Source organism: Rhinoderma darwinii, chromosome 8, assembly GCF_050947455.1.
Source record: "Rhinoderma darwinii isolate aRhiDar2 chromosome 8, aRhiDar2.hap1, whole genome shotgun sequence".
Classification (NCBI taxonomy): Eukaryota; Metazoa; Chordata; class Amphibia; order Anura; family Rhinodermatidae; genus Rhinoderma; species Rhinoderma darwinii.
The window spans coordinates 84,406,279-84,478,367 of record NC_134694.1 but is presented as its reverse complement, the minus strand read 5'-3'; the positions used below and the strand labels follow the sequence as shown (position 1 = coordinate 84,478,367).

Sequence of the window (72,089 nt, the reverse complement as noted above, 5' to 3'; positions counted from 1 at the left end):
CGACAACGTAGGGAGTTTCGCAGAATGAACGGTCTCTGCTTCTACTGTGGGGACGACAAGCATCTACTGAACACCTGTCCCAGGCGCAAGAATAAGAAGCCGGAAAACCTTCCGCGCCTAAGTGATCATCGGGGAGGTCACTTGGGCGCACAGGTATTTCCCGTTAATGTGAAACGCAATAAAATTTTGCTTCCCTTTCAGGTCTCGTTTGCTGGCCGGTCTGCCACGGGCAGTGCTTTCGTGGATTCTGGTTCATCTGCTAATATCATGTCTGTGGAATTTGCTATGTCTCTAAAGATGCCTTGTATTGATTTACCTTATCCTATCCCTGTAGTAGGTATCGACTCGACTCCCCTTGCTAATGGTTATTTTACTCAGCATACTCCTGTTTTTGAACTCCTTGTTGGCTCCATGCATTTGGAGCAGTGCTCTGTACTGGTGATGCAGGGATTATCGTCTGATCTGGTATTAGGTCTTCCCTGGTTGCAGTTGCATAATCCCACGTTTGATTGGAATACTGGGGATCTCACCAAATGGGGTAATGAATGTCTTACGTCATGTCTCTCTGTTAACTCTATTTCTCCCCGGGAGGAGGTAAACACGCTTCCTGAGTTTGTTCAGGACTTCGCCGATGTGTTTTCTAAGGAGGCCTCCGAGGTGTTGCCCCCCCATAGAGATTACGATTGCGCTATCGATTTGGTGCCTGGTGCCAAGCTTCCTAAGGGTAGGATATTTAATCTTTCATGTCCTGAACGTGAAGCCATGAGGGTGTATATCCAGGAATGCCTGGCCAAGGGTTTCATTCGCCCCTCGACTTCTCCTGTAGGTGCTGGCTTCTTCTTCGTGGGGAAGAAGGATGGTGGTCTTAGGCCGTGCATTGATTATCGTAACCTGAATAAGGTCACTGTAAGGAACCAGTACCCACTTCCTTTGATTCCGGATCTTTTTAATCAGGTTCAGGGAGCCCAATGGTTTTCTAAGTTCGATCTACGGGGGGCATATAACCTTATCCGCATCAAAGAGGGGGATGAGTGGAAAACTGCGTTCAACACACCCGAGGGTCATTTCGAATACCTGGTCATGCCCTTTGGGTTGTGTAACGCCCCTGCTGTCTTCCAGAATTTTATTAATGAAATCCTGAGAGAGTACCTGGGTAATTTTCTTGTTGTGTACCTTGATGACATACTGGTGTTTTCCAAGGACTGGTCCTCTCACGTGGAGCATGTCAGGAAGGTGCTCCAGGTCCTTCGGGAGAATAATCTGTTTGCTAAGACTGAAAAATGTGTCTTTGGGGTACAGGAGATACCATTTTTAGGGCAAATCCTCACTCCTCATGAATTCCGCATGGACCCTGCCAAGGTTCAAGCTGTGGCGGAATGGGTCCAACCTGCCTCCCTTAAGGCGTTACAGTGTTTTTTAGGGTTCGCCAACTATTACAGGAGATTTATTGCCAACTTCTCGGTCGTCGCTAAGCCTCTTACGGACCTTACCCTCAAGGGTGCTGATGTCCTCCATTGGCCCCCTGAGGCCGTCCAGGCCTTTGAGACTCTCAAGAAGTGCTTTATCTCGGCCCCCGTGCTGATTCAGCCCAACCAAGAGGAGCCATTTATTGTGGAGGTTGACGCTTCCGAGGTGGGAGTGGGGGCCGTCTTGTCCCAGGGTACCAGCTCCCTCACCCATCTCCGCCCCTGTGCTTACTTCTCTAGGAAGTTTTCGCCCACGGAGAGTAACTATGATATTGGCAACCGCGAACTTCTAGCCATTAAATGGGCTTTTGAGGAGTGGCGGCACTTCCTGGAGGGGGCCAGACACCAGGTAACGGTCCTTACGGATCACAAGAATCTGGTTTTCCTAGAATCGGCCCGGAGGCTTAATCCTAGACAAGCTCGGTGGGCACTATTCTTTACCAGATTTAATTTCTTGGTTACCTATAGGGCTGGGTCCAAGAATATTAAGGCTGATGCTCTGTCACGTAGTTTCATGGCCAATCCTCCTTCCGAGAAGGATCCCGCTTGTATTTTACCCCCTGGTATAATCGTCTCTGCCACGGATTCTGATTTAGCTTCTGATATCGCGGCTGATCAGGGTGCAGCTCCCGGGAACGCCCCTGGGGACAAACTGTTTGTTCCCCTGCAATACCGGCTGAGGGTACTCAGGGAAAACCATGACTCCGCTCTATCTGGTCATCCTGGCATCTTGGGCACCAAACACCTCATTACCAGAAACTATTGGTGGCCTGGGTTGCCTAAAGATGTTAGGGCTTACGTCGCCGCTTGTGAGGTTTGCGCTAGGTCCAAAACCCCTAGGTCCCGACCTGCGGGCCTACTACGTCCCTTGCCCATTCCCCAGAGACCTTGGACCCATATCTCCATGGATTTTATCACCGATTTGCCTCCATCTCAGGGCAAGTCGGTGGTGTGGGTGGTAGTCGACCGCTTCAGCAAGATGTGCCACTTTGTGCCCCTTAAGAAGCTACCTAACGCCAAGACGTTAGCTTCTTTGTTTGTGAAACACATCCTGCGTCTCCATGGGGCCCCAGTCAATATCGTTTCGGACAGAGGGGTACAATTTGTTTCCTTATTTTGGAGAGCCTTTTGTAAAAAGTTGGAGATTGATCTGTCCTTCTCCTCCGCCTTCCATCCCGAAACTAACGGCCAAACGGAAAGGACCAACCAATCCCTGGAACAATATTTAAGGTGTTTCATCTCTGACTGTCAATTCGATTGGGTCTCATTCCTTCCCCTTGCTGAATTTTCCCTGAATAACCGGGTCAGTAACTCGTCAGGGGTCTCCCCGTTTTTCTGTAATTTCGGGTTTAACCCAAGGTTCTCCTCCGTCTCCCCTGGTTGTTCCAATAATCCTGAGGTAGAGGATGTTCATCGGGAACTGTGCACTGTCTGGGCCCAGGTTCAGAAGAACCTAGAGGCGTCCCAGAGCGCACAAAAGATTCAGGCAGATAGTAGACGTTCTGCTAACCCCCGGTTTGTCGTCGGGGATTTGGTCTGGTTGTCGTCCAGGAACTTGCGCCTTAAGGTCTCGTCCAGGAAGTTTGCTCCCCGATTTATTGGGCCTTATAAGGTCATTGAAGTCCTCAACCCTGTATCCTTCCGTCTGGAGCTGCCCCCATCCTTCCGCATACACGACGTCTTTCATGCCTCCCTCCTTAAACGCTGCTCCCCGTCCTGGTCCCCCTCTAGGAAACCTCCTGTTCCCGTTCTCACCCCTGAGGGGGTGGAATTCGAGGTGGCCAAGATTGTGGACAGTAGGATGATCCAGGGCTCCCTCCAGTACCTGGTCCATTGGAGAGGATACGGGCCGGAGGAGAGGACTTGGGTACCTGCTCGAGATGTTCACGCTGGGGTATTGGTCAGGAGGTTCCACCTTCTCTTCCCCACTAAACCGGGTCCTCTTAGTAAGGGTCCGGTGGCCCCTCATAAAAGGGGGAGTACTGTAATGGATCTGCCAGGCACTACGTCTGTGGAGACTCCCAGGGTTAATCAGTCGACACCTGAGGCCAGACCTCTTAGACTGACACCGGCTCCCACCAATCAGGGTGGCAGGCTCAGGAGTGGGAGAGCCTATCGCGGCCTGGTCAGTCAGAGTTAGCTCCGCCCCCTGTCCATTTATACCTGCAGTTTTCTCTTCCTCATTGCTTGTTATTCTTTTGGATTCCTGGCCCCACTGCTGCTTGCTCCAGCCTGCTTCTGCCGTGCTTCTGCCTTGCTGCAGTTCCCCTTGTCTTGCTTTGCTTTGCCCCTGGCTTGCTTCTGTCTCCGTGCCCGCTCGGGTTACTCACTTCGTCCTGGTCCTGACTGTTCGTTCGCCGCTCCGTTTCCTCGTGGCGTTCCGTGGCTACTGCCCCTTCCCTTGCGTGTTCCCTGTTTGTTTTCCTGTGCACTTAGACAGCGTAGGGACCGCCGCCCAGTTGTACCTCGTCGCCTAGGGCGGGTCGTTGCAAGTAGGCAGGGACAGGGCGGTGGGTAGATTAGGGCTCACTTTCCCTTCACCTCCTTCCTGCCATCACAATATACAAGGGGAAGGGGGATTGCTCTGTGACAGTATATACAACGGGAGGCGGGATTGCTGTGTAGTACCATATACAAAGGGAGGAGGGATTGCTGTGGGGCAGTATATAAAAGGGGAGGGGGGATTGCTCTGTGACAGTATATACAAGGGGAGGGGGGATTGCTGTGTGGCAGTATATACAAGGGAGGGGGATTGCTGTGTGGCAGTATATACAAGGGAGGGGGATTGCTGTGTGGCAGTATATACAAGGTTTGTATATACAAGTATATACAAACCCTGGTTAATCTTAAATCCCATTCCTCAGGAACCAATCAACTTTATGGTATAGGCAAGAAAGGGTTCATAAACGTCATATTATTCACTCTTCCATTCCCCCCAGAGGTAGGGTGCGCGCACGCACGCTCATGCCCGGCCTTAAAGGGCCAGCGCACACACATGAAAATAATCATCAATTAACCCATAATCACCCTGGACTATTAAAAGGGCTCTGCCCTTTCACTCATTGCCTGAGTGTTGTGTTTACCCGTGTTAGTCTTGCAAATGGTCCCTTAGTGTTATCCTGTTCCCAGTGTTCCCGTACCTGCTACCTGTATCCTGTATCCCATGCTACCGTTGTTCCTGTGCCTTAGAAAGTTGGAGTCGTGTTGTGAAATCGGGCACGCCTGCTGTGTAACACCATGCCTGGTGTCTGCTGCCAAGTTCCCATCTGTGCTTAGCCGTTACTACTGTCTGAACTGCTACAGGTACCCTTGTGCTTGGACTATATAGACATTGACTTGGTACACTGTTTGGCCAGCTGCTACCCACAGATCGTGACAATCTATATACATATTTGGAGTATAGAAGATTTGGGACGGAGCCTAGGGGGCCCTGACCATTTGATTGTATGGGGCCCAGATATTTTGAATGGTGGCCCTGCCTAAAAACCAGCAAATACTGAGCAATAAGGGTAAGTTCACACAGGGCGGATACGATCAAATTTTAGATCTGCAAATTATCAAATTTTCAAGCACCTCGCTCCAATTTGTGGCAGCTACAGGTGTTCCATTGACCACAAGCCACCACTCCCAAAGGCTATCATGGTGCACAGAAAGATGGCAATGGAAGCTGGAATGGAGGTCTATCCTCTTTAGCAATGAGTCCCACTTTTGTCTCGGACACAATAATAGCTGGAGATTGGTCTGGAGACCATGTAGGCAATACCATGAAAAGGCCTTCATCACAGAAAGTCATACTAGTCTTACTCACGGGATTATGGTGTGGGATGGCATAAGGTATGGTAGCTGGACACCTCTAGTCTTAATTTCTGGTACACCAACAGCTCGCTTTACATTGATTTGGTCATGGAACCAGGGGTATGGCCATTTCTCCAAATTGTCCCAGTAGCCGTTTTTCAACAGGACAACGCCGGGATGCATGTTGCTCGTGCTACTGTGAGCAGTCTGCGTGGCCTAAGCATGCTACCATGGCCTGCATTCTCTCCGAACTTACATAGTTACATAGTTACATAGTCAGTACGGCTGAAAAAAGACACACGTTCATCAAGTTCAACCAAGGGACGGGAAAAGGGAAGGTAAAAATTTCTACACATAGGAGCTAATATTTTTTTGTTCTAGGAAATTATCGAAGCCTTTTTTAAAGCCATCTACTGTCCCTGCTGTGACAGCTGCTGCGGTGACTATTCCATAGATTCACCGTTCTCACAGTAAAGAAGGCTTGTCGCCTCTGCAGGTTGAACCTTTTTTTCTCCAGACGGAGGGAGTGCCCCCTTGTTTTTTGTCTCCCATTGCAAACATCTGTGACGTCATTGGTGTGCATTCGCAAAAGGAGATGCCAGCAGCCAATCTTGATGATTTGCGGGCCCAAGTGCATTCAGCGTGGCATAACATTCCTCAGACAACCATTAATAACCTCATTGATAGCATGCCAAGGCGCGTAAGTGCGTGTTTTTGTGTGTGCCGCTCATACTCGATATTGGATAAATCAAGATGTTTTGAATATTTTGTTTCCATTTTTTTATCATTTGCATATCTTTACCATGTCTATCGATCCTGTGATTTGCACCATTCCAAAACTTTTCCTACTTGGTGATGCATTTTCAATTTTGAGGAGTAGATAGATAGGTAGATGGATAGATGTGAAGAAATGATCGCAGCACTCCAATAGGTGGATGTGAAACAAAAATGTGGTTTATTGTTACATGTTTCAAAGGATAAGCTACGTTTCAGTCCTCTCACAGGACCTTTTTCAAGCTGAAGCGACATGTGAAAAGCAGGGTTTTTATACCCATGTGCAAACAAAGCATAATCAGCAGTGATCGACATACAAGCATGTAAAAAAGGCCAACATTTGGCTACTACAAATGTAAAAAAGTGCACAGCACCATATAACAATGTACAAACAGTTATTGCATAAAGTGAATATAAAAATTCTGTGTTACAAAACAGTGTATTTAATCCATTGCACAAATATTGAACAAGTATATATATTAGTGAAGGGGAGGAGTTACGAGCCACTCACCAGTCGCGGAGCCTCAGACCAAATCGTGCAAGTGCTGTTTCAATTAAAATCTACAATCCTCCAGTGTCTGCAATAGTCAGCAGAGCATGCACTAACAACACGTTGTGCAAGGAAGGGCAAACATCCAATCAGTGGACGGCGTCCCAGGTTGCCATGACAAAAGTCTACAGCAGCCCATCCACTAGATAGATAGATAGATAGATAGATAGATAGATAGATAGATAGATAGATAGATAGATAGATCACTTTATTCATCCCAACAGGAAATTATTTTGTTACAGAATCACATAAAAAGGACATACAACCACAATACCCTTAAAAACATAAATATATGAGCATACAAAGCCAATAAATAACCAATTAAAAACAAATAACCTATGGCGGATCAGGGTCGGCTACGGGTTTATGTGTGCCCTTGGGCGACACAGACTTTGTGGGCCCCTTTGCGGGGAAACTCACGGCAACAGTAAAACGGTGGTTTGTGCCACCATATAGAAGTTAGCTCCTGTTTATGCCCCATATAGAAGTTAGGCCCCCAGTTTGTGCCCCCATATAAAAGTTAAGCCCTCTTTATATGCGCATATAGAAGTTAGGCCCCCAGTTTCTGCCCCCATATATAAAGTGCTGTCTGTAGATAATGCCACAGTGCTCTCTGTAGATAATGCCACAGTGCCCTCTGTAGATAGTGCCACACAGCCCCCTTTAGATAGTGCCACTGTAGATAGTGCCACACACCCCCTAATAGATAATGCCACACACACCCCTGTAGATAGTGCCACCCACACCCCCTAATACATAGTGCCACATATAACCCTGTAGATTGTGACACACAAAACCCCCTGTAGATAATGCAACACACACCACTGTAGATAGTGCCACACACACTCCCCTGTACATAGCGCTACAACCCTTCCTCCCTGTAGATAGCACCATTGGGGCTCCCTCTAGGCGTGTAATCCCCAGCCAGAGTACCGTTGCCGACACACTTGCCGGGGATTTCTCTCCTGGAGGAGCCCCTGACGTCACTGTCCACTTATGGGACGGAATCGGAATCCCCGGCCAGAGCGTCGGCAACACTCTGGCTGGGGATTCCGGTCCCGGAGGAGCCTCTGACCACCCTGTGCATATATGGACAGGGACGTCAGGGGATCCCTCTAGGAGTGGAATCTCCAGCCAAAGAGTCGGCAATGCTCTAGATGGGATTCTGCTCCTGGAAGAGCCCCTGACGTCACTGTCCATATATGGACAGGGGCTCCCTCTAGGTGCGGAATCCCCAGCAAGAGCATCGGCAATGCTCTGGATGAGGATTCCGCTCCTGGAGGAACCATGGCGGCAGAGTAAAGCACCCGGCGGCCGAGTGTATGCCCCCCCCCCAAGGGCACTGGGCCCCGGCACTTGCCCGGGTTCCCCCGGGGACTGATGCCGCCCCTGACTATACTATACAGTTTATCTTCAGATAATAAACAGATTCCACGTTCATCCCTCCTTTCCTGTGATTTATTATATATTTAAGATAAAGAAATTGATCCACCCATAGAGAGTTGAACTCAGATGTGTTGAGGGACAGGTCCTTCTTCCTGACTATTGAGCCACAACACCCAGTCACTTGTTTATAAAAGCAGAAGTTCCTTGCTGGAACACCAAATTCTTTTAGAATATCTTTGAACTTACCGGAACCAGTCTCAAACAAACCTCCCACTACTTTTATACCTTTGTCATATCATTCCTGTAATATTTTAATATTTATTTTTAATCTAATTCTAGACGGGTCTTTCCGTTTTAAATATTAGAAAAATTTATTCTTCCCCTGTACTTGTTTTTTTCTGTCTTTCAGTTCTGTTATTGCTTCATTGCCACAAAGGGATAGTCAGGGTATATATGATTTTTTATTTTAGGGAAGTGAATCAGTGCTACATGATACATATTTGTGCAACAATACAGCACTGCTATGATTTTTCAGAAAAAGTACAGATCTTTGTTTATTCTATTGAAAATCCAAAGAAATGGAAATGTAACAAATGCAAAATGTGGTTTATAACTTGTGACTAAGTTTCTACAATCAAGTTCTCCCTCAACACTTCTGGTATTACTGCCATGACAATGAGCCATGAGACCTCACAGTGTGTCTGGAGACGCATCTCGGGGACAACATTCCAGCTAACATGAAAACAATGCTTGTTCCTGCCTCTAATAAATACACATTTACGGACGCAATCTGAATTAACTGTTTATAAGTCATAAGGTCATAATTTATAGAGGTTGTACTGGGCTCTAAGCCTTTTTTCCAGAGGCATAAAAAATGCAACATACTATATGTCTCCTGTCTGTCCTTAAATCATCGATCTCAGGGTCCGATGCTTTCCACGCCGCCACTAGAATATTTATATGGTGATTTTATATATGGATTAGGAATACATAAATAGAGATCTATCAACAATCATTTGTGTATCTACAGAACAGCATGGAAAGTGTATGGAGAACAGTAGAAATAGGCATATGCAGAAGTGTAAATATAGGCATGCAGAGGTTGCACTTAGGCTCAGGAGCTAGAGTAGCCCAAATAGTCTACTCCATATGAAGAGACCAGTACAATAAATCACGCACCATAGTTGGGGGCCCTTTTACAGATTTTGCATTGGGTCTAAAGTATGTGAAAACTTACTTGCATACATGGATTTCCAATGAATTTATTTAAAGGTTAAGGGACAGGCTGCTTTGAAGAAAAAAAAAACAGTGCCACACGCGCCAATGGGTTGCGTCTGGTATTGCAGTTCAGCTCCATTGAAGTGAATGTGGCTAAACTGCAATACCACTCACAACCTGTGGATAGGTGTGGCACTGTTTTTGGAAGAAAGCAGCCATGTTTTTCTAATTCTGGACAACGCCTTTAACACCCTAAACTCATCTAAAAGCTAATAGAAACAAAATGTGTTGGAGGTACATGCAAATAACAGGTCCTAATAAAGTTTAACCCTTTAGCCAATATTGGGCATTAATGGCCAAGCGTTTTATTTTTACGTTTTATTCATCACATTCCAGGAGCCATATCATTTTTTTTTCTCTAGACGTAGCCATGCAAAGGCTTGTTTTTTTCGGGGCAAGATTTATTTAGGGATATATACAGTATAACTCATTGTTTAAAGTTTATTCACTTTTCTGGGGGGGAATGAAAAGAAACAGCAATTTCGCCATTCTTTTTTTATATGTCTGACGTTTGCTGGCCTAATGAGTTCATTTTCCGATATGTTCCAACCGTTTGTGCTTTGATATTTTCCAATGTGTAAATTGCAGATAATTTATTCTGTGATTGTCATAGTTGGCAATAAATTTGCTATTCTATATAGAACTTGTGTTAAATACTCATACATTCTTTCTCCAATTTGGTGTTTTGGGTGCACATTCTTTAAATTTGTCAGCAAAACTGTCTGCAAATGACAATTTTATAAATGTGCCCCAATGTTATCTGCTACAGATGTTTTGAAGTGGTTTTCCAGCCTGTAAAAATTGATGCGCTATCCTCAGGATAGGCCATCAATAGCTGATCGGTCGTGGTTCGACTTCCGGGACCTTCGCCGATCAGCTGTTTTGAAGGAGGTGCAGCACTCGTACGAGCGCTGCTTCCCTTTAATTTCTACTTGCTCACTGTGAATCGCCGACACAGATGTGGCGGAGATTCACAGGTATTGCACTTTTTCTTGCATTCACTTCAATGGGAGAAGGCTGCAATACCTGTGAAATGCCGCTGCAGGTCGACGATTCACAGTGAGCAAGTAAAAATGAAGGGGAAGCAGCGCTCGTATGAGCGCTACACCCCCTTCAAAACAATTGATCGGCGGGGGTCCTAGAAGTCGGGCCCCGACCGATAAGCTATTGATGGCCTATCCTGAGAATAGGCCATCAATTTTTATTAGCTGGAAAACCCCTCTTCTTTGAGCACAGTTCTCATATTGTCCAGCAGGGGCAGTGTTTCTCTACTTGTTGTAAAGTCCCTACATTGTGAAGCTGCCTGCATGTCTGTATCACTAACCTAGAACCATTATACAAGAAAAAACAAGAATGTTCTGCATTGGCGACGGTGGAGCACTTCTCAAGCCTGTAACTGGATGAACAATTAACATAGCAGTGGTTCAATAAGTCATGAAACAGTGAGTTGTCACACTGAGGAGACCTCACATCTCTGCCAAGCAACAGCGGGTTAAGAGGGTTAGAACACCCCTTTATCTATGGGTCCATGTATTACAGATCACATTTCTATGCTGTTCTGTGTTGGTTGCAATATGTACATAGTGACATTTACTTTAGGTTGATATACTAAATTGCACCAAGCAAATCATATGTATGTTGTTTACTCTGTACAACGGTATATAAACCACAAATAATGGATTAAAATATAAGGAACTTTGCAGGGAGCGTAACAAGTATTGGCCCCATAGCAAAACATCATCAGCAGTGAGTGAGGTCAAGAAATGGAAAGGTTATGATTATCACGGTTAATGGTCATTTCATTTCTTCTCCTCCTTGAACTGTTTCGGTGGTCTGCATTCCACCTTATACTGCCTTCCCCAATTTACTGCCTCCCACTTACCTCTAAAAGCTTCTTTAACAGTGTAAGGCCTGATTCACACGAGCATGGCGTTTTTGCGCACGCAAAAACGTGGCGTTCTGGGTGCGCAAAAGCCACTTAACAGCTCCGTGGGGCAGCAGTATATGATGTGCGGCTGTGTGCTTTTCGCGCAGCCGTCATCATTATGACACTCCATTTGGATGTTTGTAAACAGAAAAGCACGTGGTGCTTTTCTGTTTTCATTCATCCTTTTGACAGCTGTTGCGCGAATCACGCTGTTCGCACGGAAGTGCTTCCGTGCGGCATGCATGGTTTTCACGCACCCATTGACTTCAATGGGTGCGTGATGCGCGAAAAACGCCCAAAGAATGGACATGTCGTGACTTTTTTTCAGCGGACTCATGCTGAGTAAAAATCACGGACATGTCTGCACGGCTCCATAGACTAATATAGGTCCGTGCAACGCGCGTGCAAATCAAGCGCGTTGCACGGACGTAATTCACGTTCGTCTGAATAAAGCCTAATGGCTACTACCCTAGTAGTTACACCCATGAGACCCAGATACACCGTAAACGCCCGAAAAACGGCCAAAAAATATGAAGCAGAACGCCTCCAAACATCTGCCCATTGATTTCAATGGGAAAAACGGCGTTCTGTTCCGACAGGGCGTTTTTTACGTGGCCGTTTTGAAAAACGCCTGTGTTAAAAAACGCCCGCGAAAAAGAAGTGCATGTCACTTTTTTCTTTCTTTCAATTTTCTTTTTATTGAAGAGTAAATAGTAAAAACAGTTGAACAACTAATATCCATTATTTTCACATAAATTAAAGAGAATCTTACTCAAAGACAGGGACTACAATATTAATTCCAATTAGGTAGTAATTCTCAGAATAAAAACAAATACACTAGAATATAAAGGAAAAGGTAATTTGAGTAGGAAAGGGAGTATTGGGGAGGGAAGAAAGGAAGGGGATGAGGTACTTGATATCGTGTAACAATTATACTTAGGTAATTAGTATCAAACTCTGATCTATGCCCGAACTAGGTCGTATAAGTGTATGTGCACACGATAACTGGCTTTTACGTCTGAAATTACAGACTGTTTTCAGGAGAAAACAGCTCCGTTGTTTCAGACGTAAAAGCTCCTCCTCGCATTATGCGAGGCGTCATTGACGCCCGTAATCTTGAGCTGTTCTTCATTGACTTCAATGAAAAACGGCTCAAATTACGTCCAAAGATCATTTTACGCGTCGTCGTTTGACAGCTGTCAAACGACGACGCGTAAATGACAGGTCGTCTGCACAGTACGACGAATTGCAGCCGTATTTTCAGGCGTAAATCGAGGCATAATACGCCTCGTTTAAGCCTGAAAATAGGTTGTGTGAACCCAGACTAAGGGTATGTTCACACGCTAGCTGTCATTTACGGCTGAAAAACAGAAGAAAATAGCTGCGTCGTTTCAGCCGTAAATGCTCCTCCTCGTAATATACGAGGCGTCTGTGACGCTCGTATATCTTGAGCTGCTCTTCATTGAGTTCAATGAAGAACGGCTCAAATTACGTTGCAAAGAAGTGCCCTGCACTTCTTTGCCGAGGCAGTCAATTTACGCGTCGTCGTTTGACAGCTGTCAAACGATGACGCGTTAATGACAGGTCGTCTGCACAGTACGTCGGCAAACCCATTCACATGAATGGGCAGATGTGTGCCGACGTATTGTAGCCCTATTTTCAGGCGTAAAACGAGGCATAATACGCCTCGTTTACGCCTGAAAATAGGTCGTGTGAACCCAGCCTAAACCAAAAAACCACTATAGACCTGTTGTTTGGTAGCTACTCGGACTCCGTAATGAGGTTTCTGAATTGAGATGAATATCCGAATGTCCTTCAAGGTTTCCAGATTCTTGAAAATTTAGGAATAGAGCGAGTAGAGATAGCTGCTATTTCTTCTATGTGGAATATTTGATCTACTTTAAGCAGCCACTTAGGCACTGATGGTATTCTAGAAGTTCTCCAGAGAGGTGGAATTATTAATTTGGCTCCGGCTAAATGGAACGAAATGAAGTGGTTCATTTCAGAATTATGCTCTTTAACTGGTAGGCTCAGGAGTGAATGTCACTTCTTAAGCCGTTTTTGGAGCCGTATTTCATTGACACTAGCTCAAACAGCTAAAAAAATGGCTGAAAAAACGTGAGCTGCTAAAAAAATGGCTGAAAATCAGGAGCGGTATTCTCTTGAAAACAGCTCCGTATTTTCAGAAGTTTTTTAGTAAGCATGTGAACACACACTTAGGGTATGTACACACGGCCTATTTTCAGACGTTTTTCGTGCCGTAAACACCCCAAAAAACGTCTGAATATAAAAACATCTGCTCATTGATTTCAATGGGAAAAACAGCGTTTCGTTCCCACTGGGAATTTTTTTTAAAAAGCACCCTGTAAAAAAGAAGTGCATGTCCCTTCTTAAGCCATTTTTTGAGCCGTTTTTTATTGTCTCAATAGAAAAAAACGCTCCAAAATTGGCCGTAGAAAACGCATCAAAAAATGTTTGATGCTTAAAAAATGGCTGAAAATCAGAGGCTGTTTTCCCTTGAAAACAGCTCTGTATTTTACAGCCGTTTTTTTATTTAGGCTGGGTTCACACGACCTATTTTCAGACGTAAACGAGGCGTATTATGCCTCGTTTTACGTCTGAAAATAGGGCTACAATACGTCGGCAAACATCTGCCCATTCATTTGAATGGGTTTGCCGACGTACTGTGCAGACGACCTGTTATTTACGCGTCGTCGTTTGACAGCTGTCAAACGACGACGCGTAAAAATACAGCCTCGTCAAAAGAAGTGCAGGACACTTCTTTGGACGTTTTTGGAGCCGTTTTCTCATAGACTCCAATGAAAACAGCTCCAAAAACGGACGTAAAAAACGCTGCGAAAAACGTGAGTTGCTCAAAAAAACGTCTGAAAATTAGGGGCTGTTTTACTAATTACTAATTTGGGCGTTTTTGCCCCGAATTACGTCCGAAAATAGCGCCTTAATAGCGTTGACAAACATCTGCCCATTGAAAGCAATGGGCAGACGTTTGTCTGTTCACACGAGGCGTATATTTACGCGCCGCTGTCAAATGACGGCGCATAAATAGACACCCACGTCAAAGAAGTGACCTGTCACTTCTTTGGCCGTAATTGGAGCCGTTATTCATTGACTCCAATGAATAGCAGCACCAATTACGTCCGTAATGGACGCGGCGTTCAAGCGCCTGCACATGCCGTTACGGCTGAAATTACGGGGATGTTTTCAGGCGGAAACATCCCCGTAATTTCAGATGTTACGGACGGTGTCGTGTGAACATACCCTAAGGCCTCATTTACACGAGCGTAATATACGCGCGTGCGACGTGCGTGCTTTTCACTCGCGTCGTACGCACCTATATTACTCTATGGGGCAGTGCAGACGATGCGTGAATTTTGCGCAGCGCGAGTGCGTTGCGTAAAACTCACGACATGTTCTATAATCGTGCGTTTTTCGCGCATCACGCACCCATTGAAGTCAATGGGTGCGTGAAAAACACGAAGGTCGCACGGAAACACTTCCGTGCGAACTGCGTGATTCGCGCAAGAGCTGTCAAACTGAATGTAAACAGAAAAGCACCACGTGCTTTTCTGTTTACAAACATCCGAACGGAGTGTCTTAGACATGAGCGAACCGAACTTTACCGGGTTCGGCCGAACTCGTTTTGACCGAACCCGGCAGGAGACAGTCACTGTGCAGGGTGCTGAAAGAGTTTAAACTGGTTCAGCACCCTGAACAGTGACTTCCGATTCCAATATACGTGTACGTGTAAAAAAAAAAAAAGTTCTGACTTACCGATAACTCCCGGCTTCTTCCTCCAGTCTGACCTCCCGGGATGACAATTCAGTCCAAGTGACAGCTGCAGCCAATCACAAGCCAAGCACAGGCTGCAGCGGTCACATGGACTGCCGCGTCATCCAGGGAGGTGGGGCAAGATGTCAAGAGAGGCGCGTCACCAAGGACGCGTCACCAAGGCAACGGCCGGGAACTTCTCGGTAAGTACGAACCTCTTTTTTTTTAAACAGGTTACTCGATATGGTGATCGGAATTTACTGTCGAGGGTGCTGAAAGAGTTACTGCCGATCAGTTAACTCTTTCAGCACCATGGACAGTGACTGACGTCGACTAGCCTCATCTCTATGATGGCGGCTGCGCGAAAATCACGCAGCCGCGCATCATACACGGATGACACACGGAGCTGTCAAGTGCCTTTTGCGCACGCAAAACGCTGCGTTTTTTGCGCGCGCAAAACGCACACGCTCGTGTAAATGAGGCCTAAGTGTGTGAACATTCCCTTACTAGTAAGATAAGCCATTCAATTTAGAAACCACGTTCACTTACAGTGGGTACCTCCTTTTATACAATCCTTAGGCTATGTTTACACGCTAAAGTAAAAACGGCTGTAAAATACAGTGCTGTTTTCAAGGGAAAACAACCTCTGATTTTCAGCCGTTTTAAGCATCAATGATCATGATGCGTTTTTTGTAGCTGTTTTTGTAGCTGTTTCTCTATTGACACAATGAAAAACGGCTCAAGTAGTGACATGCATGTCTTTTTATGGGACTTTTTTTACACGCCGTTTTTTCTAACAGCCGCGTAATAAAATGCCCCGTCTGAACAAAACGCATTTTTTCCCATTTAAATCAATGGTTAGTTGTTTGGAGGCGTTCAGCTTCCGTTTTTCAAGGTGTTTACTCCCTGAAAAACGCCTGAAAACACTGCGTGTGCACATACCCTCACACTTTCTTAAAAATGTTATAACATTTGTAACACATATGTAATATTATGTTAAACACTGCTGTTATACAAATGCATGGTATGTAACGTGTTAAATGCCTATTGAAAGTTTGCTACACCTGTGAGAAAGAAGTATCCTGACAATTTATTTTTTTTAAAAACTTTCCGTTTGCTGAGATTTTTGCCACGTCAAATTTGGTCAGGTTATCCATAGCAGCAGATGGCAAACGGACAGTTTGTCAGACTGTACAATTTTGTAACAAGTGTCAGATTGCAGTCTGTTGCTAAGGAGAATCTGGCCAATATCAGTGAAAGAAAAATGTACCCACGTTCCCATTATACAAGAACTCTACTACTTAAAAAAATATATATATATATGGTGATTTATAAAATGGTCTGTCCCAAAATACTGGGTAAACACAAGGAAAGAGCAACAAATTATCCAAAAGCAGTGTTAGGCCCCATGCACACGACCGTAATTTTCTTCCGTAATAACGGAATCCGTAATTACGGATGTAATTGTGGACCCAGTCATTTTTATTGGCCACGGACACCCTTCCATGTATTTACAGATGTGTGGCCAGGCTGTAGAAATGATCCGCAAAATATAGAACAAGCCCTATTCTTGTCTGCAATTACGGCACGGACTCGCCCATAGAAGTCTATGGGTGCTTCCGCAATTGCGGACGGCTAATCATGTGTATTCGTAGCCGTCGGATCTGTATTTGGGGACAGCAAAAACTATTACGTCGTGTGCATGAGACCCTAGCCACAGTACAAAGTGTCGGCCATAGCCACTCATATACAATGTATTCCACATTCCCTACATAAATGCCTAGCAAATTCCACCATGAGTACCAGACCATACCCCGCCAAAAGTGCCTTCCGCATGCCCTCAATATGGCAGCTTTCAGATGGCCATTTATATGAGCGAATTTTAGCATCTGTATTACGGCCACAATAATCACACCTCCCGTGGTTGTACTGAACCGTACTAAACACATGCCCCCCATAAGTGCAAAGCCCAGCCCCCTCTACATCCATCTAGAATATTTACCTCCTCTCTTTCTATTGGCCTCCACATCAGCAGCAGGCAGCACTGTGCATGACCTGCCTAGGTAGAGTCGTGTGTTAACCTTAGACCATACTATCCCCCCCACCCCCACTTAGTAAAGACACATGACACCGAGGTTGGATGTGAAATGGCCACAGCAGCCGTTTATTAATTTCACAGTTTTATAAAAACAATTTAAATCCGAAACATTCGGATAACTAGTTAGGAATCCACCAGAGAATTCCTCCTAATAATTCACATGACCCAACATGGGTCAGAATCATAAATAACAATTAAACGTTAACATTAACCCGAGCAGAGGAAGTCCTTGAAGCCCCTTCAGATGTTCCTTATTAAGAACACACCGAATTAGCCATCTGCAAACCACCAATTACCTCCAGCCGTAAACCAGCTCGGAAGCACCGTTCACCTCTGCAGATGGCTCCACCCACTAGAAGTCCACTTCAAGGGGATAACACCCGATGAAGCCCTCAAGTGATATACCGACCACTAGAAGTCCACTTCAAAGGGATAACACCCGATGAAGCCTTCAAGTGATATACCTTCTACCAGAAGACCACTTCAAAGGGATAACACCCGATGAAGTCTTCAACCATGTACCTTTTTTGGGGGACGCATACCCCCGATGCGACCCCCCCACCATTTTGTACTGACTGGCCTCAAGGACTCCCCCCGCCACAGCGAAACAGGCCTTGACCCCCTTAAGCCTGTGAGTTCCTCCACACCACCACCGCCCTTTCTATGCCTTCTGCTATCGCCAAGCTCCAAAGATCAATGCCAACCTCGGTCAGATGAACCCCGTCACTTCTCCAGAAATTCCCCACTCCTGACTCCAAATCCCTATGCCTTACGCAAATGCCCCCGTTCTTTGCCACAAAACGGGACACCGCCCGGTTAACCTTTATGCGAGCCTTATTGACTCTCTCCACCGATCTAGCTAACCGCCAATGCTTTCTTGGGACTATGTCCGACCACACTACCACCAACTTGGGATAAGATACCCACAAACACAACATATCATGTTTGATATCCCGCACCAACTCACGAAAAGGGCGGACTCCTAAGTCATTCCCACCCACGTGCAACACTAAAACCTCCGGAACCCTATCAAGCCGCGCATATGTCTGGAATTCCGCCAACACCCTGTTCCACGACATACCTCTAAAACCCAGCCAATGCACAACCGCATCCTGTCGCGGAATGCGCAACTGGCGACCATCCGGGCGGACGTCCGCCCTCAAAGCCCCCCAGTGCACGTACGAATGACCCATCAACCACACCAGACAAGGAGGCGAATCTGAAACGGAAAAAACAATTAGGCACCACCAATATAACATTTGTAAAGCGTAAACAACCCCAATCATAACATATGGGGGCGGACATAGGACTTAAACCTTTTAGACTCCCAACGACCAATACGCCTCACCCCTTCATCATCCAACCCCCAGCGCCCCGCTTCCGTTGCTGCGCCAATCCTGAAGGAATGAGATGAATATGAGCCTGCCGCTACACCAACCGCCGTCAAACATTTTTTAAATACAGCTCCAAACTGAAACCTGGACAAAAACGACCCGTCCACATGACGTAACAAAGGCAAATCTGGAGACCCCCCGTTTTGCGTAAAACCCCGCATGCACTCTACATGGCACATGACCGACCCCGGGAGGGCGAACAAAACTATGAGCTTACCCTTCCCTACTTGGTCAGTTTTAGATCGACGCAACCATACCTCTAGCCGATCTGCAAATAGGCTCACCTCCCCAGATCTCAGCCCCCCTGCCCGTTTAGTACTTGGCGACACCAACTCACCTATTCTAAATGCTCCAAAGAACGCTAACGAAAAAGCCAATCGAAACAAATCCATTTCATCTGAAGAACGACATACCGATGCTAATGAACCGCCCAACGAGCTAAGCAAAGCAAACGACACCGGCCTTCTACTATCCGCCTCCACCCTACCTCGGCGCAACCGCTTCAAAGCCTGCGATACCAGAAATTCCTTCGATACATCCCGAAAGCCCCGCAACTTAAACCCAAACGCCACTGCAGATATGAACCGGTTCACCTTCGCTACTGAAAACCCCGCCTCCCAGGCGTCACCTAACCAGTACAAAAGTGCCACCAACCTGTCTCTATCCGTATTGACGTCACCCAACTCTCTTAACCACTCCTCCCACTGCCTCCAACAAGCAGCATACGCACTCCACGTCGCGCGCGCCAAAGACCTTTTTAACAGCTGCTCTACGGGACCGATACCAGATCCCACAGATGCTCCGGACACGCCAACCCGAGACGTTCCGCTCCCGGTGCCAATTGCCGAAACCGGTCCCACTGCGAGCGAGAAAGAGCATCAGCGATACAATTCTGAACACCCGGGACATGCACCGCCACCACCCACGCGTTCAATGACAAACACACCAACACTAAATGTCGCAACAATTGAACTACCGGAGGAGAGGACGCCGTGATGTTATTAATGGCCAGCACCACCCCCATGTTGTCACAGTAAAAACGGACCTTCTTATCCCTGAGCCTGTCCCCCCAAATGGTAGCCGCCACCACGATGGGAAACAGCTCGAGCAGGGCCAGATTCCGCGTGAGTCCAATGGACACCCAGCTAGCCGGCCATTGACCCGCGCACCACGGACCTCCCCCATAAGCTCCAAAACCACCCACCCCAGCCGCATCCGTAAAAATATTCAAATCACTCGTATCCTGCGCAGGAGCCATCCATAGCGAGCGACCATTGTACTGGCCCAAGAAGTCATCCCAAACCTGAAGATCAGCTCGGTGCTCCTCCTTGAGCCGCACAAAATGATGCGGCGCGCGCACTCCCGCCGTTGCCGCCGCCAACCTCCTACCAAACACCCTCCCCATTGGCATAATCCGGCAGGCGAAATTCAACTTCCCCAGCAGCGACTGAAGCTCCCTCAGCGCCATTTTCTTCATTCTACAAGCCCGTCGAACCTCCAGCCTCAAAGCACCCAACTTATCCGCCGGGAGCCGACACTCCATTGCCACCGAGTCAATTTCGATTCCCAAGAAACAAATCGTCGCTACCGGGCCCTCCGTTTTTTCCGGCGCCAAAGGGATCCCAAAATCCCTCGCCACCTTTTGTAGTGCATGAAGCAAATTACCGCAAACCGGCGAACCCCCCGGGCCAACGCACAAAAAATCATCTAAGTAATGGATCAACGAATCGACCCCGGATACTCCCCTCGTTACCCACTCCACGAAGCTACTAAACGCCTCGAAGTATGCACAAGAAAGAGAACACCCCATCGGAAGGCACCGATCCACGTAAAAGGCCCCGTTCCAAAAACAACCCAACAGCCGTTGGCTTTCTGGATGGACCGGCAACAACCTGAACGCCGCCTCGATGTCGGTTTTTGCTAGCAGCGCCCCCGGACCCGCAGCCCGCACTAACCCCACCGCCTTATCGAATGAGGTATAAACTACGGAACACAACTCGTGATCAATCCCGTCATTTACCGACGAACCTTTGGGATACGATAAATGTTGAATCAAACGAAACTTTCCGGGCTCGCGTTTAGGGACAATACCCAAAGGGGACACAACTAAATCTTTTACCGGCGACTCAACAAATGGCCCCGACATGCGCCCCAACGAAACTTCTTTTAACAACTTTTCCGACACGACTTCCGCATGCAAGTAAGCCGATTTTAAATTCCTCCGCGTAACCGGAACCTCATAAGGAGGCGGAGGAATAACAAAACCAACACGAAACCCTTCATAAAGCAACTTAGCTGCCGCCCTATCCGGATACTCACTTAGATAAGGGGCCATCCTTTCCACCCTCACCGGCGACACCCCCTTGACCAGCCCCGTGCTGGTTCCCTGACCTCTTTTTTCGCAGACATTTTGCCGCCCCGTGTGATGCACCATTACACTCGGAGCACACGTGCTTGAACTTGCACGTGGCCCCGAACTTGCACTGACCTTCATTGAATTGCCAGCAAAACCCCGCCTTTCCCCCGCCGCTTTGTCCACTCTGACTAGACTGGCCTCCCTGGCCACCGCTCCCGGGAAAGGGCTGCCTAACCGGAGCCGTAACCCGTAACCAGAGAGCAATATCCTTCTGGTCCCACCGAATCGCCGGCCGAACCGCCTTCCGCTGACGGAATTGCTCATCATATCGCAGCCACGCCTGACCCCCATACGCCCTATGAGCCTCCCCAATGGCATCAAAATAACAAAACAACGCCGAACAATTTTCCGGCGCCTTTTCCCCTATCACACTAGCCAATATGGCGAACGCCTGCGACCAATTAACGAACGTCTGCGGGATAAGCCTATACCGCCGCCGTTCCTCCTCGTCCTTTTTACTCTCATCCCGCTTGCTCTTATCCAAATTAAATTTAGCCAGCGGCAAGAGAGAAAAAATTTCAACATATTCGTCTTTCCAGATCCGATCACGCACCTCCTGCTTTAAATGCGCCCCCAACGGACCCTCAAAACAAACATACACCTCCCCCCGAGCACGATCGTCCATACGCACTCGATCGCCGTCCTTCTGTGCCTCGGTCTGTACCGACACCGCGACCGCCTCTCTAACCGCCACCGCAGGACGCGCCTGTAACGATCCCACGTCCCTGGGGCCTTCCCAAACTACCGCAGGAGACACTTCCGTTACTACCGGCGCCGCGGCCCTATCCAGGCGCCCCACCAGCTCCTGTAAGCAACCCACTAAGTCTGCCAAACCCGCTCCGTCGCGTCCGCCCGCGCCACTACCGGCCCCCGATGCAATGCTAGCCGCCCCCCCGCCGACACCCGACATAAAAATCGCTGGATAAGACAATGATGGAGTTATACACTCACCGGGCTGCACAGGCGCTGTGTTCCCGTCAGCCGGACCATCCTGACCTCGACGATACACGTCCAGTTCACCTTCCTCCAGTTCTTCTCTCGCCGACGACTGTCCCTCCCAACGACATCTTCGGAACGGGGATGAGGACGCGCTGACCGATGGGCCGGCAACCTGCCGCCCGACCGCCGGGACCCAGACTTCCGACCGGACCTGTTGCCTCGACGTCGCTGCAGATCTAGGCGTCCGTCTAGACGATCCTGACGAAGCCTGCCCCCTGGCCGGAACATCACCATGCGGGGCGGCCGTACCTTGTTCTCCAAATCTTCCATCTGATGGGGGAGGGGTGACAGGGAGCCCAGCCTGCGACTCCCTGCTTACCGCCGGACCCCGTCGCGGCCTGGGATTCCTGCCAGGACGCAGGGCCTGGGAAGGGGCGGTCCTCCCAGCTGCCTGGCCTGCAACGCCGTGTCCGCGGGACTACCTCCGGACTGAGGCGCTCTGGAGGTCGGGACCGCCGAGAGGGACGGGTCGACCCAGCCTGCGTCGCCGTCACCCCTGGCACCGCTCTCTGCCTGCCCAGCGCAGGAGCGGTTGTTGCCGACTCCCCCCCCCGCCGCCATAGCCATGCTCGTAAGGGGGCCGGGGGAGGGGAGCCTGTCCCTTTCAACAGACCCCGAACGCCGTGCCCGACGTGGCGAAACGGCGTCCGGGATCCTCGTTATTGCAGCCACGGTCTCCTCTAGCCATCCGGGACCGTGGTGCACAGCAGCGGCACGCAGCCGCTCTAACATAAGGGCTTCTGCCATTTCTAAAAGCCGGGCAACGGGGAGCTTACTTGCTTCTATGTTACTCCTCCCGCTGCTTCCGGCTCAATGCCGAGAAACAGCGGGAAGCACAGTAACGGCCCCCCGTCCCCCTTAACTCCTCCCCGTCCCTCCTTCAGCTCTTTCCAACTCTCCCTCAACTAATTAACCCTTTCCCTACCAGGACGGTCATGCCGGCTTCCCTTCACCCTGCGGCTGCGTCCAGCCTCTTCTATATTGCCACCTGCAGGCCACACTGACTATAGCTGTCCAAACACTAGAGATTTTGGTCAACCAAAAAGGCAGATTTATGCCTGATTCACACAAGCGCTGCGCATCTCGGACGTGAAAAACTGCAGTTTTTCACGTCCGAGGTGCATCCGTGCTCAGCGCTGTGGGACGCGATGTCACACATCCACCACAGTTGAGAGTTTATGGAGGGATGCGTGATACGTGAGAAGATAGGACATGTCCTATTTTCCCACCGACCCTTCACACGGTCCGTTGAAACAACGGCTGTCTGAACGGCCACATTGAATGACATAGGTCCGTGGGACGGCCGCTGTTTCAACGGCCGTCCCACGGACGTTTAACACGTTCGTGTGAATCAGGCCTTAGACGAATGAGTGTGACAGATGCAGACCGAAGGCAGATATCTGTGGAAATGTTGATCTGCCGCTGTTAATTTTTTTGGTCATTGCCAGGTCTGTAGTTGGAAAGCATTCATGCCAAATGCCAGATGTGCATCCCATCAATAGAAGCCCAGACCAAGCAACTGATCAAGCAGATATTAATCGACGTTTTGACGTTTTAACTTGTGGTGTTTTCGTCCAAAACAACAGCCTTCACAGACCAACAACGACAACAAGTCATTCAGGAAACGGCTGTCTGAAATCCTTAAAGGGGTTGTCCACTACAGGACAACTGATGACTTATCCATGATAGGTCATCAGTTGTCCGGTAGCGGACAACCCCTATAATTTAAAGCCAGCTAATGTCTCCCCAAAAACAGACATTGTTGGGTACCCGGCTCACAGGACATTTCAGGACTCTACAACACAGGCAAAAGGATCTGAAATAGAAAAAGATTCATAATACGAAAGCAATAAGCATTACATATGGATACATCCATACTTTCAATACTTTCCAGAGACTTATAGGGGTTGTCCAGGCATGGACAACAGATGTCCAATCCACGGGATAGGTGATCAGTATATGATCGGTGGGGGTCCGACACCCAGACCCCGCACCAATCAGCTGCTCCGGGCGCCGGATGTTTTGCAGGATATGCAGTATTTGGAGCGGGAAGCAGATGGCTCTAACTACTGCATAACGGCCGTGCTGCAGAACAGCAACTCTGCTCCTATACACTTGAATAGGAGCAGAGCTGCATTACTACAGCTCGGCCGCTATTGCGTGACCGGAGCCATATGCTACCTGTATGGACATCCGGTGCATGGAGGCAGCCGGAGCAGCTCATCGGTGTGCAGTACGGTTGTTGGACCCCCACCGATCATATACTGATGACTTGTATACGTCATCAGTTGTTCGTGTCTGGACAGCCCCTTTAAATCATACCTTCCATAATTTTAATCCCTATCCGTGGGACATTTTAAGGCCCACACCCGCAGAGGAACATCCAAGAAACATCCCAGAAATGCCCACTTTGGGGCACATCTCCATACACCCTTCACTTTTTGAGGTCCATTTTGTGGCTCAATCCCATGAAAAGGAGATGTTTAAAGGTATCCCTAGATTAGCATTTTGCGACTGCAAGGGGCACACGTATCATAGGGCACACGTATGTCAATTATGGTTGTATTTTATACGAGCATGTAAACAGCCCTATAGATTAACATTGGTTCCGCAATACTGACCGTATAAAAACTGATATGACATGGATGCCAAACACACTTGTATGAAATTGTCTTAGTAGACAGGGAGCTCTCTTTAGAATGAGGACATTAAATAAGCTAATTCCAAAGACGTTACAGGTAAAAGAAATGCACAGGGATTTTCCATTGTTGCAGGCAGGACCTATCAGCAGGCAGTCAATTAATTGGCAGATGTAGTACAGGAGCCAGTAAGCGGGTTTTGGTAAACCCCCTGTGTTTTTCGTAAGCTAATATTAGCATCATTTTCTGTAAAAGCAGGAAGCCGCTCACACATATTCCACCTGCCATCTGAAGCCCTGCTGCACCGTGCCCACACCAACAGATCTGAACCCAGCTAAGGTAAGACGAAAAGTTTATATATTTATATAATATATATTTATATTATTCTGCCCAGCCCATCATATAGTAAAAGCTTTTTTTATTTTACGTTATGTCAGTTCTGAAACTTGTACTTGAAAGCCAAGTTCCTGTTTTATTCTAGTCCCTGGCTGTGTATTGAGGTGTTGATCTGTAGAATCATTTCTAGTATTGTCAGCTTGAGATCTTCTTAACAGCAAATGTGATTCACTTTTAAAAATGAGGATTCTGTTTCGCACCTCAGCTACTTTGTAATGTTAGAATAGCTTTTGTGACTGTATAAACATGTTGCAACTGATCATCCCATTCTATACATGTAAAGGAGGTTGTTTCTGCATGGATTTTTACAAACCCCATTCAGATGTATGGGACAGTCGTCGAAATTTCTGCAACAAATCTGCCACGTGAGCTCATACAGATGTTTTATTCTTTTTATGTGATTCACAGCTGTAAAAGCTGAGAGGACTTTATAGACACTTTTAGGGGCCATGCATTGAAAAAAATGTCGGCTGGACGACTTTATGTATCAACAAAAATGGAACAGATTTGTCTCAACCGTGCAACATATGGTAAGAAAGGCTCATACTGTATGAGGAATATATCACACATCAGAACAATTTTGATACATATAAGTTGTGCAGCAATGATTTTAAACAATAGTGAATAAAGGGTTAATAGAGAGGAGTTTACTGGACGGAGCCCCCTCTATTAGCAAGCGCAGAGCGCCATGGCGCAGAGTGGCTGTTGCCCTGGTGGGTCCCGCGACATGAAAGCAGTTGTCCAAGGCAGACAACCCCCTTATAGCCTTATCTGTCAACTACAAGATTTGTGGTATGTATATATATATAATTTATTTTTGCATTTGGTGTATACAGCATCAAGTATTCACACCATGTCATTGTCACAGATAAGTGGACTCTATCATGTCCTATCAATATTGATATTTATAGGAAAATAAGTGATTTTGTTACATTTTATGGAAAACATTTATGAAATGGTTTATGTTATAAGGACAATGAGAGAAAAATTATGAAAAATAAAGTGGGTGCCAGATGTTGGCACTTGCTCCTTTGGGGCCCACGCTGTATAATTATCCTCTCCTGCATTGTCTTTGTCATTAACTGCTGTGCTTTGGGATCTTTTCAATCCCTGTAAGTATCTTGTTTACAACGTATCAAATATATTTATCTCCTCTAACATAAATTTAAGGTGTCTTTTTATTTTCTTCCAGACAAGTATTAGTTGATCTGGATTATTTGGTGATTTTGTAAAGGATCATAAGACTTTTGTTCACTCATCACAAAATATTGTAGTGAATTGAGCAACATATTAATATATATTTTTATATTGTTAGAACTTTTGATTATTTACACAGATCAATTATTGCCTCCTAGAGCGAAAATAAATTATTTGCAAACATAAGTCCTTATTTGTCCTTGTATTAAAAGGGTTGTCTCATCTCGACATCCTATTAGGAAATATGGACATCATAGAGGGGGTCCCTCTATCGTGAAACTGCTCCTTCCATATTTTACCCGTGTAATACTAAATTTCCCCTGTAGTGGCTGCTGCAGGGGAAATGAACAGCAGGTGTCAACTTTGCTGGGGATCTCAGGAGCCGTACCAGCTGGTTGCATCTTATATTATGGGGATGACTGAGAAGAAAACACGTTATAAGTCGTTTTAACTTCTGTTCAACTATTTCTTCATTAAATGGCCGTGTTCACACTTTGCAGCTTTGATGCAATTTTTTCCTATGTATTTTTTGAGACTAAAGCAAGAGTGGAGCTTACAAGGAGGATAAATATTACTGAAAGCTTTGAGTATTTTTTTTTATTCATTCCTAGTTTTGGCTACAAAACTGCATACTAATGTGTCGTGTGAACTGAGCCTCTGTTTCTGGGAAGCTGAGTTACAATCAATATGGCTGCCATTACAGCTTTGGAAAGGCAATTTTCCTAAACTTCTGAAAGGCAAATCCACCAAGTTGTGCAGCGATACATCCTGCACTCATGTATAGCTATGTAATTCAGCAGATTTTCCCTTTAGTAAGCCTAGGTGACTCTGTGTGGATGTTATTTCTGCAATATTACGTCTCACCAACTTTCCCAGAAAACAAGAGCAGAAAAGCATAAGTAAGAAACAGCTGAAGCACTGGTCAAGAACATATATTTACTATTCTTTTTTTTTTTTCTTTTCCAAGTGGGAAATTTTCTTTAGGACGCATTCACACATAGTTTTTTTGTCATGTCTTTGTTGTTTGTTTTTTTTTCATGCATTTTATTGGCCATTTTTTCTTTTTTTTTGCGGGTTTGTGCGACTAAATAATTCTTTTTTACAAGGTACTATCTGTATAACGTATCCTTTTGCATCCAGCACAATACCATATTTCCTATTGCTTCTGTGAACTAGCTGGTGTAGTGAGATAAATACATTGCAGGGCGAACCAGGGCGTTGCAGGGAGTTCCAGAGCGGAGCGCCCCTTTTGGGGCAATTACACTGCGGTTCGTAGGGCATTTGTCTAGGGATTACCAGGGCCTCTACTGATGTATAGGTAGTATTTAGAATATGTATCTCTCTTGGGTTACATATTCCTCCTTCTACCGTTTTACGCTTTTGCTGGACTGCTGCGGTGTGTTGTTGCATCCTTAGTATATGGCGTTCTACCTCATAGTTGTTGTTTTGGTTTTTGCAACTGGTTGAATACTAAAATGTATTTATTTTGTGTCTATAATATATTTAGAGTAACTGTTGAACGTTATTATATTTGAGCTATTTCTTCATTTGATACATTAAATAAGTCAAAACAAGCTGCGTTCTCCGTGATGTGTGTACACTATATTTTCAGCGTTTTCAAACGCTTGTAAAAAAACACCATGAATTTCAAGTGTTTTTGGTGGTATTCTTTGTTTTGAAACATTTTGAACATGCATTTTACTCTGGTGCTATTCAAGTCTTAGGCTGTGTTCACACAGAGCGGATACTCTGCGTAAAAGCTTACAGCGTATCCGCCCTGGGCGCCACAAGGAATTCCAACCGAAAAAAAAGCACCACATTTTCCCTCTGCTGTCCTGTAGTCCGGCCTCCTGGGATGACGTTTCATCCCAAGTGACAGCTGCAGTGGTCACACGAGTAAGTATAATTTTTTCTGAGTTGCGTTTTTTGCGGTGGAATCGCTGCTAACCCGCCGCGATAAACTCTACAACTGCTATTTGTTGCGGGTTTTACCTCCCCATTGAATTCAATGGGGAAAACCCGCAAAACAAATAAGCAGCGTTTACGCAAATACAATTGACATGCTGCGGAATAAAATTCCGCACCGCAGGTCAATTTCTGAGTGTTTTTTTCCGCTCAGTATTTACGCAGCGTGTGGATGAGATTTGTTATCTCTCATCCACCTTGCTGCTACTGTATTTGCTGCGGATTTTCCGCAATGAATTCCGTTGCAGAATATCCGCAGAATTTACGCAACATGTGAACTAACCCATAGGCTCAATGTACACGATGCGTGTTACGTGCGGTTTACAGTACCAGCATAGTCTATGAGATTCCAGGAAATCTCATGTACATTCTGCAGTATTTTTCGGGACAGAAATTGACCTGCGGTGCGTATTTTAAAATCCGCAGCATGTCAATTTATGCTGCGTTTTCGCATGCGAATTGTATCTCACTAGTGCTGTGGAAAATCGCACCAAAACCCGTAGAATGAAATCACCCCAAAAAACGCATCAAAACGTAAAAACCCCACCGAAAAACGCATCGAAAAAATTAGTTGCGGTATTTACCTGCAAATTTCCTGTTTGTTGCTGCGGTTTTGGTGTGTATTTTCTGCAGCAAAATACGCAACGTGTACGTGTAGCCTCAAGGTTTGGGTGTAAATATATTGAAATCGGTTTAGAGCACATGATGAATGTTTGATTTGTATAATAGCATGTTTACATAATTCTATCTTCCCCTGTACGGGCACTGCTATTTCACACTGCAAACAAATCCACAAGAGATTATTTACCTTTAATTAGGTAATGTTAGATGAAGCATGAGTTAGGATGAATTGGGATTTGATTTTAACCCTTGCTAAAACTGCACTAAAGGTAAAATATATGCAAGTGAATGGACTTGTTCTAAACCCTATTCACATGTAGCCGACACAAATCCTCACAGATTTTATGCCCCATGCACACGAATGTGTTTTTGCGGCCGCAATTCACCCGCAAATCTTCGGGTGAATTGCAGTCCCATTCATTTCTATGGGCCCATGCACACGACCGTGGTTTCCGCGGTCCGTGCATTTCCCAGAAGCCTGGAACGCAAAATGATTGGACAGGTCTTATTACGGATGCATTTTGAGGTCCAGTCTCATTGAAATTAATGTACACGGCCATCTGCCCGTGATTTGCGGGCGGCCCACGGGTGACACTGGCCGTACGAGCCGCAAATGACGGCCATGCACACCACTACGGTCGTGTGCATGAGGCCTTAGGGTATTTTGCGGAAATTAAAATCTGCTGCATGCCCTATTTGTTGCAGAAATAGCTTCAGATTTCACCTATTACATTAAATTGGGTGAAAGCCACAGCAAAATACGTGACTAAATCCTCATTCGAATACATGTAGCGAATGAAGTAACCCAATTTAAACAAATTGCACTTAGTTGGTTTTACAATGGTCTCTAGTTGCAATATTGTCACTGTCACCCTCTATTGTATTTTGTTCGTAGTTGACCGTGCCTAAAATGATGATAAATCCAAATTTCCCCTATTATTTGTGAGTTTGTCCATGGTTTATAGGCTCCTAGATTCTAAAATAGTGTATGTATGAAATAAATAAATGTTATTTCAACTTCTCTGCTATAATAATTGTGTATGTCCAGTATGAAGGTCTCTAATATGTTGTCTACTCTTTTGTTGCAGATCACTATAGCACAATGATAGTTACTCCAGTGTACGATGACTCTGAAGCTGTGGAGCTAGGTGCCATTTACCATCTATATCTTAAACCCAAGGCAAAATTAATGATCTCGGCCAGACTTCCAAAAGAAATAGAAAAATGCCGACCAATCTCAAACTGGGACATTCTGGAAGAGCTAAAAAATTTGGTTGCTCCAGACCATTTCAGTTCCCTTAGGGTTTCGAGAACCACAAAGGAGTTTATTCAAATTGAAGGGGAAACCGACACTAAACATCTGGCTTATAGTTTTTTAGAAAAGCTTAATGGGCAAAACTTGCCATTGAGTTACCTGCCCGAACCCTTACACATTGAAGTGACTGAGGCAACTGCAGAACTTCCAGGCAATGATAAAACTAAGAAAATACTGACAGAAGAGCCAGATGACAATGAAGAGGAAATTACAACCATATCTTGTATTCATTTGGAGGGTTTGCCATGTAAATGGTTTTTAGCTTTGGACACAAACACAGAAAAGCCAAGTGAAGAAGTTTTGAGAAGCACTTTTGAAAAATTTGGAAACATTGCAAACATTGATATACCTATGCTTGATCCATATAGAGAAGACTGTAGTGGAAAACAACTGAGTACTGGCGGCCTGCAACCTTTTGATGCTTTTCTTCAGTATGAAGATATGTCAAGTACTACAGATGCCGTGCGCTCACTACAAGGGATGAAGCTCATGTTCACTGCGGAGGACGGAAAATCTCTGGCATGTGATATTAAGGTGAAATGTCAGGCATACTTTTAAGGGCCATTTAAATAACTACCAAAAACTAGTAGATGTGGATACTAGTCCGGTCAAAAAGTGGCGGAGCTCCCCATGGCTACTGATCAGATCACTCCCTTCATATTTGAAGCTGAACTACAAAAATAAAATCTGAATTCTGATTGGTTACTGCTTCAGTTTTCGTTTTCACTAGTTTTTCTACATGCATGCCCACCACTTCCACTGGAACTCAGAAATCATGGCACATATTCACTTGTAAATTACATTATTACTATATTGTTCGGCAACAGAAGGAAATAATATTTCCTTCTTAAATTATCAGTCAAGACTTTACTTGGGTAATTTATTTAACTAAAATATTCTAGATGCAATTACAAGATTTACAGAACATATATACTGGTTTTATTTCCCATCTGTTACGGTCTGGTTCCTACGATACCCAGAGAAATAACAAACCAGGCGGCACAATTCCCCTTTAGCCCCAGCCTTTTCCACGACTTTGGTTAGGGTTGAGGTACTCAGCTGGCCCTAGGACTATGGTGGTGCGTCTAGCTAGCTTAGTGGTTCAGTCTCTGGATAATGTCAGCGAAATGAGAGCCAGACAAATGAATGGGAGCTTGGAGATACAGTTGCTAAACGTAATGCCCAACAGTCCAATAACAAGGTCCAGGGAAGTGAAGTAGGACTTACATAATAAGGGATCTGAAAAGGTGATATAGTTGAGTATGTATTATCATTCCATAGTTCGAGAGGGTAGTCAGACAATCCAGGGTTCGATAATGGTGAGGTAGCAGAGTTAGATACGCAGTACAGTTCTGGACTTCAGGAGGGTAGTCAGACAATCCAGGGTTTGGTAATGGTTATATAGCAGATTTGGGTGCGTGATACTGAAGCAGTAGTCAGGATGGTAGTCGGGCAATCCAGGGTTGGGTACGTGATGTAGCAGAGATGGGTGTGTGGTAAAGAAGCAGTAGTCAGGAGGGCAGTTCGGCAATTCATAGTTAGGTAACGGTGATGTAGCAGAGTTAGGTGCATGGTACTGAAGCAGTAGTCCTAAGGGTAGTCAAGAAATTCAGGGTTAGGGCAATATTGATATTGCAGACCGAGTACACGGGATAACGAAGAGAGCAGTCAGGGACAGAAACAGGTCACAGCAATATAGTTCATGTTCAGGAAAGCAAAACCGAGTCAGGGAACAAATGCTGATAACTGGCCCTGAGACCAGCGTGCAGAGGAGACTTGTCGAGAGGCTCATTGGCACTAAAGCCGGCAGGAAGAGACGGAGCTGGACTGTGGCGAGTAGATTACACTATCATTTCAGGCATTGATATGGCTACCCAAAGCCATAATAATTTCACCCAGTCCTTCTGTTTAGGTGAAAGATAAGTTTAAAGCGTTTCTAGAGTCTGTTCCTATTTGCCTGAATTTTTTACAATAATAATTGTAGGTAAAGGAAGAGCCTTAGCAAAACCAGGATGCACAGAAGTCTCAAAGACAAAAGAAAATGTAAATAAAATTTTTTTTTAATCTTATAACTTTTTTAATCAGATATCTATTGACGAAACCAATCACTTTAGTGAGGAGGCTGTAAACAAGAGGACTGCTGAGCGCCTCAAGCTACAAGAGCTGGAGCAGCAACGGAAAAAAGAGAAAGAAGAGGAGGAAGCAGCAGAAAGGTGGGGTTAAAATGTTTGGTGTCACCATTGATATTGAAGTAAGTGGAATCATCTCCTGTGCATGAGTGTGGACATCAGAGTGTAAGGATGGACACAGCCTGTTTTGGCCTCGTGGACACAGATGATTTTTTCAAATCTGACATCTGTCAATTTATGTGGTAATAACTCCGGAATGCTTTTTCCTATCCAAGCGATTCTGAGATTGTTTTCTCGTGACATATTGTATTTTATGTTAGTGAAAAATGTGGTCGATAAATTCAATATTTATTTGTGAAAACGTCACATTTTAGCAAAAATTTTCACAAATTTGCATTTTTCTAAATTTAAATATGTCTACTTGTAAAACAGATTGTAATACCACACAAAATAGTTACTAGTTAACATCCCCCATATGTCTACTTTATGTTTGCATTGTTTTTTTCATGTCCTTTTATTTTTCTAGGACGTTACAAGGCTTAGAACTTTAGCAGCAATTTCTCATATTTTCAAGAAAGTTTCAAAAGGCTATTTTTACAGGGGCCAGTTCAGTTCAGAAGTGGCTTTGAGGGCCTTATATATTAGAAAGTCCCCATAAATCACCCCATTTTGAAAACTGCACCCCTCAAAGTATTCAGAACTGCATTAGGAAAGTATTTTAACCCTTCAGGCTTTTCACAGGAATTAAGGCAAAGTAGAGGTGAAATTTACACATTCATTTTTTTTTTGCTGAAATTATTCTGTAATAAAAAAAATTCTGTAACACAGAAGGTTTTACCAGAGAAACGCAACTCAATATTTATTGCCCAGATCCTGCAGTTTTTAGAAATATCCAACATGTGGCCCTAGCGTGGTAATGGACTGAAGCACCGGCCTCAAAAGCAAAGGAGCAGCTACAGGATTTTGTGGCCTCCTTGTTTTAGGAATATACTTTAGGCACCATGTCAGGTTTGAAGAGGTCGTGTGGTGCCTAAACAGTCGAAACCCCCAAAAGTTACCCCATTTTGGAAACTACACCCCTCAAAGCATTTTTCTAGGGGTATAGTTAGTATTTTGACCCCACAGTTTTTTTTGCAGAATTTAGTGGAATTAGTTTGTCAAGATGAAAATCACCTTTTTTTCGGAAAAAACATAGAATTTTTTCATTTTTACAAGGAATAAAGGAGAAAAAGCACCCAAACATTTGTAAAGCAATTTCTCTCGATTACGGCAATACCCCAAATGTTGTAATAAACTGCTGTTTAGACTCACTACAGTGCTCAGAAGGGAAGGAGCGCCTTTTGGATTTTGGAGCGCAGATTTTGCTGGATTGGTTTTCAGTGCCATGTCGGGTTTGCTATCTGAATAAAGAAAAAGGAGAGAGGAGAACAACGGCGCTCCTCTAAGGTAATATTGTAAGGAACGGGGGACTGTGTAAGCAACTATGTCACGTTTGCAACACCATGGAGGGACCAAAACAGTGGAAACCCCCCAAAAGTGACACCATTTTGGAAACTATACCCCTCAAGGGATTTTTTTAGGGGTATAGTTAGCATTTTGACCCCACAGGTTTTTTGTAGAATTTAGTGGAATTTAGTGGAATTAGGCCGTGATAATGAATATCAACATATGAGTCCTCATAGGCATCCGTACATGGCAGACCTGGAGTCCTGCTGATGTGCTACAAACCCCCTAAATCCAGTGATCGCATTTAGCAGGTTAATTGCCAAAATCAGCGGCGATGAGCCGCTGATCGGCAACACTGGAGTGTCAGCTGTCGGGGACAGCTGACCTCCCAGTTCCCGATGCACACCTTGTCGCCGACAGTGTGCATCGGGAACGACACAGTGACTTCCTGTCACTCTGACAGGAAGCCTATCAGGACCAGCCGGAGGTTGGTCCTGATGGGCTTTCGTCCATGGCAGACACGGAGGCCATTGTTTGGCTTCCGTTTGCCATGCTATCGGCAAACCCCGCGATTTCAGACCCGGGTCTGCCGATATACTAGAAACCCCTAAAATGCGGCGTTCGCAACCGATCGCAGGATTTAAGGGGTTAATTCGCCAAAATCAGCGGCAAAGGACCGCTGGCTGGCAAGAGTGGAGTGTCAGCTGTCAGCGACAGCTGACCTCCCGTGCACACTGTCGCTGTCATATTGCTACGGAAACGCTGTTTTTGCACAGTGGTTTTACCTCCGGATTTAATGTTAAACATTCACACGTGAAGTGGAGCCAGTGATAACTGTGGATGATGGAAGCCAAAAGTTGGAAAATGAATGAAGAGCAAGAATATGAGGAAAGGACACAAAGGAAAGAGTGGAGACCAAAATAATCATAAGCCTTTCGTGTCATGATGGAGGTGGTCCCCATTTCAAGTTCTGCTATAGGCCCATGGTTACTTGTTACACCCCTGACCATACATGACGTGGTGAAACCGCGTAGCGTAAACGCTGGGGAAATTCCGCAACGGATTTCTGTGTGGAAATTCTGCAGCATTTACAGTAGCAGCAAAGTGGATAAGATTTAGAAAAATCGAATGCCCACGCAAAGTTAATGTGGGAGTATGTGACAGTACAGCGTGATCTCGCGAGATCACACTGTGTTGCGAGTACTGCTAAAAATGAATGGGGAGAAGTGTATGGCGCTGATTGGTCAGCGTCATACACTTCTCTTTACAACACCCAGTTGGTAAAAAAAAAAAAAAGTAAAAACAAGCCCAGTTGTCTATTAAGAAAGTAATTATCATAAATCTAAAATTGCTCATAACTTGCTCAAAATTGATCGTTTTTCAAAATAAAAAACACTGTTGCTATCTAAATTACAGTGCCGATCAGATTATGTAGAATATAGGGCATTTATAATCTGGTGATGTTTTAGCGATTGGTGGGGGTCTCAGTGCTCGGACCCCCACCGATCAAAACGTCTGACATGTCACTCTGTCATGTCAAAGGTGTTTTTTTTGTTTTTTTTACCCTTTTAACCCCTACATGAACTGTGAGACAGTACTTTGCAGACCTCCGTTCATGCAATCTACCTGTGATTGTGATAGCAGCCTGCGCTCTTCTGGGAAGGCATGTCACAAGACTTTGGAGTGTGTCTGCAGGAATTTGGGCCCAATCAGCCAAAAGAGCATTTGTGAGGTCAGCCACGGATATTGGATGAGAAGGTCTGGCTTGCAAACAACATTGCAATTTATCCTACATGTGTTCAATGGGGTTGGGGTCAGGTATCTGTGCAGGCAACTTGAGTCCATCCACACCAAACTCATCACACCATGTCTTTATGGACCTCGCTTAGTGCACTGGGGCGCAGTCATGCTGGAACAGGAAAGTGCCTTCTCCCAAACTGTTACACAAATTTGGAATTTTACAATTATATAAAATGTCTTCGAATGCTGTAGCATTTCATTGAATTAAGGGGCCCAGCCCAACCAAAACAGCCATTTTCACGACATTTTTACAGTTGGCACAATGCATTCCATTCTGGTAGGCAGCATTCTCCTGGCATCCACTAAACCCAGATTCAGCCATCAGACTGCCAGATAGATAAGCGTGATACATTACTCCAGAGAACACGTTTTCAGTGCCCCATAAAACCCATTTCATGAATGCTCCTGACACTTATTTCTTGAGCTGATGTCACTACCAGAGGCAGTTTGGATCTCTTGGGCAGCACGTTGGCTTAGTAATTAGCACTATTGCCTTGTAGCACTGGGGTTCCTGGGTTTAAAATCCAACCAAGGACAACATCTGCATGGAGTTTGTATGTTCTCCCTGTGTTTGTGTGGGTTTCCTCCGGGTACTCTGGTTTCCTCCCACACCCCAAAAACAAACAGATAGGGAATTTAGATTGTGAGCCCCAATGGGGACAGTAAAAGAGGACCTCTGTACAGTGCTGTGGAATATGTTGGCGCTATATAAGTAACTGAAATAAATAAATAAATCTCTGTAGTTAGTGGTGCTACAAAAGATTTTAACACGCAACACACGCTTCAGCGCTTGATGACCGGCGGCCCATCTCTGTGAGCTTGCATGGTCTACTACTTCACGGCTGAGCTGTGTTTACTCCTAGTCTCTATTTCTTCGACATGGGGAGATCTAGCAGATCAGAAATTTCACACACTGACTTATGGCGAAGGTGACACCCATACTACTAGCAATGTTTGTCTAGGGAGGTTGCGTGGCTGTGTGCTTGGTTTTAGGTTCCCATTTACAATGTGTGTGGTTGAAACAGCTGAACTCAATAATACTTTTTCATCATATAGTGTGTATTGTAGTTTTACATTTTGGGTTTAAATCTTCTTTAATTGTAATTTTGTAAAAAGCTGGATAACTCTATATTGTTGGTGATTAACATCAGGCCGGATGTCATAGATAACTATGATGCTAGGAGCCTGGCTCCCTGCAGTGTGTTCATTCCGAGAAATGCGGCCGACGTACGGACCGTATATCACGGATCGAACAGGCTCGTGTGTGGGAGGCCTAAGACGTATTATTAGATAGTAATGTATGCTGTAGAAATATATATTCCCCATATATATTTTTCTCTAATATGTCATGTATACCTTGGAGAACTAATGTCCCTTTATTCATGTAGAAAAAGAAAACTTGAGGAGAGAAAGGCAAGAGCAAGGAAAAGAAGGGCCAGGCTGAAAAGAAAACTGCAGAAACAGAAACAGAATGAGCAGAAGGCGCTGCAGCAGCAAAACGACTATCCTGAAGAAGAGGACACACAAGAATGGCAGGAGAGGAAGTTGCTCCTTGCTCAGAGGCGACTCGAGTCAATAATTCTTCTTACTACTATCTTGGATAAAGTTAATGTAAGTGTTTGCTTAACCCCTTCAGGACCAAGCAAATTTTGGCCTTCACGGCCAGCCCCGTTTTTTCAAATCTGACGTGTCACTTTATGTGGTAATAACTCTGGAAGGCTTTTACCTATCCAAGCGATTCTGAGACTGTTTTCTCATGACATATTGTACTTTATGATAGTGGAAAAATTTGCTTGATAAATTGATTGCTTATTTTTGAAAAACACCAAAATTTAGAGAAAATTTGCAAAAACTATGATTTTTCTCATTTTAAATGTATCTGCTTGTAAAACAGATAGTAATACCACACAAAATAGTTACTATTTCACATACTCCATATGTCTACTTTATGTTGGCATCATTTTTTGATGTCCTTTTATTTTTCTAGGACGTTACAAAGTTTAGAACTTTAGCAGCAATTTCTCCCATTTTCAAGAAAATTTCAAAAGGCTATATTTTCAGGGACCAGTTCAGTTCTGAAGTGGCTTTGAGGGCCTTAGAAAGCCCCCATAAATTACCCCATTTTGAAAACTGCACCCCTCAAAGTATTCAAAACAGCATTCAGAAAGTTTCTTAACCCCTTAGGCGTTTCACAGAAATTAAAGCAAAGTAGAGGTGAAATTTTGACATTTCATTTTTTTTTGCCAAAATTAGTAAATTTGTAGTACATTTTTTTTTCTGTAACACAGCAGGTTTTACCCGGGAAATGCAACTAAATATTTATTGCCCTGAGGTCTTGTGGTTCCAAATCAGTGGAAACCCCCCAAAAGTGACCCCATTTTGGAAACTACACCCCTCAGGGACTTTATCTAGTTACCATTTTGACCCCACAGGTTTTTCGCTAAATTTATTTGAATTAGTCTCTGAAAATGAAAATCTACTGTTTTTCTAGAAAAACATAGTTTTTTAATTTTTGCAAGGAATAAAAGGAGAAAAAGCACCCAAAAATTTGTAAAACAATTTCTCGCGATTACGGGAATAATCCATATGTGGTAATAAACTGCTGTTTGGACACACGCCAGGGCTCGGAAGGGAAAAAGCGTCATTTAGATTTTGGAGTGCAGATTTTGCTGGAATGGTTTTCGGTGCCATGTTGTGTTTGCAATGCACTGGGTGGACCAAAACAGTGGAAACCCCCCAAAAGTGACCCCATTTTGGAAACTACACTCCTCAAGGAATTTTTCTAATGGTATAATTAGCATTTTGACCCCACAGGTTTTTTGCCGAACTTATTGGAATTAGTCTGTGAAGATGAAAATCTACTTTTTTTTTCTGAAATACATAGAATTTTCTAATTTTTACAAGACATAAAAGAGAAAAATCACCTCAACATCTGTAAAGAAATTTCTCATGATTACGGCAATACCCCATATGTGGTAATAAGCTGCTGTTTGGTCCCACGGCAGGGCTCAGAAAGGAAGGAGCGCCATTTGGATTTTGGAGCGCAGATTTTGCTGAATTGGTTTCTGGGGGCCATGTCACATTTGCAAAGCCCCTGAAATACCAGTACAGTAGAGATTTCCCAGATGTCATCCCATTTTGGAGAATATACCCCACAAAGAATTTAATTAGAGGTGTAGTGAGCATTTTGATCCCTCAGGTGTTTTATAGATTTTATTAGAACTGGGCTGTGAAAATGAAAAAATATATTTTTTCCAATAATATGCATTATTATTTTTCCATTAATATGCAATATCATTTCCACATGGAATACAGGAAAAAAGACACACCCCAAAATTTGATTTGTTACACAATTCCTCCTGAGTAAGAAAATATCCCATATGTGGTCATAAACTGCTGTTTGGGGACATTGCAAGGCCCAGAAGGAGCACCATTTGGCTTTTGGAGAGAAGATTTTGCTTGGTAGTAGTTTTGTTTAGGGCCTGTTCACATCAGCGTTGTCTCTCCGTTGAGGGGTTCTGTCTTAGGTTTCCGTCACCATTGAGATCAATGGGGATGCAAACGGAAGCTAAGGTTTCCGTTTGCTTTTCCGTTGAGGGGTTCCCCTGACAGAAACCTCAGACGGAACCCCTCAACGCAAAGACAATGCTGACATGAACACATCCTTATGCCTCATGCACACGACCGAGTGATCCGAGGAAAGATAGGACATGTTCCATCTTTCCTCTGATCGGAGACTCGGACCATTTTTCACAGACCCGATTCACCCACTAAAGTGAATGGGTCCGTGAAGATGATCGGTGCCACTCGGATGCTGTAAAAAACGGCCCGAGTGGCACAATGGTCGTGTGCATGAGTTATTAGGGTTGTACTGGTGTTTCAATATATAATGTGGGGGCATATATAGGCTGGGCGGAGTGCATAGGATGATGTAATAATGGGGTAAATGAAAATTTTTATTAATTATCCATGGATAGCGATGTATGCTTTGAACCAATCCTTTATGCACAGGCCTGTTTTTTGGAGGTAGGAGTCACACTTCTAAAGGGTGTCTGTGGTATTGTACAAAATAACCGCACTCCAGCATTGCCTAATCTTTGACTCCTTCACTAGCCCCATATGTAGCACAAAACCGCAAAATGCAATAGTTTCCGCTGCATTTACAGGGTCTACCAGTGGGGGCTAGTAAATAATGACGTGGGGTATTAGGTGAAGAACCGCTGGACATATAAATTAGTCTGAGCTGTCGTTTTTCATTATTGCGTTCCGAGAGTCATAACTTTTTATTTTTAGGTTGATGAGCTGTGTGAGTGCTTGATAGTCATGGTACGAGCTGTAGTTTTTATTAGTATCATTTTGGGGTACATGCGATTTTTTTATTTTTTTTTCAACAGTTTTTATTAAATTTTTTGTGAGGCGAGGAGACCAAAATACAGAAATTCTCTCCCTGTTTTTTTATACATTTTTAACGGCGTTCTCTGTGCAGTATAAACAACAGGTTTACTTTATTCTGCGGTTCGATACGATTATGGCAATACCAAATTTATATAGTTTTACTACTTTTACACAGTAAAAACACTTTTTTCTAAATAAAATAATGTATTAGTGTGACCATATACTGAGAGCCATAACTTTTTTTTTGTCAATGAAGTGAGGGCTTGTTTTTTGCGTGACAAACTGTAGTTTTTATTGGTACCATTTTGGGTACTTGCGACTTTTTGATCACTTCTTATTCCATTTTTTCTAAACAAAGTGACCAAAAAGGAAATTCTGCCATTTGTTTTTTTATATTATTTTTTTTACAGTGTTCACTGTGCGGGATAAATAACATGATATTTTTGTAGTTCAGGTCGATACGAATGCGGCGATACCTATTATGTATAGTTTTTTTTAGGTTTTTTTCTAATTATAAAGGACTTGGTCAGGGAAACAGGGCGATTATTGTTTTTATTACATAAAACTCTTATTTATTTTTCTAAAATGTTTTTTTTACCCTTTCCTGGGGACTTGAAGATGTGATCTTCTGATCCCCTGTACAATACACTGCACTACTTTATGTAGTGCAGTGTATTGTAACTGTCATTTTATAACACACATTCAGTCTATTAGGTCGTACCTTTGGCAGGACCTAATAGGCTTCTGTCCCTGGCCGACCAGGAAGCCGTTGTTAGGCTTCCTGGTCACCATAGCAGCCATCGGCACCCCACGATTTTTCGCAGGGGCCAATGGGGTACAGAGGGAGCCTCCTCCCTCTGTGTCAATCACTTAAATGCCTTAAAAACCTTTCACCTTCCCATACATGTACAGCTGAGTACAGCATGTAATGGGCAGGGCTGCACAAACCATGGGGCACTTGACATTTTTTTTCTACCCTCCTCCGTTATTTAGATATCTGTGCCGTTATATTTGGCACACGATATTTAAATAACCCCCTGAACTGCCAATGGGGCGTGTAATCGCAAGGTGGCGTGTTACTATGGCTGTGACACTGTCCAATCAGCTACGGACAGTGTTACAGCAAGAGCGGGGATAGAGGAGAGAGTGTGCGCGCACGCTTTCACTCTTCAGCGGTCGGCAGACAAGGACAAGACTGATCTCTCGTGACAGATCACACAGTCTTGTACTTGTCTGCCGAACTGGAAAGGGGGTGTGTCTCTGCTACAGACCGTGCAAGAGCTCTCCTCTCCTCTCTCCAAGCGCTCTCCTCTACAGCTCTTACACTGTCCGTACCAGTGACACGCCCCCTTGACAGTTTGGCAGAAATCACAAGAGATCACAGTCTTGTCTGCCGAGAGCTGAAGAGAGCGTACACCCGCATGGCCGCTATCCTCTCTCCAGCTCTTGCATTTTCCGCGGTAGTGACACGCCCCCTTGCCATTACACGCCCCCTTGCCAGTTCGGCAGACAAGTACAAGACAGTGTGATCTCTCGCGAGATCTTGTGCTTGTCTTCCGACAGCATAAGTGAGAGCGTGTGCGCGCGCATACTCTCTCCTCTATTCTCGCTCTTGCTATAACACTGTCCGTAGCAGATTGGACAGTGTCAAAGCCAGAGTAACATGCCCCCTTGCCATTACACGCCCCATTGACAGTTCAAGGGGTTGTTTAAATATCAGGCACCAAATATAACGGCACCGATATCTAAATAACGGTGGAGGGTAGGAAAAAAAAAAGGTCAAGTGCCCCATGGTTTGTGAAGCCCTGCCCATTACATGCTGCACATGTATGGGCAGGTGAAAGGTTCTCTTTAAAGGGAATGTGTCGCTAGAAATGTTTTATTTTTATTTAAACAGTTAGTGTATACATGATTAGACATTGTTATAATTTTTTTTAATTTTTTCACAAGTCAGGAAATATTATAAATTAGATTCTAATTTATAATATTTCCCTGTGCTGGTCACTAGAGGGAGCAATTCCCAAAATTGCAGCATTGGCATGTGGTAAAGCAACCACATTGCTTTATGCTGCAAATTTGGTGTAAACACACACGCTCTAGTGAGCTCACAAAATCCCCCCTCCCTTATCCTGGCTAGTGCCAGGAGAAAGCAGGGGATTGAATGTTCAAGCATCCTACACTGTGTGCCACCATTTTTTGAGCGAATACACAGTGTAGTAGGCTTACATAAAGTGGTTATAACACAAAACATACATAAACATGACTTACCTGCTCCTGCGGCCGCCTCTCCCTCCGGTCCGTCTGCTCCCTCCGCTTGCTTCTGAACACATGCCCGGAAGCCGCTGCCGGAAGTAGTCATCTTAATGTCCGGCCGCGGCTTCCGGTCCACAAGAAAATGGCGCCCGATGTCGCTCGGCCGAAGACCTTCCATTTGGACTGTGTGTGAGCGGCGCATGCGCCATTCCCACACAGACGGCGTACAGCATAGTGAATGGAACGGCTCCCGTTCGCATTCTCTATGGGGCTGTATGTGCCGTATTCCATGTCTGTATGTGTTGTTAATCGACACATACAGAGATGAAAAAAAAATGGCAGCCCCCATAGAGAAGAAAAAGTTTGAAAAAAAAAAAAAGTAAAACACAAACACACAAATAAAGAAACTTTTTTTTAATGAAACACTAAAAGCAAATTTATCGGAAACATTTTTTTTCCGTGACACCCGTCCTTTAAAGGGGTTTTCCGTCTGTTCCAAAGACCCTTGTATAAGCTGCATTCTCTAAAAATAAAAAAGTGACAAGTGACAGCAGTAACTGGGTTGTTGCTATAGACGTCACATCACTGTTGTGGCTAATTGTTGAGTGCTGCAATCACGTGATCGGTGTCACCTCGTAATCAAAGGCTGGCAGGGAACCATGGGACTCAGAAACAATTGAGGATTTAACCCCTTCCCGTCACAGCCTTTTTCTGGATTTTCATTAGTTTTTTTCCTCCCCACATTCCAAAAGCCATAACTTTTTTATTTTTCCATTGATAAAGCCATATGAGGCTTGTTTTTTGCAGGACGAGTTGTAGTATTTCACGACACCATTTATTGTACCATGTAATGTATTGGTAACCTGGAAAAAAAAATCTTAGTCGGGTGGAACAGGAAAAAACCTGTGAATCCTCAATATTTTGAGGGATTTAGTTTTTTGGCTTTCACTGTACGGTAAAAACGGCATGTCAACTTTATTCTACCAGTCAATATTATTACGGCAATACAAATTTATAATTTTTTTATGTTTTACTACCTTTAGGGTATGTTCATACGCTTAAAAAAAATGGCTGAAAATACGGAGCTGTTTCCAAGGGAAAACAGCCTCTGATTTTCAGGCGTTTTTTTTAAGCAACTAGCGTATTTTGCTGCGTTTTTACAGACATTTTTGGAGCAGTTTTTTTATTGAGTCATAGAAAAACTGCTCCAAGAACGGCTCAAGAAGTGACATGCACTTCTTTTTACAAGGCGTCTTTTTACACGCCGTGTAAATGAGGAGTAAAATAACGCTCTGTCGGAAAAGAACGTCGTATTTCTCATTGAATTTCATGGGCAAATGTTTGTAGAAGTTCTGCTTCCGATTTTTCAGCCGTTTTTTGGGATGTATACGGCCCGAAAAACAGCTGAAAATAGCCCGTGAGAACATACCCTTACAAGGTAGAAACTAATTGTTGAAAATAAAGTATGTGTTTTATCGCCACATTCTAAGACCCAAAACGTCTTTATTTTTCTAGCGATTGACAAGTATGATGGCTTATTTTTTGCGGGGCGAGCTGTAATTTCTATTGGTACCATTTTGAGCACTTTTTAGTTCATTTTTTGTGGGACATGACATGAAGTGACCAAAAAACAGCCATTCTGGGTTTCTCTTTTTTTTTTTTTACAGCAATCACTGTGTGGGTTAAATAATGGTATATTGTAATAGTTATGACTTTTACGAATTCAACTATACCAATTTTGTTTGTTTTTCACAATGGGAAAGGTTTTTTGTTTTTTTTTACACTACTAAAAACTTTCTTAAACTTCTTTTGACACATTTTACTAGTCTATTGCAGTATATTGTCATTTTTACAGGCTACTGTCAAGCCCTGCCACCCCCCCCCCCCTCGACCACGACGCAATAGTACATCGTGGTGCAGATAGCGGTTAAAAAAATTAGTTTGTGGCGGTTTTTTCATTTTAGCGTATGCAGCTTTTACTATGTTTTTTGAAAATGTCAAAGTACCCCTTTAAAATGTCTGTTTTTTGTCCTTACCCATAGATTGTTAGCTTCATGTGCCATCAATTCATCTGAATAACTTCATAACTGTGTTTTGTCTCTGAAGGATTTGTTTCAAGTCAATAAACTTGAAGAGGAACAAATAAACTGTGAATTTGTTGGACTCAGCGACTGTTCTGTGTCCACGTACTCGGAGAATAGTAAAGTTATGTCTTTACATGTCTCAGAGGCGGAAGAAAGCAATCACCATGAAACTGAAATATTCACTAAGGATGAGGTTGAAATTTCAATATCCAAGGCAGATACTCAGACACACAAATATGAGCAAAGAATGGACACAATGACTGAAAACAATAACCAGAACTTACCAGATGAGGATACTTATTTTGAAGGTGAAACATATAAAGAGCAAGATACACAAATGACTTATGGTCAACGGATTTTTAAACTATCACAAGATGATCCCATTAACAGAGCTTCTAAAAAAAGGAAAATTTATGAAACTGATGAATTTATTAACTACTTGTTAAATTATTACCATTACCCGGAATATGCCAGATTATTTTTGGAAACCAAAGAAAATCCAAACAACCCATGGTGCCGGAGAGTGGTGCGTTGGAAAGGAAACAGCTTTCAGATAAAGCTACAGAACCTTAATGGGCATTTTGCAGAGATGAACTTTATGCCTGAGTTGGAAGAAGAAACAGAAGATGATAGTGGTGAATGGGAAGCCCCTGTTGAACAGTCAGAGGGTAATTCTCAAGAGTCTCTAGATAGAAAAGATGCTACTGAATCTTACAGACTTCTAGTTAAGAGTGGACATGAGTTTCCAGTGACTAAAGCAACAAAGCCTTGTTTGATAAAAACCTGTGAGCGCTCATATGAAAAAACATGGGATAATGAGGGTGATAGTCTTAGCTCAGTGTCCAACAGTGAACTAAAAGAAGTGCTTGAAGAGGTAAGTAGCACATCGGAATACTTTAGTGAAGATCTCCGTGAAATTCCAGGTAAACCAACTAATATCAGGAGAACTTCAAGGAAGGAAAGGAGAATTAAACAGTTCCAAAAATTGAAACGCCTCAATGTTCCTGGGCATCCTCAGTTCTGCCACCATGAGGATCTCTTGGATCATCTATTACATTCATATTGCCAACGACTTAAAAAACATTCAAGGTGTCAACCGACTCATCCCCACAGGAGGAAACCAGCTTTACATCAATATGACTCTGAAACAAGTGACTTTGATTCTGACACAGAGGCTCAAGTTCAGGCAACATGGAAAAGAAAAAGGTCAAAGTTAAAGAATCGCAACTGCCTTTTACAAGAGAAAAAAGTCAATAAAGAAATGTACTCCAGCTCTGAAAGTGAGAAAAGGTCAAGTGATCCTCATCAGCATAAAGGAAACATCTGGCGACACCACCTCAATGGTAAGCCAAAACGTAAGGTGCACAAGACAGGGAGTTCAGATTCTGATGAAAAAACCTCAAGACGATGGGAGTACTGTTTTGCAGAAGATGTTTCAGAGTCTAATGAACATGGAGAGTCCCCATGGGATGCAGAGGAAACTCACAATAGATGTAGTCCAAGTTCTAGTCATCAAACAGCAGAAAGCAAGCCACCTGGTGGTCAAACAAAAAGTTCATATTCTGATTACTGGGATTGGGAACATAGTTTCTACAAGGGGGATGAATGTAAAATTTAGGGACAGATTTACTAAGACTGCCGTTTCATATGCCAGTCTCAGCTTTCTGCTCCACTGGAGTAAGATGCCAGTTTTCTGGCATAAATTATAATAAATTTTTTGGGCCGCTGTGGTCCAACCTCTTTTGGGAAGCCACATTTTACAGAAGTGCTGAGGCTGGGGCTAAATGGCTAATTTTCAACAGAAATTGCAACTTTTGGGCCCTTTTGCAACTTTTTTTACGCCAGAAAACTGGCGTAGAAAGGTTGATAAATTCCCCTCGTAGAGTTTAGACATATTGAAAAAAAAAAAATCTGGAATATGTTTCACATAAGAACCTTCCTGTAGTGCCTTATTATATAAAATGAATATATAGGTTGATTGCATTATAGTTGCACACATTGTGAAAAAAAATGTTTACGGTTTATAGAGAAAATGCATGTTAAAATTAAAGGGCATGTATACTTTAGCAACCAAATTATTTCATTGCTCATTTACATCTAAAATAAAAAAATGTAACAACTTTGCAAATATTCTTGATTTAAAAAAAAAAACAACAAATCCTACTGCTGTGTGTATACAGCATCTGTGTTTCCATGATTACAGACTATAAACAAACCAAGTGAAATCTGATCCGACAGTCATGCGTTACTCCCCTCGGATGACTATTTATTTGTCATTATTTATATAGCGGCGATATATTCCGCAGAGCTGTACAAAGAATTACCTCACTCACAATCTAATTTCCCTATTTTAGACATACACGTGCACTAACGTAAATTTTCTTTTTTCATAGGAAGCCAATTAGACTATCAGTATGTTTTTGGAGTGTGGGAGGAAGCTGGAGCACCCAGGGAAAAGTTACGCTAGCACATGGAGAACATACAAACTCCTTGCTGATGGACCTATGACCTTAGAGCAACAAGACTAGAGTGTTAAGCAATTGAGCCACTGTGCCAACCTAGAGACCCCAAACAAGTACACAGGTGGAAAGAAGTAAAGGCCCTTTTAGGCTGGATTCACACGAGCATGTTACGTCCGTAATGGACGGAACGTATTTCGGCCGCTAATCCCGGACCGAACACAGTGCAGGGAGCCGGGCTCCTAGCATCATAGTTATGTACGATGCTAGGAGTCCCTGCCTCGCTGCAGGACAACTGTCCCGTACTGTAATCATGTTTTCAGTACGGGACAGTAGTTCCACGGAGAGGCAGGGACTCCTAGCATTGTACATAACTATGATGCTAGGAGCTCGGCTCCCTGCACTGTGTTCGGTCCGGGATTAGCGGCCGAAATACGTTCCATCCATTACGGACGTAACATGCTCGTGTGAATCCAGCCTAACATGGGCCAATGATCGGGCAAACGAGCGTTCATATAAACACTTGCTCTTGATCCTTGCCCTGTGTAAACAGGGCAACGATCAGCCGATGAACAAGCAAATGCCCGTTCATTGGCTGATCGCATCGTTTATGCAGCAGAAAATAATATCGTTGTGTAAACAGGGAGATGTGCTGCCGACATGATGGCAATGAATGGGGACGAGCGATCATAGTAACGATCGCTCATCCTCATTCATTACTGATCATAGCCCCTTGTAAAAGGAGCAAACGAGCGCCGATCAACAAGCTGTCTTACTGATTGGCATCCGTTGTTACGGCCAAAATTGACTGGTGTTAAAGGACCCTAAGGCCAGGGCTACACCTAGATTTTTTGTAGTGCTACTGATTGATTTTAACTCTTGAGTTACAGCTGCATTTCAAATGAATACATTGAGTTGCATGCAATATTTGTGGACTGCAGCTGTCACTCAAGAATTAAATTCAATCCGAAGTCTAGGTGCTAAAATGTAGCCTAAGGCTCCAATCACACGTTGCGGTTGAGGTGCGGTTAGAACTGCATAAAAAAAACGAACCAAGACACTGCATGTATTTTTATCATGATTTGGTGCATTTTTCGATGCGGTTGTGATAGAAAACGCAACCGCATCAAAAACCGCACCAAGTTACTGTAAAAACGCTTACGGATGCGTTTTTTATGCTGTTCGAACCGCATCTTAACCGCAACGTGTTAAAGCTAGGTTCATGCTACATTTTTAAATGTATAACTGCAAAAAAAAGGATCTCAACTATATGTTGTATTTGATGAAACATCCAGAAAAAGATATATAGTTGCATTGCATACAATTGCCATTCATTTTACGGGTCTGAATTTTTTTTTGTAATGCACATAAATATATTTTTGCTCTTTTTTTTCTTCTGACCAAAGCAAACGTAGGCTTTCTACCATTGACTTTCATTATATAAAAAGGTATTCCTTAACATTTACATTTTTTTTTTAGCATACACAATTGCGTGAAGCCTACATTATTGCCTAACCTAAAAAAAAGGCCAAAATGACACACTTTGAATTGGTTGGCCGCATATACAAAACAATGGGATACTGGATGAATCCTTTTGAATAGGTTTTTTTAAGGTAAACATTGTTTTCCAAATGTATACAAGAAAAAGAAGTCATGGAAATGGCCTAACACATGACTGCAGGATCCGACTACACAGAGTTTGTACCCTTGGAGACATGTACATCTGCATAAAGCTGTAGACTCAAAACAGTAGGATTTTCCACCTTTTTATTTTTTCCCATTTTTGTTGCATTGTAGCAATAAAAAAAATTGGTTGCAAAAGTGGAGATAAAGAAAACATCACATAGAAAAACGTGTTTAACCTGTTAGAAAAACGTATTCAGACGTTCCGGTTGAGCTGCGGTTAAAACTGTATTTAAAAAAGTGCACTCGAACTATTCAACTTATTTATTAATGATATAGAGGATGGGAATAATAGCACTGTTTCTATTATTGCAGATGACACCAAGCTATGTAATATAGTTCAGTCTATGGAAGATGTTCGTGAATTGCAAGCGGATTTGAACACACTGAGTGTTTGGGAATCCACTTAGCAAATGAAGTTTAATGTAGATAAATGTAAAGTTATGCATCTGGGTACCAACAATCTGCATGCATCATATGTCCTAGGGGGAGCTACCCTGGGGGAGTCACTTGTTGAGAAGGATCTGGGTATACTTGTAAATCATAAACTAAATAACAGCATGCAATGTCAATCAGCTGCTTCAAAGGCCAGCAGGATATTGTCGTGTATTAAAAGAGGCATGGACTCACGGGACAGGGATGTAATATTACCACTTTACAAAGCATTAGTGAGGCCTCATCTAGAATATGCAGTTCAGTTCTGGGCTCCAGTTCATAGAAACTGGCCCTCGAGTTAGAAAAAATACAAAGAAGAGCAACGAAGCTAATAAAGGGCATGGAGAATCTAAGTTATGAGGAAAGATTAAAAGAATTAAACCTATTTAGCCTTGAAAAAAGACGACTAAGGGAGGACATGATTAAATTATATGAATGGCACATACAAAAAATATGGTGAAATCCTGTTCCATGTAAAACCCCCTCAAAAAACAAGGGGGCACTCCCTCCGTCTGGAGAAAAAAAGGTTCAGCCTGCAGAGGCGACAATTCTGTGAGAACTGTGAATCTATGGAATAGCCTACCGCAGGAGCTGGTCACAGCACGGACAGTAGATGGCTTTAAAAAAGGCTTAGATAATTTCCTAGAACAAAAAAATATCAGCTCCTATGTGTAGAAATTTTTTACTTCCCCTTTCCCATCCCTTGGTTGAACTTGATGGACATGGGTTTTTTTTCAACCGTACAAACTATGTAACTATGAAAGCTGGATGCGTTTTTAGTGATTTGATGCGTTTTTCAATTCGGTTAAATTTTTTTTTCTTCCGGCAACCACATAAAAAATGCATCAAATCACGGTAAAACCGCATGCAGTTTTCAGATGCGGTTTTGAATGCACCATAACCAAAACGTCTGAGTACACCTTAAAACCTGCATGTTTGAATATACCCATAGAGCAGTTTTAAAAAGCCGTCGCAGTAGCCCCTATTCATAAAATAACTCTTTCTGCATTTATTTACTATACTGCTTGTCTTATTCTCAATTAGTATATTAAAATAACCATGATATTGTCAGGACCTCGGGTCTGTCTTTATTGCATGTGAAGCATTTTATAACCATGCTAGAAAAGCTCTTAAAAAGGAAAAAAAAAAAGCCCCCGACGCTAGAACAGGCAGATTTCTATAATCTACCTGCAGGACAAATGGGACGTTTCCAACAACAACAAAAACAGGCAGGAGACCAGTCCCTCCAGGATGGCATATTGATGTGTTGTCTCCATTCCTTTTCCATAATGAAGGTCTTTAGATTTTTTTTACCAGCCTCAGTACATCAGCTGGTGAAGGAAATAATTATTCACGGCAACATGGGCATGTTTTTTTTATTATAGTTTTTGAGTGTTATGCTAAATAGGCATCACCTGTTATATTGGGTAAAACTATGGTAAAAGCCATAAGCAAGCTGCTAAACAGCTGTTAGCGGCCAATGCAGGAGAGATATAGGGAGTGCTCTTTCCTAATAGGGCATAGGGACAAGGTTTGTTCAGTCCTCTCAAGCACTTTAAGGGCACATTCACACGTGGTGGAATTGCTGTGGAATTCCGCAGTGGAATTCTGCAGCGGCCGTTTTTTACATTTCTTTCTATACATTTTTAGGAAAGTTAGTTCAGATGTTGCAGAAAATAACTGTGCGGAAATCAGGCTGCGGTGCAGAATTTTCCCTCCGCAGCATGCTCATGACGTTGCGGAGAAGAAGCAGAATTTCACTTCGGATTTCAGCCTTTGCAATGCAAAAACTGAAATCTGTGGCAAGTACGCTGTGATTTCTGCAACGTCTGAATTACCTGTCAAATATTGGTGCAGATTCGTTGCGTAATTGCCCCAAATCTGCACCAACATTTGCAGCGGAGAAATTCCGCCACATCTGAACGTGCCCTAAGGCCTCCCACACACGAGCGTGTTTGGTCTGTGACATACGGTCCGTATGTCGGCCGCAGTTCCCGGACCGAACACACTGCAGGGAGCCAGGCTCCTAGCATCATAGCAATCTATGAAGCTAGGTGTCACTGCCTCGCTGCGGGACAACTGTCCCGTACTGAAAAGGACCTGTGGGTGACGTCATCATTCCCAGCCAGCTTCTTTCACTGCAGACACAGCGTGCCGTCACCCACAGGTCCTTCAACCTTGGCGTCGGAAGAGAGAAGACACCACAGCTCCAGGCGTACAGTTGAATTTGCAGCAGCATCACCATGTGCAAGTAAGCATAGTAAACTCCCTAGAGACGAGCATATTAACCTTTGGGACGCCTTTCAGCCGATGTATCTTCTTTGTCCGACGACAAGGTTGAAGGACCTGTGGGTGACGTCACGCTGTGTGTCTTTATTGAAAGAAGCTGGGTGGGAACGATGAGAAGAGTATGATGCTGATTTGTCAGAGTCATACACTTCTATTCACAACGCCCAGCTGGTAAGAACACAATACACGCCCAGTTGGTAATACGAGAAAACACGCCCAGTTGTCCATTAGAAAGGCTCATTTGCAAAAATATAAAATTGCTCATAACTTGGGCAAAAATGATCTTGAACAATGATCTTGAACAAAAAAAAAAAACTTTGCTGTTATCTACATTGCAGCGCCCATCACATTCAATAGGAGATAGGGATTTTATAATCTGGTGACAGAGCCTCTTTCATCAGATTCTCAAATCCCTATCTCCTATTGCATGTGATCGGCGCTGCAATGTAGATAACAGTAACGTTTTTTTTTGTTTGTTTTTTTTTTTTTAAACGTTCATTTTTGGCCAAGTTATGAGCTATTTTATATATATATATATATATATGCAAATGAGCATTGAAATGGACAACTGGGCGTTTTTTTTTCGTTATGTCCAACTGGGCGTGTATTGTATTTTTAACTGGGCGTGTTTACGTGTATGACGCTGACCAATCAGTGACCAGTCAGCATCATACACTCCTCTACATTCATTTACACCGCAGCGATGTGCAGCCACATACACAGAGATTAACGTTAATCAAGTGTCCTGATAATGAATACACATGAAATCCAGCCTGGACGTCATATGTATTCAGAATCCTGACACTTCTGAATCTTTTCTGTGAGATTCCTGCAAGCCACGCGTAATCTCGCGAGATTACGGAGGTAAACGAGATTTTGTTTCCCTTGCTGGAAATCTCAAAGAAAAGAGTCAGAAAAGGACACTTGTTTAACGTTAATCTCTGTGTATGTGGCTGCACATCGCTACTGTGTAAATGAATGGAGAGGAGTGTATGACGCTGACTGGTCACTGATTGGTCAGCATCATACACGTAAACACGCCCAGTTAAAAACACAATACACGCCCAGTTGGTAAAAACACAATACACGCCCAGTTGGACATAACGAAAAAAAAACGCCCAGTTGTCCATTTCAAAGCTCATTTGCACATATATATATATATATATATATATATATTATATAAAAATTGCTCATAACTTGGCCAAAAATGAACTTTTTTTTAAAAAAAAACACGTTACCGTTATCTACATTGCAGCGCCGATCACATGCAATAGGAGATAGGGATTTGAGAATCTGGTGACAAAGCCTCTTTAAGGCAGTTCACTGATCGAAATTAAGTCAAGCTTAAACTAAATTTGCAAACAAATTTTAATGTTTTTTTTTCAACAAAAAAAAAGTAACAATCTGTATTGAAAAAGAATGTGAAAGGAGCCTAATCTGATTGATTTCTGTAGGCAAATGCTCCTCTTTTTTCTGTAAGTTTTTATAGTAGGCCCATTGTATAGGTCCATATCTTCATCCTAATGTCCACATTCTAAATGCCAAGTCCGTTAGGATGTGATTACGGACAGACCCAGGTAACGGGCTTCACAAACTGTTCTAAGCCAAACGACGGGTTACCCATAGCAACCAGATTCCAACTTTCATCTTGCCAGAGCTGATCTTAAAATGAATGACTGGTTGCTATGGACATGGATGATACCGTTTCTTAGAACAGTTTTAGGCATGAGACCCAACGTCCCTATGACATTTGCAGAGCAAAAGAGGAGAGCACGTATTTCCACCAGACCTTCGGACTCGAAAGCCAACTTTAGATTTTTCAGAATTGTAGCATAAATGACAGTGGTGTTAAAGTCATGCAACAGCTCTAGCCGCTTACATTGTAGTACCACGCTGTAAGCACAGTGACTCTTGGTATACAGCTTTTGCAGGGTTGAGTATAGAGAATTGTAAAATTGAAACAAAGCGAAATTTGTAAATTCTTCAAAAATATATCTGTATGGTGATGCAGGTCAGTATGCCCGAATAGAGACCGCACTGAGGGTGCGTACTAGGTCGACCAGATGGGAGTTCATAGAAGAAGGTAAGCGAACATATAAAAAAGTACCAGAAAAGTGAGTGACATGATGGAAGGGGGTATGTGTATTTTGTTACATGTTTACAGATAAACTGAATAAAGCAAATGTTATTAGCATGTGATAAACTTTTATTGACTTTGTACCTATTTTTAGTTGTGCGTTCTTAAATATTCATTAGCTATGGGCCAAGTGTCATGTTTCCTACCGTCATTACAACCCTAGCAGCACTTTCCTGCTAATGTTTTCCGAACTGTTGTATACAAGATCACATATGAAGAACAATCCTCTTCTTGCTGGATTTGATCCTCTCATAGTCATTCTGTTTCCCAGTAGGCATCCATTTAGTTTCTCCCCTCCCACCGCGCGCTATATCCCATGCTACAGTTCATCTCTCCACTAAAACAACATTCAAAACAATTATGAAATATCATTTTATTAACCAAACATGCACAGAGTTTACACATTGTGCTTCCCACCTCCCTAGCTTACATCAGGTGTGATGGCTTTTATTTTCATTCCTACATCTTTTATATGAACATACATCACAACCCAGAAGTGTAGACCACAAAATATAACCAATCAATTTGAATGTAGGACGAATGTCTAAGTCATGGGCTCTCGTTTAGACAACTTATTTATAGATGACTAACACTCCCCCTCCCCAAAATATAACCAATTGGTGGAATGAGGAGAACTGTAATGTAAATGGTCATTTTCCCTGCAGTGTCATTATTTTCGGATTAAAGTAATTCTTTCAACTGGAATGACATGAAGACATAATTACATCTACTTATACTAACAAGCTCAGTACAACACAGCCTCAAAAACCAGTCTAAACCGGGGTTCACACCTGCATTGAACCATTTCATTGTTCTGCTCCATCAGAGGACCAGAACAAGGGAATAACGAAACCAACGGTTCCGACGCACAACGGACACCGCCGGTTGCCAACGGAATCAATCGACTTTCATAGGCTCCATCTGCCTGTAAGTGATTTTACTGGACACAATAGCGAGTCATGCTGCACTATAGTCTCTGGTAATCTACGGTAAATCCTGCGGGATCTACGACAGAGGCCCCTAACGGAGCCTCCGACGCAGATGTAAACGAAGCCTAATGTGTTCTTATCCAAAACAGAATTGGATCTCAGCACAAGAAAACAGGCTAACATTCTCAAAGAAGCATTACGGCTTTTTTTTTTCTTTCCCCTTTTTGCACATATAATGTAGAGTAATGAAGACATATGTTATGACTTACCTGGTGTTGTTTTTCAAGGGATGCCGCTTTTTTCCGGGCCACGTGATCTTCATTCTGACTCCCTGTATCCAACAGCTTTTGCTAAAGGGATCGGAGGTCAGGCTTTCAATGTAAATCTATGAGAGCATCGATGTAAGTCTTGCATTGAGAGACTGACCTCTAGGTTTTTCAGTAGACGCTGGAGGACAGTGATCAGCAACATTTGGTACTCCAACTGCTGTGAAACTACAACTCCCAGCATGCCCAGACAGCTTTTGGCTGGAATAATCAAGCATTTGGCTGTCAGGTCATGCTGGGAGTTGTAGTTTCACAACAGCTTAAGTGCTGAAGGTTGCTGACCCCTTCTGTAGGATTTGGCTGTCAGAGTACAGATCACGTGACTCCATGGCTGCCCAAAATGGAGCAGCGGCTCATGAAATACAGAACTATGTAAGTCAATACATGTCTACACTACATTTGTATATGGGCGGGTGCACAAAAAAACCCCACAACAACTGAGTGCTTCTTTAAGATTCGTTACGTCACCAAAACGGCTGCATGATAGTTTTACATTGCACAGATCCATAATACGGCACCCATAGCCTGCTATGGGTCTATACAGTACCTCCATATAAAACTAATGTTTTATTCCTAAAGTTTTCATACGACATGTCACATTAGAGAGGCATTTCATAACACCCGTAGGGACTGTCTGTGGTCTTAGAGGGTCTGTGCGTGTGACACTATAGTGTGTGTGTGTGTGTTTGTGTGTGTGTGTGTGTGTGTGAGACACTATATTGTGAGTGTTTCACGGCTAAGATTTGTTTTCATTTCTGAATTTGCTCCAATTTTTGTTATATACAGACTGATATAGACCTCTATGTAACACTGAAAATAAGGTGCATTATATAGTGTTCTATTAATTTGATCTGCAGGTAATAAACCATATTCACAGCTGTAAAAATACACAATTTACACACCGGACCCCAGAACAAATCATTGAGCAGAAGCATGAAACCAGATGAGAAGTAACTAAGGCACCTAAACACTGACTGCGGACATTAATTCTTAGGTGTATGTTAGGCCTCAGATTGGATGCAGTTCCTTATCAATTACAGCAAATATTCTCTCTCACATTAACAATTGTAGCCTTTAAATGTAAATTATAGGATAAGCTTTCCCAGCAGCTCTTATGAATATTATATCAAGCATATTTTCATCTAAATGTGAAATAAAAGATGTCTAACATACGGCTAGCCATGGCTTGGTCTTAAAGGGGTGTTCCAGTCCTAAGAAATTGGCGACCTATCCTCAGGATAGTCAATCAATACCTGATTGGTGGGGGTCCGACTCCCAGTACCGCCGCCGATCAGCTGGTTTAAAGGGGTGTGGCCCTTGTACGAGCGCAGCTTCCCCTTTAATACGGTCACAGCTCATACTGTGAATCGCCAACACACTTGTAGCGGCGGTTCACAGTATTACAGCCTTCTCTCTTTGAAGTGAATGGGAGGCTGTAATACTGTGAACCGCCGCTACAAGTGTGTTAACGATTCACAGTCTGAGCAGTGACAAGAATGAAGGGGAAGCAGCGCTTGTATGAGCACCGTGGCCCCTTCAAAACAGCTGATCGGTGTAGGAGGCTGGGAATCAGACCCCCACCAATCAGGTATTGATGGCCTATCCGGAGGATAGGTCGCCAATTTCTTAGGTCTGTAACACCCCTTTAAAGTGCTGGGAGACAAACACTAATGGAAGTCATTGCAACTCCCACAAAGAACTAAGAAACCGCTGAATGAAAATCCAAAAGAACAACTTGATCTACTCCTAGATATTAACGAACACTACAAAAGGCCCAGTATATGTCAAGTTATTGCTAGCAAGCTAGTGTTAGAACGTCTGAAACAGACAGATAATGCAATTTATACTCTAGAAGACTTTGCGTCTCTTGGTCACCCATAAAACATTTTACATGATTAGGTATTTAGTGTTTGATAGTGTTCTTATTGTATCATAGCGAGCCTTGTAATTAAACACTGCTCCAAACAAGTGGAATATAATGAAGCCTATGCACAGAAAGTGCTGCAATAACATTCTGGATCACCATTGCCAGCATATACATGTGCACACAATATTGTAGACCAGACTTAAAGCAATAGCAATGTGTGCTCTGGAATGCTATAGCTTATTTTAAACACTTGTCTTTCTTTAGTTTTTCTTCTTCTCGTCTGGACCATCTTTTATGTCCTCGTCATCAGTGTATTCTGTGGGTTCCTCTTCGTCCTTCAGAAGCTTCCCAACATGATGATATTTAACTGGAAAACAGGACAAAGGAGAAATAACTGGCCAAACTCTCATAATGTCATGCGAGGATCACACGGGTGCATGGCTCGTTACAGTACAGGAGCGATGCACGTGTGAGCATCACATGAACAGAACAGATTTTCATGCAGTGGAAATAAATGGCAACGAATGCGGGGAGCTCTGTGTGAGGGGGTGTCACTGCGACCCATTTGCTAAGTTAAATCTTCACTAATGGGTAATTTGGTGGGCAGGTTACGAGTAGTTTTAAAAGCGTACCTAAACTTTCAGGTGACTTTTCCGAATAAGCTGTTTTAATGTGTGTACATGAGGAATTACACAGTTTTTTTTACCATTATAGGAGTTGTATTCTGAATTTTCGTTTTAGCAGTTTTCCGCCCTACAGGCTCTCTTTCTAATGGGGAGCCTAACTGCTATCATGCCTCCCATACAATGCACACATAGAGAAGAGACCATCCTGTTCTATCACCCATATAAAAGCAGCAGGACCATGAAGGACATTATACAGCAGAAATGAGCAGTATAGCGGTAAATCCAGCACTGGATTAAGATATAACACTTACTAGAATCTGCAGCAGTACAGAGATTATGCAGCAGTAGTTAGCAATATAGATCTGAATCCAACACTGGGGTTGACATATAAGGCTGGGTTCACACGACCTATTTTCAGACGTAATGGAGGCGTTTTACGTCTGAAAAAACGGCTCCAATACATCGGCAAATATCTGCCCATTACTTTCAATGGGCTTTACAATGTACTGTGCCGACGACCTGTCATTTTACGCGTCGCTGTCAAAAGACGGCACGTAAAATTACAGCCTCGTCAAAAGAAGTGCAGGACACTTCTTGGGACGTAATTGGAGCCGTTTTTCATTGACTCCAATGAAGAACAACTCCAAATTATGGCCGTAAAAGACGCCCCACAAAACGTGAGTACATGCAATTATGTCTGAAATTCAGGAGCCGTTTTCTCCTGAAAACAGCTCCGTAATTTCAGACATAATTGCAGTTATCGTGTGCACATACCCTAAGGGTATGTTCACACGCAAACTCAAAAACATCTGAAAATACGGAGCTGTTTTCAAGGGAATCTATGAGAAAACGGCTCCAAAAACGTCCCAAGAAGTGTCCTGCACTTCTTTTGCCGAGCCGTCATTTTACGCATCGTATTTTGACAGCGACGCGTAAAATGACAGCTCATCTGCACAGAACATCGTAAGACCCATTGCAAGTAATGGCCAGATGTTTGCCGACGTATTGGAGCCGTCTTTTCAGGCGTAAAACGCCTCCATTACGTCTGAAAAGAGGTTGTGTGAACATACCCTCACACTTACTAGCAGTTGTAGCAGTGTATGTCTGTCTCTCTCTGCTTCTGTTCCTTCCTCACCGTCCCCTCTCCATAGACTTTTATGGGCAGCTGTAACCTGATCCCTTAATGAGCTTAAAGTAGGTCTTGTCTTGAGGAGATGGAAAAGGGGCATTTTTCTCTAATAAGATATATTACACCGTTTTTTTTATATTCGCTTTTACAATTGATTTATGTAAAGCTTGTTAAAAAAAATTAGTGAGCATTTAAAAGGGAAGAGAAGATTATAGTGCAAAACGGCTTTATGGTTGTATGTTGCATAAACCAGATTATGTAAGGCAGAAATGCAGTACTTCACCTTAGGTCATGGTAATATTATGGGCTGATGATATTTAGGGCACAATGATCAGTGAGGAAGAGAGTAGGTTGTGCGGTCAATCCTCAGTTACAGCCTAAGATAGACAAGGGGGTTAGGCCCCCCCGGTCAATGGCAATACCATAGGCCAGTCAGGTGCAGACAGTCGGCGTGGTAAAAAGCCGCGGTAATTTAGATGTATATGACCTACTTACATTTTTTGACAATTATCATTATCACTTTGAATGTAGTGTGTAGACAGTGATTTGAGAAACAACATCATAACAGGGTGGGTCCAGTTTTGTTAAAATTGGGGAAAAAAAAAAAAGGTTGTCCTGGTGGTCCACACGAAGTTTTAGATATTGATATTGCTTTGAATGGGACCAAAATCTATGCGTGTAAACCCTGGGGACAATTTGCTGCTGATCCAACCAGCGCTCACTTTTCACAGTCAGCCCCATAGGGGACAGGAAATGATTGAGCGCTGTGGAATAGGTTGACGTGTAACCGGAAATAAATAATAATTTGGGCATTGGTCTTAAAATAAGCATGCACTGCAAAAGTCCTGTTCATGAAATAGTGAGTTCAATTCTATGATCGTAGCAAACAACAACCACTATTGGTTGGAAGCAAGCATTTTAGTAAGTTTTTTTCCTTTTAGATTTTTGATTATTGTTAGGTTTAGATTAAACTGATGAACAACAACTCTTTATTTTACAAGACTACTTACAGGTAAACTGTGATTCCCAGTCACTCAGTGTCTCCCTCTGGGAAGCGGACAGATCTGATAGATCATCAAATGCGTCCGACAGGGCTTCTTTATCAAGGCAGAAGGTGGCAAGGCCTCGTGAAGCGTCACGTCCAGCAAACACACCATAAGGTCCCTCTGAAAAGAGAAGAATTGGATCTGAATCTCTGCAATAAATTATATTTATCAGCAAGTATCATATTGTTTGGCTCTTGACTATTTTACTTACAGTAGCCATTATATTTGGGGAGTCAGACATTCAGTTTATGTCATATTTGGTCAGAGTGCCCGGCTATAGCCATTAGTACGATTACTATATACGGTGGTCAGCTAAACAGCTCTTTATATATTGTCACGGTTGCTGGTGATCATGTATCATTTTTGAAGGAAGATACTAACTAGAAATCGTTCGTGGCTAAGAATCAGTCAAGAACATTTGTCGCACTTGGGCATCTAAACTTTCAAAAAACATTTGACATGTCATCGTGGTATGTCAGAAGTTTTGATCAATGGGGATCTGAGAACGGAGACCCCCCACGATCGCTAAAACGGAGCGGGAGAAGCGCTCAGAGAAAGTTTTTAAGGCTTTACACCATTTGCTCAGCTTTCTGAGGAAAGCTGATTAAAGACTAAGTGTTTTAGCGCTTAGTAGGGATCTCAGTGCTCGGACACCCACCGATCAAAACGGATGTCACTATGACATGTAAAATGATTATTGAAAGTTTAGGGACCCTTGAAACTACCTTTTTATTAGACAAGTAAACAGAAGATGTTTTATAAGATAATTCAATTTATGAAACGGTAACTAAACATACAAACTTCTGACATGTCAGAAGTTTTGATTGGTGGGGGTACCGAGCGCTGAAACCCCACCGATCACTAAAACTAAGCGGCAGAAGCGCTCAGTCACTTCGTTTCTGTTCGGCTTTTTCTGGAAAGCGGATGTAGCGGTGTACGGGCTCATAGGCTTTCTATTGAGTCCATACTCCGCAGACACGAAACGGCTCAGCGCTCACACGAGCGCTTCTGCTGCTTCGTTTTAGCGATTGGTGGGGTTTTAGTGCTCAATACCCTCACAAATCAAAACTCGACATGTCAGTAGTCTGTTGAATGTTTCATTATCCTTTAAAGGAAAGGTGCTGTTCAGCGCTACCTGGCCCTATTTGAAAAACTAAAATTGCCTCTTGGCTACTAAATTAACTAAATTCGCATTTCGCTAAATATTGTTCTTTTTCTTCTGTAAGGCTATGTTCACACGGGGTATTTTGCCGAGTTTTTTGACGCGGAAACCGCGTCGCAAAACTCGGCAGAAACGGCCCGAGAACGCCTCCCATTGACATGCCCTATCTTCGGGCGCTTCCGCCTCCGACCTCCCATTGACTTCAATGGGAGGCAGGAGAAAGCGTATTTCTCGCTGTTTTATGCCCGCGGCGCTCAATGGCCACGGGCGAAAAACGGCGCGATAATTGCCGCGAAAATCGGCGTGCAGGGAGAGGAATATCTGCCTCAAAGTTCCAAACGGAATTTTGAGGCAGATATTCCTCCCCCAAAATACTCCGTGTGAACATAGCCTAAACCAGTGGAAAGCTGTTTGTTACATGTTTATTCTATGCTGTATAGCTAAAAATGCTATGATATGTATACTATTACTTTTATGCATCTACTGTGCTTTACTTTTTTTGTAGTACCTACGTCATTCTCATGTTCTCAATAAAATTGACCTTTAAAAATAAATAAACTAAATTCAATTGAGATTTGGATTCAATTTTACTAGCCACATCCAGGCATGGTTACTGCCAGATCTATGGAATCTAAACATCACCTGAACAGAACCGGTCCGGCAATGGGAAGTAGAAGGTCTCAAAAAGCAGCACATGATGTCACGTCCTAAAGATATTTAACCCGTTAGTGACCGCTAATATGCCTTTTCACGTCGGTCACGAAAGGGCTTTATTCTGAAGCATATGCCTTTTTACGGCACTGCATCAGGATAAATAAACAGATCAGGGAGCTGTCAAATCTCCCTGCTCTCAGCTGCTAGAGGCAGCTGAGGGCTGGGGGCATCCCTGCTCGAACGTGTAAGATCGATATAAGTATCGATCTCACCCGTTTAACCCTTCAGATGCGGTGCTCAATAGCGTGCACCGCATCTGAGATGTTTTGGAGAGAGGGAGGGAGCTCCTTCTCTCCCCCACCGACACCCGGTGATAAGATCGCCGAGTGTCTGTGTCTCCGATGGCAGCCGGGGGCCTAATAAAGGCCCCCAGGTCTGCCTGTAGTGAATGCCTGCTAGATCACACCAGAGGCATTTAAACAGACAGGCAGTAATACACTGCAATACAAAAGTATTGCAGTGTATTATAATAGCGATCGGAGAATCGCATATTAAAGTCCCCTAGTGGGACTAGTAAAAAAAAAAGTTTAATAAAGTTAATTTAAAAAAAAAGTGAAACAAAAAAAAATGAAAAACCCACTTTTTCCCCTTACAAAATGCTTTATAAAAAACAAAATAAAGTAAAAAAGTTACGCATATTTGGTATCACCGCGTCCGTAACGACCCTGACTATAAATCTATTACATTATTCAACCCGCACGGTGAACGGCGTAAAAAATGTAATAAAAAACTGTGGAAAAATTGCTGTTTTCTGTGAATCCTGACTTGTGATCAAAAAGTCGCACCTACTTCAAACTGGAACCAATAAAAACTACAAGTCTTCCCGCAAAAAAAAAGCCCTCATACAACTGCATCGGCAGAACAATAAAAAAGTTATGGCTCTTCAAATATGGAGACACAAAAACAAATAATTTTGAAAAAAATAGCGTTTTTACTGTGTAAAAGTAGTAAAACATGAAAAATCTATACAAATTTGGTATCGTTGCAATCATAACAACCCGCTGAATAAAGTTATTGTGTTATTTATACCACACCGTAAACTACGTAGATTTAGGACACGAAAAAGTGTGGCGAAATTTCCATTTTTTTTCTATCCCCCCAAAAAAAAGTTAATAAAAGTTAATCAATAAATAATATGTACCTCAAAATAATGCTATTAAAAAATACAACTTGTCCCACAAAAAACAAGACCTTATACAGCTATGTCGACGCAAAAATAAAAAAATTATAGCTCTTGGAATGCGACGATGGAAAAACGTAAAAAATGGCATGCTTATTAGGGTTTAAAGGAACAGTGTCATCACAAAAGTTTTTTCATATGTTAAAGATGTTAGTGCTTTATTAAAAACGTTTATATTTATTTGTGTGTTTGTGTTTTACTTTTTCTTATTTTTACACTTTTTCTTCCCTATGGGGGCTGCCATTTTCTGTTCCATTTCTGTATGTGTCGATTAACGACACATACAGACATGGAATACGGCAGCCACAGTCCCATAGGGACTGCGAACGGCTCCCGTCCCATCCACTTCTGTGTACGCCGTCTATGTGGGAACTGCGCATGCGCCGCTCCCACACAGTCCAATTTGAAATTGGCGCCGTCCGGCGCCATTTTCCTGTGGACCGGAAGTCGCGGCCGGACAGTAAGATTACTACTTCCGGTCGCGGCTTCCGGACTTGTGCACTTGGACCAGCGGCAGCAGACGGAGCGGACGGGCCGGAGGGAGCCGCGGCGGCAGGAGCAGGTAAGTTATTTCTATGTATGTTCGTGTTTCAGTGTGTTTACTACTGTATGTAAACCTACTACACTGTGTGTTAGCTCAAAAAATGGCGACACACAGTGTAGGAGGATAGACCGTTCAAACCCCTCGTTTATCCCGGCACTAGCCAGGATAAAGGAGGGGGGGATGCTGAGAGCTCACTAGAGCGAGGGCTTTTTACCCAATTTTGCAATGCTGCAATTTTGGGAATAGCTCCATCTAGTGACCAGCAATGGGAAATATTATAAATTAGAATCTAATTTATAATATTTCCTGACTCGTGAAAAAAATAAAAAAAATTTGAACAATGTTTAATCACCTACACACTAAATGTTTAATAAAAAAAAAAAAAAAAACATGTTTTTCTGGCAACACATTCCCTTTAAAATAGGCTGGTCATTAAGGGGTTAAATACAGATGCCAAACAAAGTCATTGAAATCTACGGGACTGGAAAGGGTTACAAAGACATTGCTAAGGCTTTGGGACTCCAACAAACCACAATGAGTGTTATCTACAAATGGAGAAAACCCTAGAACAGTGGTGAACCTTCCCAGAAGCGTGGCCGGCCTATCATAAATTCACCAAGAGCACATTGACGACTCATCCAGGTCACACAAAACACCTAGACAAACATCTAAAGAACTGCAGGCTTCACTTGCCTCAGTAAGGCTGGGTTCACACGACCTATTTTCAGACGTAAACGAGGCGTATTATGCCTCGTTTTACGTCTGAAAATAGGGCTCCAATACGTCGGCAAACATCTGCCCATTCATTTGAATGGGTTTGCCGACGTACTGTGCAGACGACCTGTAATTTACGCGTCGTCGTTTGACAGCTGTCAAATGACGACGCGTAAAAATACAGCCTCGTCAAAAGAAGTGCAGGACACTTATATACATCATATGCAGGGCACTTCTTTCAGACGTAATTTGAGCCGTTCTTCATTGAACTCAATGAAGCACAGCTCAAAATTTACGGCTGTCAGAGAAGCCTCGCAAAATGCGAGGAGGAGCTTTTACGTCTGAAACGAGGCAGCTGTTTTCTCCTGAAAACAGTCTGTAATTTCAGATGTAAAAGCCTGCTACCGTGTGCACATACCCTTAAGGTTAATTCTGCAATAAGAAAGACACTGGCAAAAAATGGCATCCATAGGAGATTGACCAAAAAGAACACACAGGCTCGTCTTGCATTTGCCAAAAAACATCGAGATGACCACCAAGACTTTAGGGATAATGTTCTGTGGACTGATGAGTTAAAAGTGGAAGTTTTTGGAAAACATGGGTCTCATTACATCCGGCGTAAAGCTAGCACTGCATTCCACCATAAGAACATCATACCAACAGTCACACATGGTGGTGGTAGTGTGATGATTTAGGGCTGCTTTGCTTCTGCAGGACTTGTCATAATTAATGGAACCATGAATTCTGCTATCTATCAAGTCCTGACTTTAATCCCATTCTGATGCTGGGGCAAAACCTTAACCCCACATGCACACGACCGATGTGCCACTCGAGCCGTTTTTAACGGCATCCGAGTGACACCCGATAGTCTTCACGGACCCATTCCCTTTAGCGGGTGAATCGGGTCACTGAAAACGTTCTATCTTTCCTCAGATCACTGACGGGACTCGGGCGGCGCACACGGCCATGTGCATGAGGCTTAAAGGGGCTCTGTCACCACATTATAAGTGCCCTATCTCCCACATAATATGATCGGCACTGTAATGTAGATAATGTAATGTTTCCGTAACTCCCATAGTAGTGAATGGCAGTTCTGGAAGCAGCGTAGCATGCGATCTACGCTGTTTCCGTAACTACCATTCAGTTCTATGGGGCTTACGGAAAAAGCGTAGCTCAGCGAGCTACGCTGTTTCTGAATTAATGGTCGGAATTCACCTGCTTCTGCCGCAACACAGCCCTGTTCTAGAGATGGGACCCGCATCTATCTAACATTTATGACATATCCTGTGGATATGTCATAAAATGTCTCATGGGAAAAACCCTTTAAGACTAGCATATGAAACGCCAGTCTTGTTAAATGTCCACCTTCATGTCCGTATTCCCACCACGCACATCTGGGAGGATTGTATCAGGACTAGCGTTTCCTACGCTAGTCTTAACATAAGGATTGCTGGAGTGAGATGCGCATGCCTCTTATTAAATTAGGTGCATCTCTGGCCGTCCGTGCGCCAGAAAGTAAAATCTACTCCAGCTATTAGCTGTAATAAATTTGCACTCTAATTTACACCATTTTCTGATCTAAATTATAGTAAATTTGTTGGGCCGCGGTTAGCTTCAGCGAAGTGCCGTGAGGGGCAGAAACAGCACAAAAGTCAACATTTTTCCCACAAATTGCTACTTTTGTGCCATTTGTGACTTTTTTTACGCCATAAAACTGGTATAGAAAAGTTTATAAATTCCCTCATAGACTAACAAAATTTTACTACTCCTTCAAAAATAAAATTTTTCGTTTAAGTGAACCATTAACCACACAGACAATTCAGATAAGAAAATCTCTACATAATACCTGAATGACTGTTCGAGTACAAAGGTCTAAGTTCTCGGTCATTCATCGTTTCGCAAATCACTTCAATGTCCAACTACATGTTATGTAATCACTGTTCTTATCACTGCGATTGAGGACACAGGTCTGCACCATGCCATGTCATATTTTTATAAAAAATATATCTGAATACACAATTGAATGGGGAAGGGCGTAATACTTTGAACCACCGCTTAAAAAGTGTGTCGGCTTTTGACAGTATGGAGCGAAGAAAATAAAAAGCATCGCCCACACGAGCGCAGCGGGCCCAACAGCTGATCAGCGGAGATGCCGAGAGTCCTACACAGGGAAATGTGCTGCCAACAAGCCACAATTTTTTGGGCCGCATAAAAAAAATAAATCTGATTAGACGTCGTTTTTCGGCTGATCGCTGCACTCTTTATACGGGCAATAATTGGGAACGAGTATTGGTACTAACACCCGTTCACTGGCCCGTGTAAAAAGCCCCTTAAGGTCCATTTTCTTGAAACCGTAAATTGTCCAGGTCTGAACAAGGCCTTACTCTGCCTGTTGGGATTATGTAATGTAGCTGCTCATTTATGCGTCGATACCTAGAAACATTCTTCAATAATATCTAAACCGGAAGAACAAGTTATGCCAACACCATGAAATATGACACTTAATCATAGTAGTATAGCTCCCAGCAAACAACGGCTGGAAGGATTATCACTGCCAGTATTCATCTTAAGAAATAAAAGAATAATCTGAAGATTAAAAACAGAAAAGAATCAAAACCACCAAAACTAAACACGCTCTTTAGCAGGTGTGTGTTCACAAGCGCTCATATCATTTGCACTTGGTAACTTGCCGTGTAATGTTCTAGACTACAATTTACACTTGTATATTAGGTAACTGCCTATACACAGATTCCTCTATAGAATTCTAATAATGAGGCAGGACGCCATAACTTTCCATGCAGCCGGTCAGACAACACAGACTACTTTTTTTTTTTAATAACGGTGTCTGCTGCCATATAGACAAGATACAGACAGCAGAGACACACAACGTTCCCTGCTGGGCATCCGCTGTGGCCTCTTCCAATTCGACCCTATTGTTAAAAAAATAAAATAATAAATTACCATTAAAGGCTATGTACACCTTTCAAATCTTTTTATTTATTTTTTTAAATAAAAAAAGTCTATTAGTGGGTTTTGTGCAGCTTTCTAAATACTTTTTATTAAAAATTATTTTTGCTTTTTGAGATACAGCTGCTTTGTTTTCTGTATACAGAGAAGATGTATCGTGCGCGGAGACCGTAATCCGTCAGGTCAGCGGCACTGACGGGTTCAGTGTCAGCGGGTCCTGCGTGTCTGATACGAAGGATCCACCTGTTATAGATCACATCTAAGTTCTAAACTTAGATGTAAATCGGTAACAGCACAATCCTGCGTGTCAGAGCGACTGACTGAACCCGTCAGTGCTGCTAACCTGATGGATACAGGTTTCAGCGCTAGATACAGTTCCTCTGTATACGGTATACAAGGCAGCTGTATCAAAAAGAAAAAAACTATTTTTAATAAAAAAGTATTTAGAAAGTTGCACAAAACACACCGATTATAAAAAAAAAAAAAATTCAAAAGGTGTACATAGCCTTTAAATTCACAATCCACCATTATCCTCTCCAGGGAACTTTTGGCAAGAGGTGATCAGGAAGTGGAAGACAATGAAACTTTTACTTTAGCAGCGGGTTCAGTGTGGCTAAAAAGAACTACAATTTTTTATTTATTGTTCTTGGAGTTGGTTTAGCCCACAAAATAGCTGCCTCCCCTGTGCAGACAACGAGGAAAATAAACACGGCATCAGATCAGAGAGTTGATGGCCAACCAGGGTCTGCAGGATCGTACACAGAATGCAGGCTGGATTTATAGGGCAAGGGTCTGACTTCCTTAGGGTATGTGCACACACACTAATTACGTCCGTAATTGACGGACGTATTTCGGCCGCAAGTCCCGGACCGAACACAGTGCAGGGAGCCAGGCTCCTAGCATCATACTTATGTACGATGCTAGGAGTCCCTGCCTCGATGCAGGACAACTGTCCCGTACTGAAAACATGATTACAGTACGGGACAGTAGTTCCACGGAGAGACAGGGACTCCTAGCATCGTCCCTGTCTCTCCGTGGAACTACTGTCCCGTACTGTAATCATGTTTTCAGTACGGGACAGTTGTCCTGCAGCGAGGCAGGGACTCCTAGCATCGTACATAAGTATGATGCTAGGAGCCCGGCTCCCTGCACTGTGTTCGGTCCGGTACTTGCGGCCGAAATACGTCCGTCAATTACGGACGTAATTAGTGTGTGTGCACATACCCTTAAAGTGTAGCTAAACATTCGACAAACTTCTGACATGTCACAAGTTTGGATTGGTGGGGGTCCGAGCACTGAGACCCCTCACCAATCGCTAGAACGAAGCAGCTGAAGCCCTCGTGTGAGCGCTCAGGCTGGGTTCACACGACCTATTTTCAGACATAAACAAGGCGTATTATGCCTCGTTTTACGTCTGAAAATAGGGCTCCAATACGTCGGCAAACATCTGCCCATTCATTTGAATGGGCTTGCCGACGTACTGTGCAGACGACCTGTAATTTACGCGTCGTCGTTTGACAGCTGTCAAACGACGACGCGTAAAAATACAGCCTCGTCAAAAGAAGTGCAGGACACTTCTTTGGACGTTTTTGGAGCCGTTTTCTCATAGACTCCAATGAAAACAGCTCCAAAAACGGACGTAAAAAACGCAGCGAAAAACGCAGCGAAAAATGCGAGTTGCTCAAAAAACGTCTGAAAATCAGGGGCTGTTTTCCCTTGAAAACAGCTCTGTATTTTCAGACGTTTTTGGCCACTACGTGTGCACATACCCTCAGCCGCTTCGTGTCTGTTTGGCTTTTTCCGCAAATAAATGTATCAGTGTACGGACTCAATACAAAGTCTATGAGTCTGTACTCCGATACATCGGCTTTCCGGAAAAAGCCGAACAGACACGAAGCGGCTGAACGCTCACACGAACGCTTCAGCTGCTTCGTTCTAGCGATTGGTGGGGGTCTCAGTGCTCGGACCCCCACCAATCCAAACTTCTGGACATGTCACTATGACATGTCAGAAGTTTGTCAAACATTTAGCTACACTTTAAGTTGATCAAATTAGATATTTTCGGTAATAGGGTTATAGAAGGCATCAGAGGGACACAGGCTGGCCATACCCATTAGACGTATGTGGGCCAAAGCCCCTGATTACAGCGGGACCGGCCGGCCATCTAATGTGTATAGTGGCGTCCTGACTCTTCCCCAGACGGCAGATGTCGGGGGAGGGAAGAGTAGCGCATGTTGAATTTCCTTTTGTTATTAGACAAGTCTGGCAGCGGCTTTCTCCTTGAGAACACATGCGTGAGACGGGAGGAATAGCTGTCAGCCAAGCGGCTATCTAAACTGTATGGCCAGCGTTACGCAGACGGCAGAGCCATCAGTGCAGTTCACTCACGGATGAAGCTTCTACGTATAGTGAATGCACAGAAGCTGCATCTCGAAAGTGAACAAAATTTGTAATAAAAGTCAATTGCAGATATTTTATTTATTAATACAAACATTAAAAAAAAGGCCCCCCCAGAAGGATTACATAGCCTTTAAGGAGTCTGAAGGATCCTCTACTGAGAATTTACAATTGGAAGCTGAAGATTTGTACCTGAATTTCCCTTTTGTTCTGCTATGCCTTTCAGCCTATATTTATTGTAGGAATAGGAGATAAGTCTAAAGTTCAAGGCCGTAGCTAGAAAACATTAGCCGCAGAGCAGTCATCTGTTCAGGCATTTACCAGCAAGACCAACCATGACGGTGAAGTTACCCGTCCGGTAACGGTGGTGCGAGACGTTCTGCGACCTTCCGATGGATTGCAAATTCTGAAATCTTTCAACTATTTTAATCCATCAAAAACACGTCAGGATATAATTATTACAAAAATTACATCATGTCCCAGTGAATTGAAGTCGTGTAAGACTCCTTCCCTGACCGTCCAGAAATCCAGCACGTTCTGGCACAAAACTACAAGATAATTTGAAACTTCCTAAAACCAGAAACTGAAGAACATGATAGTCAATATATAGATCTCTTGATTTAAAAAAAACCAAAATGCTAGTGGTACATTGTATAACAACGCCCCATCTACCTGGCGGTCTTGCGTCCTTACAGGTTACTTTTATATGGTTTCTTATGACTGTAGAATATTTCATACCCATGTGGCTTCAATAATGCTGGATTAAAGGAATTGTATTTTTATATATCCTGCAGTATTTCTCACCTGGTCCATAAAACTTCTTTCCCCTGGTCACATCGAACACCTTGCCGTTAATGGCCATGAGGATCCTGGGGTTCTGCAGACCATCATATTCTTTCATTTGAGCCAGGGTGAAGTCTCTCCTCTTCATCTTGGGCAGGTGCTCCTCCCTGCTCTCCTCTGAGTTTTGGGGTCTGTCACCCCTCAGGATCTTGTAGAGCAGGTACAGACATAGGCAGAGCAGGCAGATATTGAGGGGAGAGGTGAAGATCTCATGCAGTATGCCCTCCTCAGCCATGATCAGCAATATTTCAAGTTGTCACTGAGCACTCAGGATTCACTTCAGGGTAGATCAGATAGACAGATATGTTCCCAGATCTCTGCAACACAGAATACCCGCATAATACATAGACTTTACAGCAGTCATGTAGCAGAGTGGAGGCGTACGGCCAAACAGGACCCGACTATATTCACATGAGCCGGTTGTGTGGCGTTGTTTGCACTTACAAAAACTCGCCACAAATCCGGCATGTGTGAATACATTACTGCACGCAATAACCGCAGTGCTAGTGGAGGCTGCGCGATAAGATCACACATGTTTATACACAGCACGGCACGGAGCTCCCACTCACCTGCGCTGCTCCGTCCTGCACACTGGCGCTCCCTCTCTCCCGCCCCGCTCCTCGGCAGCGCTGCTCGCACACTCGTTGGCGGGATTGGCCAACACTACAGTTACACAGGAAGAGGCGGTTGTTCTCTGCTCTTTACTTCACTCGTCGTGTTCCAGGTCAAATGTCGCACCAGAGAACAGAGACTGGCGCTCAAAAAGGGGGGTTCATAGTGGAATACAGGGGGTCGTTACTACAGAATGAGGACAGAGCTCAGAGAGAATTAACTATAAGATAAAGGGGTTCTACCAACCAAAGACTTAACTAAATACATGCCATAAAAGGTGTGATAAGGGGGGAGACTGTGGGGACCCCATATTTTTCTTGAGGAGGAGTTCCCCTTCCTAAGTGAGAAGCGGCAGATACATGATCCTATGGAAGATATGTAAATATCCACCAAGCTTCTGTTTACGTATCTCCATGGCATAGTCGTTGAAAATTTTCTGTGCAAAATTCTGCACCGAAAATCTACAAGTAAAACGGATTTTAAAACAACTCATTAACCCCTTCACGTATTGTAACGTGATCGCATGGGCATAGAAGATTTGCCTGCGCGATCACCACAGGAGCCCCCCGCCCCCACTGCAATGACCAGAATCGGTGGATTGCGGCCAATAACGACCGCAGTTTTGACGGATGGGGCTCTCCCTGACACCCATCAGCAGCACACAAACGCGATTACCACCCACCAATGGGTTGCCATGGCAGCTGGGGGCCTAACAAAGGCCCCCAGGTCTGCCATGACTATAGTTTAGACTGACAGGCAGTAATACTTTGTTATATTGAGTATACCAAAACATTATATCAGCGATTAGAAGATTGAATGTAAAGTCCCCTCGTGGGACAAAAAAACTAATATTATTAAATCAAGTTTATTAAAAAAAAGTTCACAGTAGAAATAAAACCATTATTTCCATAAAAATTTGTTTTATTTTGTACAAATATTTTAAAAAAGTACATATATATATATATATATAGTATCACTGCGATCGTAACAACCCCATCTATAGAGTTAATATGTTATTAAAACCGCATGGTGATTGCTGTACAACAACAACAAAAAATCGCAAAACCACGTCGGAATTGCTTTTTTTTTTACTTCTCTACTGAGTCAAGGGCCGGGCAACCCTGTCTTCAGGATCTTGGTGGGTCCTAGCAAAGATCACTTCTGATCAGACTTTTATATTTAGATATACAGCTACACTATATGGGCAAAAGCAGTGGGACACACTTCTTAATCATTGCATACAGGTGTTTCATTCAGTCCATTGCTGCAGGTGTATAAAATCCAGCACCAGCCAAACATTTGTGAAAGAATGGGTCGTTCTAAGATGCTCACTGAATTCCAGCGTGGTACGGTAATTGGATGCCACTGTTGCAACAAGTCAGTTTATGAAATGTCTTGCCTCCTAAATATTCCACCATCAACTGTGAGTGGTATTATTCCAAAGTTGAAGCGTTTAGGAACCACAGCAACTCAGCCACAAAGTTGCAAACCACGTAAAGTTACAGAGCAGGGTCACCAAGTGCTGAGGTGCATATTGCATAAAAGTCGCCAACGCTCCGCTGACTCATTAACTAAACCTCCTCTGGCAGTAACATCCGCACATAAACTGTGCACCTGGAGCTTCATGGCATGGGTTTTATATGGTCGAGGAGCTACATGCAAGTCTTACATCAGCAAGCACAATGCCAAGGGTCGGCTGAAGTGCTGTAAAGCATTCCTCCACTGGACTCTGTGGAGTGACTAAAGCACGCTTCTCTTTCTGGCAGTCTGATGGACGAGTCTGGGTTTGGCGAATTCGAGGAGGACGTTACCTGCCTAACTCATTGTGCCAGCTGTAAACTTTGGTGGAGAATGGATAATGATATGAGGTTGTTTTTCGGAGATCGGCCTAGCCCCCTTAGTTCCAGTGAAGGTAAAT

At 43.5% G+C, this 72,089-nt stretch overlaps 2 protein-coding genes across 2 annotated transcripts; one reads left to right on the top strand and one right to left on the bottom strand.

Moving 5' to 3' along the window:
* Nucleotides 1–29,792: 29,792 nt before the first annotated feature.
* Nucleotides 29,793–46,056, top strand: LOC142658747 (A-kinase anchor protein 17B-like). Its single transcript, XM_075834357.1, has 4 exons — nt 29,793–30,539; nt 32,091–32,218; nt 36,769–36,991; nt 44,135–46,056. The coding sequence occupies exons 1-4, from the start codon at nt 29,793–29,795 to the stop codon at nt 45,728–45,730; spliced, it is 2,694 nt and encodes an 897-aa protein (XP_075690472.1). The 3' UTR covers nt 45,731–46,056.
* Nucleotides 46,057–53,473: 7,417 nt separating this feature from the next.
* Nucleotides 53,474–70,238, bottom strand: PGRMC1 (progesterone receptor membrane component 1). Its single transcript, XM_075835859.1, has 4 exons — nt 70,129–70,238; nt 69,521–69,876; nt 59,003–59,158; nt 53,474–56,604 (listed from the first exon to the last, which is right to left on the bottom strand). Exons 2-4 carry the CDS (start codon nt 69,792–69,794, stop codon nt 56,498–56,500), a joined length of 537 nt encoding a protein of 178 aa, XP_075691974.1. The 5' UTR covers nt 69,795–69,876; nt 70,129–70,238; the 3' UTR covers nt 53,474–56,497.
* Nucleotides 70,239–72,089: the final 1,851 nt, after the last annotated feature.

Coding starts and splice junctions, on each gene's coding strand:
- LOC142658747 (XM_075834357.1), top strand. CDS start 29,793: ATGATAGTTACTCCAGTGTACGATGACTCTGAAGCTGTGGAGCTAGGT. Junction 32,219..36,768: donor GAGGAGGAAGCAGCAGAAAG/GTGGGGTTAAAA, acceptor TTATTCATGTAG/AAAAAGAAAACTTGAGGAGA. Junction 36,992..44,134: donor CTATCTTGGATAAAGTTAAT/GTAAGTGTTTGC, acceptor TTGTCTCTGAAG/GATTTGTTTCAAGTCAATAA.
- PGRMC1 (XM_075835859.1), bottom strand. CDS start 69,794: ATGGCTGAGGAGGGCATACTGCATGAGATCTTCACCTCTCCCCTCAAT. Junction 59,159..69,520: donor AAAGAAGTTTTATGGACCAG/GTGAGAAATACT, acceptor TTCTCTTTTCAG/AGGGACCTTATGGTGTGTTT. Junction 56,605..59,002: donor CTGGGAATCACAGTTTACCT/GTAAGTAGTCTT, acceptor CCTGTTTTCCAG/TTAAATATCATCATGTTGGG.